Here is a 72,089-nt window from a genome sequence, read left to right as displayed (position 1 = left end):
TCTAATTTCTTAAAAAAATTTAGGCCAATATGTATTCTGCTACATATCGGCTTATATGCTCACTGTGCTGAGACGGACCTGCCAGAGTCCATCTCTCCTCTATGGGGAGATTGGATAAAAACATACCGCCTGCCCGTTTTTCATCCGATCCGATCCTCCAGACGGATGGAAAATAAGGTTACCATCTGTGACGGTAGTTACTTTGGTTGGGGGCCTGTGGAACACAGCTTACCTTAAAGAGGTTGGAAAATCCCTCTCTCAGCCCCCTAGGCCCCTCTTATGTGTAAGTCACCCTGTGTCTATTAGGGGCACAGGGTGACAAAGGAAATGATGGACAGCTACTTAATGGACACTGAGAATATGGTTTGGATTACTTCAAATGGGACAGTAATATTTATCAGCCATATATCTCAAGAAATATATGGAGACTATTCCTGGCTTGTTTGATTCTGAACATGTTCATTGAAAGAGCTGGTCACATTGGCCTCTGTTCCATGTTTTTCAATGTAAGAGACGGACAGTCCGTTACTGGTGGTCTCCTGCTGTTGTCTGTGTATTGAGGTGTGATGTGTTTTCTGTTAAGCACGGCTGTCCCATTGTTAATTGTCCAGATGGCTAAGTAAATAGCTCAGGTTAATTATATTTCTATATACAATGTCATCTGCATATGATAATGTAATCAGGCACCTGACCTGTGTGTGGTATATATTTGGTGTGAGTTTATTCAATAAAGGTTCCAGATCTGATACAAGCTATTGTCGGCTAGTTTTGTATGGGGGTGGCTAAAATATCTGATATCTATGTTAAGACTGGAGGAAGCGGTATTCTGATGGAAGCCCACAAACACAGTGGGGGTCACGGTTCCCTTACAACATGTGTCTGGATTTCACGGACAGGATCGGACCAGATAGCAGCGGGTGTCAATGAACATGTCATCGCTGACATCCGCTGCTACATAGGGGTGCATGGAGCATCCGATCAGGTCCGCCTGAAAAACTGACAGATGAACCAGAACGGAAAGCCCGTGTGAAAGGGGCCTAAGTTGGGATAGCAGAGGGGCTGCTGTGAAGCAGAGGGGCATATTTGCCATTGCTATCTCCTCCCCTCCACACCTGTCACTGATTGTTAAGGGTGCTGTTGACTTCACAGAGGACAGCCTACTGACCTTGACAATGGGTGGATTCTATAGCCAATAGCAGGCTGCCTGCTGGCTGTGGATAAATCCACTGCCTTATGTCAATCACAAGGTAGGTGGACATGATGTAGAACTAGTGTCTGTGAATCCCCATCAGGCTCCACCCACTCAGTTTTTAGAATCCTTGGCTGCAGCACTGGTTCAGTGACAGCTGCAGCAGCAGGAAGGGATGGGGTGTCAGTGTGGACACTCTGGCCTCATTACGCCTTTACATGCCGTGCTTGCCCCAAAATCTGTCACCTGCACAAGCGTTTGTCATGCAGAGGCACGATGGAATTATGCTGATGGTTTGTAACGTGTATTATTTGTTATTTTCACAAAAAAAAAATTGTGTTTTTAAATGACTAAGCTGAATGTAGGTTGTCTTCCTTCTTTTTGTTAATGTAAAGGAAATTTCCAAAGACTGACACCCTGTTCACACTACGGCGGATCAACTTCGGGGCGACCTGTGAAGTCGCGTGCAGCCCTACTTCGGCGCTACTTGCACGGACTTCATAAAATTAATGTCTATGCAAGTCGCTCCAGGTCGCCCCGAAGTAGTACAGGACCCTTTTTTTAAGTCGGAGCGACTATTAGAACCGGTCATGTACCGCACAATGGGATCGTGACGGACCGCGACTTGTCAGGCTGACAAGTCGCGGTCCAAGTCGGATCAGTGTGAATGGACTCTGACTCATGGATTTTGCCTTAAATATACATTGAGAGATGCATCAACCCCTGCCGTGGACCCCTTCCCAGTTTCACAATTTCAGGTCCAACCCCCAGCAATGCTCTGTAGGGATGATATATGTTTCTAGACTTCTAAAAACAGCTTAAAAATCTGCAGCCAGTAGCTGATTATGTTTGTAACTGTTTGGAAATCATGACTTGTTTTGATACTGGTGGGGATGTCGCCTCTACTACTTGTATACTGACTTATTCTGCTACTGTCCAACTTTGTTCTGTTATCTTACAAAAAAAAAAGCAATAGAAAGTAATTAAAAAAAAAAGGTACCCTAGACAAAAACAAGATAGACTTGTTTCAGCTAATATGGTACCGGTACCAGTAAGGGAAGTTTAACAGTCTTTGTTCATGAAAGAAAATATGACACCATATAGTAAGCTCTAACTAGCAGGGCCCTCTGATTCCTATTGCCATACCTACAATACAATATCTAAAGTGTATTGTATTTGTACTGTCTACCCTCAAGTTGTACAGCGCTGCATAAACTTTCGGCGCTATACAAATCCTAAATAATAATGACACCATCAAGCAATTAAGTGTCAGCCTTTTTATAGCAATCTCCATCTGCATCTTCTTGTCACCAGAGGTCTAGGTGATGACTAACTGGAGAAGGTCATGGAGGAGGAATTTCTAAAGTGGTCAGCTCCAGTAACTGCAAATATTTACTTCCTTTGTAGTGCAGTACTCTGCTTTTACATTCAATGCAATGCAATCAATTTCTTGGTCTAAATTAGTGTACTTATGTCCATGAATATAAGATTGATTGGTGTGCATGACTATCAGTAGTAAATACAGTGTTTTAGTGACCCAAGGCCGAGGTTATAGTATAAGAAGAAGGTATAATTCACTAGATTATAATGTACTGCAAGGGCATAACTCTACAGCTTTCTAAATAAACTGCTTTTAATTTATCAGGATAAAGAAATAGTGTGTAACAGGGGATACTGCGGAATGGAAAATAAATACACAAAAAAAGGATAAAAAATGCTGTTTTATTACTTATGTAGCTCGCTAAAAATTAACTCAAAATAAAATAAGAAGGTACCAGCATACAAATCTATTGATGAGCAACATAGAGTATAGCCATCAGTATTTAAACATCCATCTCGTCATGCACACAGAATAAATCATCCCACACATTTCCAGGAACAAGGTCCACTTTTTCAAGGATTTTTCAAGGATGCATGTGCAAAGGGTAAATTATATCTTCCAAATGTAGCACTGCCCCCTTGAGGGCTGCTGGATTCAGGTCCCCCTAGGCTAGCGATAGCAACTGCATGCAGAATTTTAACACTTTACTTTCCGGCTCAGTCAATGAACAGTCTAGGGGTTGTTGTTTTATTTTACACGGGGATGGGAGAAGGGATGAGTGGGATACTCCAAAACTTGAACTATTCACAATGCTGAGGACCTCTATCTGAGAATACGGCAAGGCCGCAGCTTCATCCTGCCACTAGATGAATCTGAGATAACGTTCTTGAGCACTTATCTTCAGGGTACTCGCCTAGCACCCCCTTTCTATCCACCAGCTGACACCCATCCTCTGACTACTCTACTCTGGAGTGGCCCCCTTCCCGGTTATGCCCTTTGACACAATTCCCTGTACTCACGATACTGCTTTTCAGGTTCTCCAGTGTCTCAACTCCTCCTAGTCAGCTCTTCTGGACCTGGGTTCAGCCCCTCACTTCTGGCTCACCAGGCCGACTGCCTGTGATCATACACCAATCGCTCCAGAAGAGGAGGCAGCTGCCACACTCCTTCCGGAACTCTGCTCACCAGCCAACGACCCTGAGCACATGTGCTCTTGGCTTTTATACTACAAAATGAACACATAAATTAATGCTGGGTGGAAAAACTACACCAGATGAAAAACAAACCAATCTACCACTGTCCTGGGGACTCTCTCTATGTAATCCACTTTGCTCTCTTTTTCTCTTGTTTTACTTTCCATACCAGGGTTCTCCAAAACATTTCACTTCGAGGACCACGTATAATTTACTCATATTCACGGGATGAAAAAAATATTTATTTCTAAATAAATCTGCAGCAGATGAAATAGAATACAATTTGACAGGCTGCTGAGAGCAGGGTTGGATGGTGCAGGGCCGTCTTTACCGCGGGGCAAACTGGGGCAACTGCCCAGGGCCCAATCTTTATTGAGGGGCCCAAAGCAGCTGCCGCTTGAACCCGCACATTGGGGCCCCCCGATGACGGTATTACAGAGCGTACGGAGGCTGCATTCCCGAGCAAGCCAGCAGAGAAGGAGCGGGACTGGGAGCTCCGCCTCCACTGAGGCCCCCTCACACATTTGTATCCCTACAAGAGTCTCCCTGCACATTTGTGTCCCTATCAGAGTGAGTCTCCCTGCAAATAGGTATCCACATCAAAGCCCTGCACACATTTGTGTCCCCATTAGAGTCTCTCCGTACATTTGTGTCTCCATCTGAGTCTCTCTGTACATTTGTGTCCCAATCACTACCGCCCTGAACATTTGTGTCCCTATCAGAGCCCTTCCCCCACACTTGTGTCCCCATCTCCCCACACATTTTTGTTCCCATCAGAGAAACCCCCCCCCCGCACAATTGAATCCCCATCAGAACCCCCCCCTCCCCCGGACATTTGTGTCCTCATCAGAGCATCCAGCCCCCCCCCCATTTATTTGCATCCCCATCAGTCTAGTCCACATTTGTTTCCACCTCAAATTTCCCCCTTATATTAATGTGTCCTTTACCGCTGTAAAATGTGCCTTCAGTAATGATTAGACAGTGATTACACTGGCCTTAGTGCAGATTTGCTGCACCTCCTGGCTCCACTGCTCTACAGGCACGCTGCACGCAAAATTAAAGTGCAAAAAAACACTGATGTTAACAGCGTGGTGGGAGCCAGGATGTGCACCAGGTCTGCAATGAAGTGCTACACCATGTGATCCTGGGGGGGTGGGCCTTGTCGGATTGTGGGACCTATGCTGCATACTGCTGTGGGAGGGGTGAATATGCAGTGCAGGTCCTGCAACCCAACATCGCTTGAGCAGAGACAGTCCCTACAGTGAGCCTCAGGACTCGAGCTGCGGGCGGGACAAAATGTTCTCGTGGGATGGATGTGGCCCACGGGCTGTACTTTGGAGACCCCTGATCTATATTACCAGCCTGCTCCCTTTAATATGGCTTATGGGGTCATGGGTGAATAGACGCTGGACACATGGTTGGTGGGGACTGCAAAATACACCACTCAAGTATTTGGGGAGGAGATGGTGGGAAATTGATTTGCTTGGAGACATGTGATATTGCCTCATCTTGAGAGAATGAGGAGAGGGGAAGGTGTTGTGTAGACCAAATTAGGAGCGATCACACACAGTTGACAACTTCGCTCCTCCTCCTCCATAGAAACAGTACAGTGAATAGGCATTGTCACTTCACTGGCTAAAAGATACCACTCTTTATTCAAATGCAAGAACATACTGTAAAAGTGATATTCTAATAAAAGATTTTTTTTTTTTCTTTTTTTATTGCTTTGTAGATATCCTTGCTGCAAGGGTACAGGACTATACAACTTTAAAATGGTGTAACTTAAGACTTTAATTGGCTTTTAATGCTAAACAGGCATACTACTGTTCATTTACATACATGGAAACTGTTTAACTACAGTTTGTACTTCTATATATCCAATAGTGAGATTTATACAAACCTTTGCCAGATAGCATAACCAGGATGGAGAACTGACTTTTCCCTGTACAGTTAAAATAAGACTCTGATCTCCCATTAAAAATGCGTGCAATACTACTTAATTGTTAGTGTAGCTGCACTTACAGCTTTCTTTTGACCCGTAGCATATACACTATATTGTCAAAAGTATTGGGAAGCCTGCCTTTACACGCACGTGAACTTGAATGGGATTCTACTCTTAGTCTGTAGGGTTCAATATTGAGTTGGCCCACCCTTTGCAGCTATAACAGCTTCAACACTTCTGAGAAGGCTGTCCACAAGGTTTAGAAATGTGTCTATGGGAATGTTTGACCATTCTTCCAGTAGCGCATTTGTGAAGTCAGGCACTGATGTTGAGCGAGAATGCCTGGCTCACAGTCTCCACTCTAATTCATCCCAAAGGTGTTCTATCGGGTTGAACTCTGTACATGCCATTTAAGTTATTCCACCCCAAACTCGCTCATCCATGTCTTTATGGACCTTGATTTGCGCACTGGTGCGCAGTCATGTTGGAACAGGAAGGGCCATCCCCAAACTGTTCCCTTAAAGTTGGGAGCATAAAATTGTCCAAAATGTCTTGGTATGCTGATGCCTTAAGGGCTCCCCTTACTGCAACTAAGGGGCCAATCCCAGCCCCTGAAAAACAACCCCCCACCTTAATCCTCCCTCCACCAAATGATTTGGACCAGTGCACAAAGCAAGGTCCATAAAGACATGGATGAGCGAGATTGAGGTGGAGGAACTTGACTGGCCTAACCTCAACCTGCTAGAGCACCTTTCGGATTAATTAGAGCAGAGCCTGTGAGCCAGGCCTTCTCGTTCAACATCAGTGCCTAACCTCACAATTAAGACTTCCAGTGACCAGTATGAGAGAGTGAGAGCGATATCCCCAAATTTAACACACCTGCTCCCCATTCACACCTGAGATCTTCTAACACTAACGAGTCACATGACACCCCGCGGAGGGAAAATGGCTAATTGGGCCCAATTTGGACATTGTCACTTGGGGGTGTATTCACTTTTTTTGCTAGCGGTTTAGACATTAATGGCGGTTTGTTGAGTTATTTTGAGGGGACAGCAACTTTACACTGTTATACAAGCTGTACACTCACTACTTTACATTGTAGCAAAGTGTAATTTATTCAGTGTTGTCACATGAAAAGATATAATAAAATATTTACAAAACAGTGCGAGGTGTACTCAGTTTTGCGAGCTACTGTATGTGACCTAAACTCTGTTGACCTCAGTGAAAGGTCTATTGACAAGTTGACAAGTCAATAGAGTTTGGGCTTGATGAACTATGGAAGGATATTGAATTGAGGCTTTTTTAACATTAGTCGGTGCACACAGCAAGGAATTCCCTTAAGCTTCCAATTAGAAAATTCCATGGACTGTGGAACATTTTGCATTTCATTTGGAAGTCAAGGTCCGAGAGTCTGGAGGAAGAGTGGAGAGGCACAGAATCCAAGTTGCATGAGGTCCAGTGTGAAATTTCCACAGTCAGTGATTTGAGGAGCCATGTCATCTGCTGGTGTTGTTCCACTGTGTATTATCAAGTCCAAAGTCAGTGCAGCCCTCTACCAGGAAATTCTAGGGCACTTCATGCTTCCCTCTGCTGGCAAGCTTTATGGAGATGCTGATTTCATTTTCCAGCAGGAATTGGCACCTGCCCACACTGCCAAAAGTACCAATACCTGGTTTAGGCTGGGTTTACACTTATGCTAATTGGATGCGGGTTTCCCCCCCATCCAATTTGAATGACAGGAGATTGTGACCTACTCTCAATGGAGCCGGTTCCCAAATCTCCAGGGGGGCTGCGCAGCGAATTGCACAGGGTTCCTGTGCATCTTTGGCTCCGTTTCAGGTCCGAATTCAGCCAAAAATTTGGGCCCGATTCATCCCTGAAACGGAGAACAGGGACGCACCGGACCCCTGCTGTCAGCCGCATCCGTGAACCCAGCCTAAATGATCATAGTATCACTGTGTTTGTTTGGCCAGCAAACACGCCTGACCAAAACCCCATAGAGAATCTGTGGGGTACTGTCAAGAGGAAGATGGAAGATGAGAGACACCAGACCCAACAATGCAAATGAGCTGAAAACCTGGGCCTCCAGAACACCTCATCAGTACCACAGGCTGATCGCCTCCATGCCACACTGCATTGATGCTGTATATCATGCAAAAGGAGTCCCAAAAAGTAATGAGTGCATACTATACTGTACATGGACATACTTTTCAGGAGGCCAACCTTTTTGTATTTGGGTTTTAACTAGCTGTAAGCCATAATCATCAAAATTAAAAGAAAGAAATGCTTGAAATATATCACTCTGTGTGTAACGCATCTATATAAAATATATGAGCTTCACTTTTTGAATTGAATTACTGAAATAAATTAACTTTTTGATCAAATTGTATTTTTTTAAGATGCACCTGTATGTATATATTTACAAGTGTATTCAGTTTGAGGAAAGTTAACTGTAAACTGAAATCATTTTGCTTGTTACAGGTTACTGCAATACTATTTTATTGAATACGTCTGTTGCTATGCTACACCAACTATATAGCCACACCTAAACACAACCTGTCAGGTTAGAAATATAGGTGATGATCATGCCACTGCTGACTTGTATCTTAACGTGAAAACGGAGGGGCCATCAGTATAATTCCCTACTTAGCCAATTACTGTCCTGGATTAAAGTGCTATTAAACCCAAAAGCACACATTTATTATGTTGCAGCTTACCAAATTTTAGATGCGATCGCTGTATTAGTTTCTTAGGCTTTTTATCTTCTATTTTCATCTGCTGATCCAACCAGCAAGTCTGCTATTTTTTAAAAGCACAAGCTCTGCAGCAGAATGTATCAGTTTATAGGAATGAGACAAACCACTTAACACTTGCGGGGGTGATTAAAATGATCAGCATTTATTCATTCATGGAAAACCTTTATCCCAAAAGGAAAAAAAAACAGTTTGCTGTGCTGCCCCTGATTCTAAAGTATGGACTGGAGTTTGGCTTCAATTTGCTTAGTGTATTTAAATTTGCTAGTACATTTAAGGCTCCATGTACACGGGACGCTGGAAATGGCCGTTTAGGAGCAGTTGGGCGTTTTTTTCAGAAGCCCCTGAACCCATCTACATTTTATCTTATCTGTCCATGTACACCAGGTCGTTTACAGTCATTTGCAGGCAGTTGTGTTCAGGGACTTTTTTTAGAACGCAATTATTTGCGTTCGAACGTGTGTTTCTCGGGTTTCAAACGCAAAAACGCAACCGAACGCGTCCGAACGTGTCCGAACGCAATGACCCGCGTTTAGCGTTCGCGTTTTTCCATTTTAAAGGGGAATAATTTTTTTGACCTCTAGGAACGCTTCTAAACGCAAACGCCCGCAAACGCTGCTAAACGCCCGCTAAACGCGGGTACAAACGCGACCGAACGGACGTTTCAAACGTCCTAAAAATTCCAGCATTCAAAGGGACTTTTAACAACGTCCCGTGTACATGGAGCCTAACACTCCCCTCTCCCGACTGACAATACTGCTTTCTGCTGTGCCTCCTGTTCTCATTTATCCAGAGTCGTGTCTCTCTAATACAAGAGGTGTGATACTGGCCAAATCACCAATTGAACACGGAGAAAAGTCAAAGAAAATAAAACTGATGCAGCCACCAAAGCTATTGATTGGTAGGTAAGCTGCAATATAATACATTTGTATTTGGGTTTAATACTTTGCTCTGCGCCACTGATGCTAGGATTACAGCTTTGAAACTTGCAAGTTCACAAACAACACAGCAATAGCAATTGCGCTGCCTCAAGCAGTATATGTTTGTATACAGCTTACGCTGTTTTCTAGTTAAAGGAGAAGTATGGCCAAAGCTTGTTTGGCTATACTTCTCATGTTGGACACAGGATTACACTTACTTTTGCACGTCTATAACCCATTCTACTATTGTCTGATGTCACAGATCGGTTCCGGTCTCTGAGAGGATCCCGACAATAATGTCTGAATCCTCCCAGATTCCTGATCGGCAGCTGGATCAGACTCTGAGATTGCTTCTGAGAACCTGGCTCAGCTGCCCCCACCCCCTCCCCAGTCCGGGGCACCAATGCCACACTTCTTTAATTGTTTTCGGTTTTGCTGCCCCCTTGTGACTGTTTTTGGCATTACATGTTATTTTCTGTATTTTCTCCCACTTCTTATGATGTAATTTCCTTTTCCTTGAGTGTGAGTTTTCTCCTTCCCCTACAAGAGACACATATCAAGTCTACTGCATGGTATAGTATTGCCTCAGCATTCTGCATGTAGTAAAGACATTTGTAAATTCAAGGTGTTTGAGGCGTTCAGCTATGTAAAGAAGATTGTCTGCAGTAATTAATTATTTTAGGACCCGGGTCTGAACCTGAGAACTCTACTGTGCCTGGCGATGTCTCTTCTTGCTGAGCCATCTGGGATGCTGGACAGCTCCCTGCACGATTCCTTGAATGATCTAGGTTTGAACCCTGTCTTTCTTGAACCTTGAACTCTTTGATCCTCCCATGAACTTCCTGATTTAAGACATGTCTCTGCACTTCCTGTTTGCCAGATTATTGTGCTTTTTCCAGGCAATATTTTGCTCTCGTCACTCCTGCTGTCATCTGTATCTTTGCTACCACTCGTTGCTGACCTTTGGCTTGCTTCTCAACTACGCTTCTGCTTGATTCTGTCAGGGTGCCAGGAAACCAGACCACACAGGGATGCAGGTAAAATAAAGCAGTTTATTGGAGCAAACAAGAATAAACGCACAGCAAGAGTGAGAAAGTGGGCGCAGGAACAAGCCGGGGTCAAGTCGAGAAGCGTATAGTCATCCAAGCCGGGGTCGAGCCGAGAAGTGGGTAGTCTTTCAATGCGGGGTCGTCTGCTGATGCTGGATCGAGAGTCGTCAGCCAAGCCAGGTCATACACGGAGGAACATGGAGAATAGTAGACTGCTAGCAGAGATGCACCTTGGAGCACAAACACAAGGGCAAGGACTGCGACCCATCAGGTGATTGATAGGCCCAGGCAGCAGGCAAGTGATGAGGCCCAGGCAGCAGGCAAGTGATGATGCAATCAGTCTATAAGAGGCAGCAGTCTGTGCATGTCCAAGAAGGCTGCCAACAAGAGGGCAAGGTAAGATCATGACAGATTACAACCTGCAACTACTTGTTACTGACCTTTTGCTTGTTTACTGATTATGCTTCTGCTTATCCCCACCTGATTTATCAAAAATTGGACCCCGGCCTGCTCTCCTTCTGGCGGGGCAATACTGGGACCACAACCTGTTACTAACACATAGCAAAACCCATCTCCAACATCAGGAGCTCTGGAGAACACTGTTTAATAGTTAGGCCTCATGCACACTGGACGTTTTTGGAGCTGCTGTTAGCAGCGTCAGACGTTTTTTTTTTGCAGCTGCAGAACGCCCATCCATGTTATTCTATGGCCTCATGCACACATAGAGCTTTTAGGAGCTCCAAGTGGCATAGGCGTTTTACAGCTCCAAAAAAAACCCAGAAATGTTGCTTAACATGCGTTAAGCCACGTCATACGTTTTTTTTCTTCCATTCAAAATCAATGGTTCCCTATGTGAGCCTATTGATTTAAATGGAAGGCGCACTGCAAGTCAGATCAGGATGATCCGAGCCGCTCGCTTGTCCCCTCCCCTTTACTGGCCTCCCGAGCTGCATGCTCGGATAAGGGTTTGGTATGGATTTTGGGGGGGACCCCACGCCGTTTTTTTGGCGTGGGGCTACCCTCAAATTCCATGCCAGACCCGAAGGGCCTGGTTTGGAACCTGGGGGGGGGGGGGGGAAACCCACGCCGTTTTTTTCCCCATTTTGGCGTGGAGTTCCCCCTCAAGATTCTCACAGTGCAAGTCGCACCCCAAGTCGGATCATCCTGATCCGACTTGCGGTGCGCCTTCTATTCATATCAATAGGCTCACATAGGGAACCATTGATTTTGAATGGAGGCAGAAAAAACGCTGCTAAAAGCTACGTGGCCAAACGTGCAATAACGCAAATGGAAAAAGCTACTAAAAGCAAGTTTTTACAGCTGCTTTTTCCCGGCGTCAAGAAACAGCTTTGGAGCTCGTTTTTATGACGCCCTGTGTGCATGGAGCCTTAGGCTGGCCATACACTATACAATTTTCTTGTTCAACTTTCCTTTAGATTTACCAAAACCATGTAATATAGGGTCAAACCTAAACACTTTCAATTTGTATGCAGTCAGGCAGGCCCTTGCACTACATAGTTTAAGGTTAATCTAAAGGAAATTGAATAAGAAAATTGTATAGTGTATGGCCAGCCTTAGACTCCGCACTTCAGGTGAGCCGTGTCATCCGCCAGGGTAACCTGCTTCTGTACTTATCCAGCTGGTTGGTGGGTGCTTCTCTACTGCTATAGCTACTGGCCTCTGATCTCCAGACTGTGACAGATTGTGTCTGCTATATTCAGGCCAGGCTTAGTGGTTTCAGGAAGGGATAGTTGCTATCACAACAATTGGAGTCAGAATAGCAGTAAACAAGCTTATGATTGATATAACAAGGGGAGAGAGAAAGATTGGGACTTTATATGAGACTCATGAGTCATGACCAATAGAGTCTCCATCCCTGATGCATAGGAAACAGATCTGTTTCCTAAGCTTATGATTGATACATTATGCCCCCGTGTAGCAGAGCAAACCAGGAAACTCCCTGTGTATAATATGAATTTTCTTATCCATTGAAGGACGCAGAAATTGTAGATAATCTTGGACATATGGATTTTGACTATTGCTGCCTTCAGGAGGTTGGGACACTGGCAAATAAAAAAATGTTATAGCTGAAATTTAAGCACAAGTGGCGGTACTTACTTACATGAATAATAACCTACGTGCTGGTGGCTGCTCTGTTCCTTGAAATCTTCAGTCCTCCCATCCCAGACACACCACAACTGTGATCTTTCGGTGCCATCTGGGTTAATAAGAGTGGCTCTACCTATCACAGGCCAGGCACTTGTCAAAATTGCTGACGATGCCCGCTCTTTCCGCCTCTCTGCTCCATTCACAGAGGCTGTATTATCAGTTCACTGAATGGAAAGCACTCTATGAATGGAAGAGGCTGACCATTAATTTCCAGGTCTAGAGGTGTGATACAGCTTGTGATGTGACCCATCGAAGACTCAATTTACGAGTAAGCCCATGGATAAGGAAAAGATGGAATGTGACCTTCAGGCCCTGGTTGTACTGCGTCATTTAGCCACAGATCACCTTCCAGTGGTCAGAGCCATAGTACAGCCTTTGGTGTAACCTAGTCTCTGATAATTCCCTGTGTAAGTATGCCTCTGGTAAGTTATTGAGACACTGATCTGCCTGTGGCACTTCCCACCCCTGTGTGTACTGTGTCAGCTGCAGAATGCACCCTCTTTTTAGAGCTGTGGTATATCCCCTGGTGTAACCCAATCTCGAAATATTCCCTGTGTGAGTGTACTTCTACATGTGGCAAAGGAAACATACTATGTCACATTTAAATACTAAGTGTTCTGTTCCGTTCTGCGTCAATTAGCTGTGAAGCATTGTTACTAAGTCCAGAGTCGCGATGCAGATCCTGTGTGACCCAGACTCTGAACACGCTCTCTATCAGCAGATATCTGCCTTATGACTAATGTGATCTATGCTCTCTAAATTCTGCGATGTGTACCACTTAGTTCTTATATATTGTTCTTGAACCCTGCCGATTATTATCCATGCCTGGAGCAGTGGTACATCTTTTTTGGTGTAACCCAGTCTCTCCACTCCTTTCATAAGCTTTTTACTTTTGAAAGGACGTTTGTGGAAACATGGCACATGCCTTTTGTGGACCCCCCTATTATGCACCTTAACAGGAATACTACCTCTCAGGTTGAGATTATCCCTATATTTAGTGATTTTCCTTAATTAAGCCTCACTTTCATTTAACTGGTACTACACTCCACTGTTAGTTAGCTGTGACTATGATTTTTAAAAGCATGTCACAATGGATTGCATCCTATAGGAAGCAATTCCACAACAAAAGACAAGCCATTGTGTTCTGAAAATTGTGGATCAAACATTTGGCTGCTTGGAAATATCTAATTTTGTATCTCACACGGAATGATGTTTGTTCACATGTGTAGGGCACTTTGGTCTGGAATAAGGTAGGTTAATTTAAGGAACACCCCAATCAATATCCCTTCTATTTAGTCATGCATTTGACAGTGGCATACCTGATCCTTATGGTTCTCGCTTTATTTCCCTATCTGGACATAGGAGATCTGTAGACTGAAAAATCTTCTTCTATGGCTGTTATTTCTCAAAGGCTTCAGTCTGCTTCTTTTCAAACCACAGACCTTGAAGCCAGAAACCTTCTGTATAAAGGTACACTATAGCGTATTCAATGGTCTTTTCTTTTGTTTTTGCAAATGCCTCTTCGGTTCCAAGGCAAATTATCTCTCTCCTCTATCGTGGCACAAGCTCTCCCTTTAGCTTCTTTTTGGACCCTACTATAGGGCATTTTGTTGATTACCCTTCCTTGCTCATCTGGATCTCTGTAACCCTATGTGTCTGGTACTAAATTGTTCAGATTCCCTACACCCTGGAATTTTTTTTATTTATTTTATTTTATTTTGGAACCCCGCAGGAGTACTGTATCCTTTTTAGTGCTTCTCCTTGGTCACATCTCTGTTCTTAAGGACCTTTGTGAATGAGTGATGATCATCCATAGATCCTTCTATTCCCTCCCCAGGAATGCACTGTCCTTTCTCATCCTTTTTTTAACTATTCCATATCATACCTTTTTATCTGGGTACCTAAAAAAAAAATCTTCAGGAGAACTTTTTATATAAAAGAATTCCTATGTTTGCAGCCAAACTGGGGTAACAGTTAGTTTATATTTTTTACATGCTGCCTTTCACATAGAACATAAAAAGGGAAGCTATTTTTAATATTTTTTTAGGGGTTTGTTCACACTTGACTACATTTTCTAACTTTTTAATGATCCTATAGTGTTAATTCGCTTAAGTATGGGCGCTAGACTCATGTTAACGTGCTTTAGTATGGGAGTAAAGCCCCGTACACACGCAACGATTATCGGCCGACCGATCGTCCGTCTTTTGTCCAGAGTTGTGTTTTTGTTGGTTGGAATGTGCCTAGACTGCACACAAATTTTCTCGCCCAACAAAAATCTACTTCAGAAGTGATGTCATGTGTTGGTTAGCTTTCTTTGTGTTCTTTCTTCATTGAGCATGCCCAGACTTGCTCATTAGATTTTTCCCTGTCAAAATCTGTACTGACTGCACGAAAATCGGCCGTGTTTTGACGGCAGACAAAAATTTTATAGTCTGCACACCAGATTTTTTCGGCCGAAAAGTCGGAGTCGGTTGTCGGAAGCATCATACTAACAAGCCGAAAATCGGCAGATCGGTCGTTGGAAGGAAAATTCCCTGTCAATTTTCGACGCGTGTGTACGAGGCTTTAGACTGGTGTTTTACAAGCAATAATGAAGGGTTAAAAAGGCTTCCCAAATGCCCTATGCACGGTTTTGATGCACATTAAAACCGTTGCACAAACACCTTTTTTTTTTTTTTTCCATAAAGGGAAGTGACATTACAGGAAATAAACAATTTGAGGTGTGCCTACTCTGTTATGGATCCCACTAAAGCAGGCCATAGACGATTCGAATTTCGTACGATTTATTGTTCGATAAACGAAAGCGGCACTCGTGCACATCATCGAGTGTACCATCAATGTGAGCCGAAAATCGTACGACAAAACACTATTTTTTGTGCCTTTTAACCACATCTCTACCGGACACACTCCCTACTGTTCTGTGTTTTGTTAGGCGAAATCATACAACTCCCCCACTAATGATACGAAATTCGGCCGATTTTCGCAAAAAAACCCAACATGTTGGATATGTGAATTTTTGCTGTCGTACGAAAATCGAACGTTTTACATACCACACTAACGATGCGAAAATCGTTCGATAACACTGCCATTTACAATTTTCGAACGAAATTCGAATCGTCTATGGCCTGCCTTAGCAGGAAAGGCAGCAGCATTGATTCCTTTACTATAATATCATGTTTGACCTCCTGCAGGTGATGCTGATGTATGAGCAATTGGCTGAGCAGAGGAAGTATCCAGGCAGTATTGGGTACATAAAAACTCACTTCCTTTGATGCACTGCAGGAGATTTTTAGACCCTGGTTGATGCACAGCAGAACCAGATTGAGGCACCCAGCAGAATGTCTATTAGTCACACTGCGGAAAGTAATCTAAGGTGACAAAAGTTGCCACAGTTCTGTACACATTGCTGTATTTTACTAACTTTAACGTGCCTGTCAGCGCGTTTGCATTGCGTTTTTATAGACTTGAATGGCGCTTCAAACGCCTCCAGACTCGACATGAGGCTTATATTTTAAAGCAAAGAGATGCAACACGAATGCTTCATGTATTAATAATGTGAACAGCACTGTGTGCCGTACATAGTATAATTTGCATAGATGTTTGAAAAGCGTAAAAAACACCCCTCAAAATCCTGCTTTCAATGCCAGTGTGAACTTAGCCTTAGTGATTTTTACTTTCTTGAACTAGCTACCTAGCTTCCTCTGATATACTGTATATTATCAAGGAAGGTGGGCTGGGGGCTGGGGAAGTAAAGAACTCTCACAAAGCTTTAAATATACAATAATACACCAGCAAATCATGTTGAAATACATTTTAATGTTTGCTGTAAAAACAACAATCAACATTTGCTTAAACATAATTTATTTATTTTCTCAGCATCAATTTTTTTTTTTTTCTTTAAGTTCGACAGACAGGTCATATTGTGTCCTAGTTATTCTGTCCTTAGGGGAAAGAGTAACTACTTAAGATAGCCATTGATGGCTGAAAAGTCAGCCGGTTCCGCAGGGACCAGCTGAATTTTGATCCACCTATGACAATTCCTGCTAGATAGAAGTTGATCTAATGATCAGCTTCTCTTGAGCATGAATGTTGGAAATTTCTCTCTCTCGATCAGTGCTGCAGCTAATCAATTGCAGCACTGATCAGTGTATTCTGACAGGGGAGGAGTCCCCGCTGTCAGAATGCAATGGTGCAGTTGGGAAGATTTCTTTATCCACCTCAAAAGTGTTTGATCACAAAAAGAGCTAGCCTGCTTATGAAAAAATAAAACTATCTATGACCAGCTTTTGACCTACTTGGTGGAACATATTTTACCACACAGAGCCTTTGTAGGCTTTTCTACGACATTGCTTATTCCAATCACACCCCATTTTCTAAAAGATTATCTTCTCCATCTATTTTCTATTTACTGCTTTTTCTTTACTTTACAGAGGTTGTTGATTTCTCTATTCTTCTATGGACAGTTATACAATGATTTCAGCTCTCCCTAAAGTCAAGGTTTTGAGATAGCCTCTTGGGCCATAATGATTAAGTTTTAATGGGGAACCCCTTCAGTGGAGCTTTTGTATTCAGACACTGGCAGATTTCTCTTGCCATCAGAATGCAATGATGAAATGAAAAAACCTGACAAGCTGGTTGTACCGAAGTTGATCGATACTTAGTTCAACCACTTCGAGCCCAAGCCAATTCTGGCATTCCTCTCCAACATGTAACAATCATCTTTTCTTTTTTTTTTTTTTGCTAGAAAATTATTCAGAACCCCCAAACATTATAAATATTTTTTATCAGAGACCCTAGGGAATAAAATGGTGATCTTTGCAATTGTTATTGTGTCACATGGTATTTGCACATCTATTTATTTAAATGCGATTTAACAAAAAGAAAAAAATACTTTCAAGTTTAGTTGATGCTTTAAAGTTTTTTTTTTTTTCCGGGTAAAATTAAAGAGGCGGTCTTGTGCTAAAATGATTGCTCTCGCTCTAATGTTCGCAGCAAAACCTCACATGTGGTTTGCACACGGTTTACATATGCGTTTACTTCTGCGTGGGAGCACGGGGGCATTTAAATTCATTTGTTTTTACACTTTTCCTTTAATTTTTTTATCACTTTTATTCCTATTACAAGGATTATAAACATCCCTTGTAATAGGAAGAGGGCATAACAGGTCCTCTTTACAGAGAGATCTGGGGTCTATAATTCCACACATCTCTCCTTCATGCAGGGTTTATATCTGCCAGCACCGGTAGAGACAGGACATCACTTCCGGCCTCCGAGGGTCTGAGATGGCTGTGGGCCATGTGGCCCCCGGCCAGCTGTATGGTAAACCACCGCTGCCGGCGGATTCATTCTCCCGCTTCCCGATCTCTTGAGAGAGGCCGGAGAAGTTCCCATCCCGTCGCCTGTAATAACAATCAAGCAGCTAAACAGCCGCTAAGATGGCTTTTACATTTGAGGGAATCGCCGGCTGAAAAATAAGATATCTGGATGATGCCTGTAGATGCAGGCATCATTCAGATATCTCGACTTAAAGAGGTTGTAAACCTCTAAAAAAAAACCGAACACCTGAAAGACAAACACATAATGAGCTAGCATGCATCGCATACTAGCTCATTATGAAATACTTACCTTAGAACGAAGCCCCGCAGTGCCGACCGCTCACCTGTCTCACGGGTGACATGTTTGGTCGCCCTTCTTCTGGGTTTGCGGCATCCGGCCATCTGATTGGCTGGAGCCACGAGGATGTCACTCCCGCGCATGCGCGCGGGAGCAGACGGTCACAGCACGGGGCTCTGAAGGAACGGCACGATCGGCTGTTCCTTCAGAGCGCATGCTCCAGTGATGTCACTGGCTGCATGCAAAGTAAATACCTCCTATACGGTACATGTTTAGGAGATATTTACAGTACCTATAGGTAAGCTTTATCATAGGCTGACATATAGGTACAAGTTGCAGAGGAGGGTTTACTTCCACTTTAAACTGCAGGACGACATATGACGTCCACCTAAGGAGAAGTGGTTAATGTTCCTGCATTTTCAGATGATGTATTGTTTGCACCTGTGGTGGGGTTATTTGGACTTCAATTCACTCTTGATTCCTATAGTTTAAGGTACAGTTTCAGCCTTTTCTTCAGGCATTGATTTTTTCTTGGTTTTGAGGTGTTATATCAAAAATGTTTGGATTTTTAGTGGTTATTTTACACCCCATTGAACTGCTTTTGTATGTCCCAACTAAAGATATGACTGTGAACCTCGCGCTGTGGGGGTATATAAAGCAAAAAATATGCGTGCAATTAGCTGCTTGCTGCAGGAAAAAGTGCTAGTGCTTTTATAGATGTGGGTCAGTGGTTGCAGCGCTGCTAATAATTTAAATATATGTAAAGTGTGCTTTAAAACTGATCTGCATTGCTCAAATAAATAAATCAATAAAGTGCTATTACGATCTAAATCCTGTGCAAATGAGCAAAAAAGCTGTGCAAATATGCAATATAACTGTGCAGATATTACAATGTAAAACTCATAAATGAATGAAACTCATGACTAAAGTGCAACCAGTATGCATAATATACAGTCCATAAAACAGTCCTTTGGTAAAAAAACAGGAGCTTGCTGCTTATTTCTTGTTGCTTCGGGGTCTCCCCCTTTGGGTATCTACTTACCACTAGGTGGTTGATTTGAAGCAAAATGAGCTGATGTTTCTATGGCTCCTGTAGGGCTGGTTATGCTGTGGGCTGGAAGCGATCCTTTTCCTAGGTGAAGTAATCCCGATTGTCCTCATGGAAATAAAATGCTCAACATAGTGAGGACCGTTAAAAATATACTTTATTCCATAAAATAGACATAAAAAGGGATACTCACAAACATATATTAGTAAAGCGCCTATAACATATTCCTAATCACGGTGCGGTGGTGAGCTGCTCCTCAGCGTTCGCTACCCCGGAAGTCACGTGGCTGCCTCTCGGCCAATGGCTAGACGCGTTTCGCTGTGAACACAGCGTCATCTGTAGCTCTGTAGCATCTGTATGTCCCAACTGTCTCAATTATCTACAATTCCTGCCAGGTCACAATATAGTATGAGAAATATAGGATGATAAAGATAAATGGCCTTTCGTTGCTTAACGCAGACCTTAAGTTCTTTACCAAGCTTTTAGCCCTCCATCTCCAATCACAACTCCCTGATCTGGTACACTTGGACCAGGTGGGATTCATCCCCACGCGAGAAGCCAGGGACAACATGACCAAGGTCATCAATCTGATTCATCTTGCACAAAGTTTTGACACACCAACAATCTTCTTGAGCACCGACGCCGAAAAGGCGTTCGATAGGGTCAGCTGGCCCTTTATGTTCGCGGTACTACGACGCTTCGGTCTCGGTCAACAGATGATGACTTGGATTCGGAGTGTCTACATCAACCCAGGGGCGAGAGTAAAAGCGAACGGGGTCCTTTCGGACCCAATTCGTATCTCTAACGGCACCCGTCAAGGGTGCCCCCTCTCATCATTGCTCTTTGCGCTTTCCCTTGAACCCTTCCTGGCTAAAATCCATTCGAACCCAGATATATCTGTGATCCACGCAGGGACTTCCACATATAAGGTCTCGGCCTACGCCGACGACCTTCTCTTTTCCCTCTCCCAACCCTTGATCTCTCTGCCGTCTATTGAAGGAATTTGAGATATTTGGCGAACTATCCAATCTGAAAATCAACTTCTCCAAATCGGAGATAATGGGGGTGGCTTTGCGAGACCTATTGGCTCACAACTTCCCGTTCAGGTGGGACTGAGTTACTTGGGCACCTGGCTATCTCCTAAGCCTGTGGAATTGTTTCGCTTGAACTTCCCACCCCTTCTTGCGGTGATCCGCACGTTACTTGAAAAATGGTTCACTCCTGGTTCGGACTTGCAACATCCTGAAGATGTCGGTATTACCCAAGCTTTTATTTTTGTTTCAAACGATCCCTGTCTTCATTCCAGCATCTTTCTTCAAGAAGGTCGAATCCATATTCACACACTTCATCTGGGCTGGGAGAAGACCCCGGTTAGCTCGCCACCTTCTTGTCCTGCCTAAAAGGCATGGCGGCGTGGCACTGCTGGACCCCCAACGCTATTATCAGGCAGCTATGCTGACGAGATGGATTGACTGGGCCCGTCACGCCAGTCTGAAACAGTGGGTGACCTTGGAGCTGTCTCTTTTCTCGCTTTACCTTCCGAGGACACCTCTAATACCTCGGGACATCCCTTCCGCAGTTAAGCTTCATCCCACAATCGGCCCCACGATTAGATCGTGTTCGGCGGTGGTTTCGCTAGCAAGGGTCTATCAGATGGACATTCCCTACTTTTCCGGTACTGGGAAACCCGAAATTCCCCCCGGGATGTGCAAGGGATAGATTTGGCGAACTTATGGATGAGGGCTCGCTCCAGGTGTTCCACTTTCTCGCAGGTAGCGAATGGCCGTCCCTCTCTCAACTGACTGCACCAATCGGGACATTCCGCCTAGCCCATTGGCAGGCACTGCAACTGCTCCACTTTTTCCGTGGGTTGGGCCCCCCTTCGCTATTTGTGAGAGACTTGACACCTCTCGAACTACTAGTCACTCACTCTTTCTCAATTATACGCCCTCCTCTCTCTTCCGCCCGAGGATTTCGTCCTTCCAGGAATTTCCAAGTGGGAAGGTCAACTCCGGAGGACGTTCTCGGCATCCCAAAGATGCAACATCATTAGGTTCTCCCTTAAATCCTCTATATGCACACGCATTCAAGAATCCAACTACAAGATCCTTACACACTGGTACTATTCCCCGGCTAGACTGAGTCATATATTCCCGGAGTCGCCGGATAGGTGTTGGCGCTGTCAACAAGATAGGGGTACTCTGTCCCACATCTTCTGGAACTGCCCTCTGCTTAGGGACTTTTGGACCGAGGTGCGTTGGATCACCCAAATGATGACAGAACATGTTATCCCAGATGACCTGACTTTCTTCTTACTACATTGCTCTGGCATAGCTCAGAAACGGTACAAACGCTCAGTGATCCGACACCTCACAGATGCAGCAAAGTCCTGTGTTAGCTGGAAAAGCACGTCTCCTCCGACGATCTCCCTCTGGTTGCGCAGAGTCAAATGGATTAATGACTTGGAGGACCTGGTACTCACCGCACAGGGTAGAAGAGAACAGTATACTAAAACTTGGGCGTGCTGGAATAGGTTTATTCTGTCTGATGAGGGACAGGCTCTGGAAGTTTCCCCTATGTTGCCCATTGCCTGACTGGTGGTGGAGTCACCCGCACAGGAGGAACGCATCCTCTGTCCACCCCCTACATACATCACAAATACCTTTACACATGCTAACAGCGTATTAACTCAATGATCCAGGTTCCTTGAGCATACTCTTATGTTATACTGGAGTTACTGTCTTCATTATCCATAGTTTTTTCAAAAGATGTTCTAAATCTGTGACGACTCATAATTGGGTTATTTATTTCATTCATGATGAGTATGCCTATGTTATGAATCTGCAATTACTTTGTCCTATGATATTTGTTAATGCGCTTTATTCTGGTTTTTCTTGTGATGTGTTTTGGATCTGTTTATACGCATTTTGTATTTTTCTTATGTTCAATAAAAGAATTTGAAAAAAAAAAGATAAATGGCCATTTAGATTTATAGGTTTGGAAGGACAATCTGAACCTGACTAAACATGACTCGTGTTCCAAGACTGAAGAACCAAATATTTGTTGCGTAATTTTATTTATCTCTAAGCCTAGTTTTTCTTTGCATAGGCATGAATGAGCTTGTTCAGTCTTGAATATACCCATATTGACAAGTTGGTTTTTTAAACATACAGAAGTTTATTTTGTATACATTCCAAATATGTGTAAAAGAAACATCACACCATGTGAAAAAAATGACGTCTGTTTTTATTGTACAAAATATTTAACAAAAAATCGTGTTTTACCCCATTCACATTACCCCTTTGTTTATCTTCTGTAAACACTAGGTGAAGCTTTATGGACCAATATAGAATCAGTGATGGCAGGTCAAAGTTCATCATGAGTTATATGTACAGCATGGTCGCAGAGGTCTAAATACAGGAAAAACAAATAAGTGAAATTACAAACAATACAAATACAGAAAAAATACCAATTAAAAAGGGTCTACAGAACAGAGCACATGTAAAAAAAAAAATAAAAAAAAAAAATTGTGTTTTAACCCTTCCATATTATATAATACAATTAGATACACTTTATTGCATTTAATTAAAAAAATATATACTACAGCTTATAGTACCTTATTTGTGGTGGCTGCTATAGTATGTTCTCTTTTATTTCTATATAGACTGGGGGAAAGGTATTTGATCCCCTGCTGCTTGTGTATGTTTGCCCACTGACAAGAAATGATCAGTGTAATTTTAATGCCAAATTTAACATTGAGACATAACAAAAAAAATCCAGAAAAACCCATTTCAAAAAAGTTATAAAGTTTATTTGCATTTTAATGAGTGAAATAAGTATTTGATCCCCTATCAATCAGCAAGATTTCTGGCTCCCAGGTGTCTTCTATACAGGTAACGAGCTGAGATTAGGAGCATACTCGTAAAGGGAGTGCTCCTAATCTCAGTTTATTACCTGTCTAAAAGACACCTGTCCACAGAACCAATCAGATTACAATCTCTCCACCATGCCCAAGACCAAAGACCTGTTCAAGGATGTCAGGGACAAGATTGAAAACCTAGACAAGGCTGTAATAGGCTACAAGACCATCGCCAAGCAGCTTGACAACAGTAGGTAAGATTATTCGCAAATGGAAGAAACACAAAATAACTGTCAATCGCCCTCAGACTGGGGCTCCATGCAAGATCTCACCTTGTGGAGTTTCAATGATCAAAAGAACGGTGAGGAATCAGCCCAGAACTACATGGCAGAATCTTTTCAATGATCTCAAGGCAGTTGGGACCATAGTCACCAAGAAAACAATTAGTAACATGCTACGCCGTGAATGGCTGAAATCCTGAAGCACCTGTAAGGTCTCCCTCCTCAGGAAAGCACATGCACAGGCCCATCTAAAGTCTGCTAATAAACATCTGAATGATTCAGAGGAGAATTGAGTAAAAAATTGAGTGAACAAAATCAAGCTCTTTGGCATCAACTTCAACCCGCCGTGTTTGGAGGAGGAGGAAAGCTGCCCATGACCCTAAGGACACCATACCCACCGTCAAACAGAGGTGGAAACATTATGCTTTGGGGGTTTTTTCTGGGACAGGACAACTTTACCGCATCAAAGGGACGATGGACGGGGCCATATACTGTTTCAATCTTGGGTGAGAACCTCCTTCCCTCAGCCAGGGCATTCAAAAAAAGTCCCAGATAGGTATTCCAGCATGACATTGACCCAAAACACACAGCCAAGGCAACAAAGGAGTGGCTCAAGAAGAAGCACATTAAGGTCCCGGGGTGGCCTAGCCAGTCTCCAGACGCTAATCTCATAGAAAATATGTGGAGGGAGCTGAAGGTACAAGTTACCAAACATTAGCCTCAAAAACTTAATGACTTGGAGAGGATCTGCAATGAGCAATGGGACAAAATCCCTCCCGACGTGTGCAAACCTGGTGCAACTAGGAGAAACATCTGACCTCTGATTGCCAACAAGGGTTTTGGCCACCAAGTACTAAGTCGTGTTTTGCAAAGGGGTTAAAAACGTATTTCACTCATTAAAATGCATAAAAATCAATTTATAACTTTTTTGAAATGCGTTTTTCTGGATTTTTTTGTTATGTGGTCTCTTTCTGGTAAAATAAACCTACCATTACAATTATAGACTGATCATTTGACCGTACATTTGCCCACTTTGTCAGTGGGCAAATGTACAAAATTAGCAGGGGATCACTTTTTTTCCCTCACTGTACATTGGAGAAGGGCTGACTCATTACTACATTTGTAATTTTTTTTACGTTCACAATATGTTTACTAAAATAAAAGTGGATATAAAAAAAATGAGACAAAGAAATAATTTCAGAACTTTTTCCATCTTTAACCACTTAAAGACTAAAAGGATTTGCCCCCTTTCTGACCAGGCTCTATTTTGCAATTCTGCACTGCGTTACTTTAGCGGACAATTGTGCGGTCGTGCGACGCTGTACTAAAACAAAATTTACGTCCTTTTTTTCCCACAAATAGAGCTTTCTTTTGGTGGTATTTAATCACCTGTGCAATTTAAGTTTTTGTGCTATAAACCAGGGGTTTACAAATTTTCTTTGAATCTAGGAGAAGTTAGGAGCCAGTTTTTAAAAAAAGCTGCCCCGCGCCCAGAAAAAAAAAGAAAGAAAGAAAAAAGGGAAAGAAATGTAAAGAAGAGAAAAGAAAAAGAGGAGAGGGAGGTAGAGAAGGAGAGATGGGGGGGGGGGGAGGTTAGGGGAAGGGGGGGAGGTTAGGGGAAGGGGAGGGGTGAGAGAGGGAGGGAGAGAGTGAAAGTCTCAGGCAGATGTGTATATGTACAGTGAGGTCCCCTCAGCTCTATGGTGTGTACAGAAGAATTCTCCAGAAGTGTGGCCCTCCCCCACCGCCATCTTCCTCCTATACACTCAGAAAATGGCCTGCTCTGCTCCCCTACACATGTGTCTATGGGGGGGGGGGCCTGACCAATAAATAGGTAAACTGTGCCCCCCAACTAATTGTAAGTGGTTCCCTTCCCTTAGCCACAGCAGGATGGGCTCAGTCTGCATTCCCACCTCCCCCAGGGGCTGAGGAAGCAGTGACACACAGGCAGGCTGGAGCAGTGGGATGGGGAGCGGCTGACACATGAAATTCTGTGCAGAGCCAAGACCTGGTGCACCATTTCCCCGCCTCACATACCACTCAGCCGCAGACTCAGCACTCTTGTGATGTCAGATGGATGTGTGCCGGGTGACCGCAACGAGGAGGGCTGACAGTGGCAGAAATAGAGCAGTGCGTCCTATGGATGTGCTGAAAGTGGAGAAGAGGCAGCCGGTACTGATTGGTCAGCGCCGTCCATGTGACGGTGCTGACCAACTAAAATGCCTTGTCAGGACACAGAGAATTATGGATAGGAGCCGTGGGGATTTCAAATCTCTGCAAGTCTGCATCACAGAGTGGCGTCCCGATGCCTGACAGCAGAAGGCTGAAATCCTAGGCGCCCGGACTCAGTTTCTAGTCGCTAATGCAACCTGGCGCCCGGGAATTGTCGAGCCCTGCTATAAACAAAAAAAGAGCAACAATTTTGAAAAAAAAAAAAATATTTTTCACATTCTGCTATATGACATTCTCAAAAAAAAAAAAAATCTAAATTGTTGTAACATTGTAGGCCAATTTGTTTTCTGCTACATATTTCTGATAATAAAAAAAAAAAAAAAAAAAATCGCAATAAGCGTAAAAGTTATTGCGTTCACTAACTACGGCAAAGATTTAGGTCATTTTTATTGTTTATTTTTTTTTACTAGTAATGGCGGCGATCTACGATTTTTTACGGGACTGCGACATTGCGGCAGGAAGATTGGACCGCTAACTGACATTTTTTACACTTTTTGGGGTACCAGTGACATTACTACAGTAAATCAGTGTTAAAAATAGGCACTGTTACTGTAATAATGACACTGGCAGGGAAGGGGTTAATACTGTGGGTGATCAAGGGGTTAAATGTATGCCTCATGCTTACATGTATGCCTCATGCTTACTGACGTGTGTGTGTGTGTGTGGGGGGGGGGGGGGGGTTCTGTGACAGACACCGAGATCGCGGCCTCAATATGCTGTCACTGAGAAGATCCACCTGCTTTGTTTACATAAGCAGGCGGGTCTTCTCACAGTTTCCCGGATGATCGGGGGAGGAAAGTGGCAATCGCCACCTCTCCTCCCCCGGCCCGGCTCCCGCTGTGTCTAAATACAGCGGGAGCGCGCTGCCGAAACCAATTTCCCCCCCAGTGACGTAGGTCTAAATCGCTGGAGCCAGGGGAGCCGCACTGCTGCAGTAATATTGTGGGCAGTCAGCAAGTGGTTAATGTGACCTATAAACTGTACAACTCCATTGAAAATCAAAATTTTAGGGGAATTTAGCTGTGCTCAGAATTAAGCAAAGACATTCAAACTCATGTTAAATAGGAGTCAGTACACACCTGCCATCATTTAAAGTGCCTCTGATTAACCCCAAATAATGTTTAGCTGTTCTAGTAGGTCTTTCCTGACATTTTCTTGGTTGCATCCTACAGCAAAAGCCATGGTTCGCAGAGAGCTTACAAAGCATCAGAGGGATCTCATTGTTTAAAGGTATTTGTCTTCACTGTGTTCAATGCCTTGGAAATTATTTTAAAACCTTCTCCTGACTGTCATCAAGTATATGGCACAACAGTGACATTACCAAGAACTGGACGTCCCTCCAAAATTCATGAAGAGACGAGAAGAAAACTGGTCAGGGAGGCTGCCAAGAGGCCTACAGCAACATTAAAGGAGCTGCAGGAATATCTGGCAAGTACTGGCTGTGTGGTATATTTAACAACAATCTCCCGTATTCTTCATATGTGTGGGCTATGGGGGAGTGGGGCAAGATGGAAGCCTTTTCTTACGAAGTAAAACATCCAAGCCTGGCTAAATTTTGCAAAAACATATCTGAAGTCTCCCAAAAGCATGTGGGAAAATGTGTTATGGTCTGATGAAGCCCAAGGTTGAACTTTTTGGCAAGAATTCCAAGATATATTTGGAGCAAAAATAACACCGCACATCACCAAAAAAACACCGTACCCACAGTGAAGCGTAGTGGTGGTAGCATCATGCTTTGGGGATGTTTTTCTTCAGATGGACAACGACCCAAAGTCAAAAGGTGCTTTAACAAAGTATTAGTTTAGGGGGTGCACATTTATGGAACCATATTATTTTAGTCTTTTTATTTTTACTTCCCTCCACCTAAAAGATTTCAGTTTGTTGTTCATCATGTGAGTTATACAGTTTATAGGTCACATATACAGTTTATAGGTCACATTAAAGATGGAACAAGTTCTGAAATGATTTATCTTTGTCATTTTTTTATATCACAGAAACCTGACATTTTAACAGACGTGTGTAGACTTTTATAAAACAGCATCTGTGGCGCTAAACCTTAAAATACAGTCCCAAATGTATGAGGAAAGGAACAGCAGTCCATAAAGGTGCATCCCAAACTTGTAAAAGGATGAGGCAGCTTCTGAACCGAAATCCCACCACCGGACGGGTGGCGCTCGAGGTGACGCTCACCATAGCGTGGAGGAGACACGGCGGCCATTTCTATGGTTATCCATGCATTGAGAGCCCAGTGAACATCCAGGGAGGACCACACACCACTCAGAGAGATGCAATGTATTTTCTGTGATCTAGTAAGTGTTATCCACTCGTGTGCAATTTTACAATAAATAGCAGTCTACGCTATGTTAGTGTCCCTGCTTTTTTGCATATACCGTCTGTCAAGTCTACCTATTCGGGATTGGAGAGCGGGATCATCTGGTTCTCTGGTTCACATTTAGAATGGCTTGTGAGATCTCTGTCATGGGGATCCATTACAGTTGGTAAGGAGTGGTGATTGGTGTGCTGTCCGGTGGTGGGATTTCGGTTCAGAAGCTGCCTCATCCTTTTACAAGTTTGGGATGCACCTTTATGGACTGCTGTTCCTTTCCTCATTCATTTGGGACTGTATTTTAAGGTTTAGCGCCACAGATGCTGTTTTATATTTTTTATGATCTGTATTGTTCCAGATTAGTGTGGCTGATTTTCCTGCTTTAGAATTTATTTTGTCTGATATCCTTAGCGCGGCAATTTTGTGTTTTATAGTGTGTAGACTTTTATATCCACTGTACATAAAGCTCATGGCCAATGGTGGAGTGTCCTATTTTTCATGCCCCACTATTTAGGAGACAGATTACATTTCAGGGCTTGAATGAAGGAAAAAAGCTAGCTATATGCTAGATTTTCATAGAAGCGTTTGTAATAAAATTCATTAGTATATTCTTGTCATTGGACATGACAACTACTCCTTGAAAGTACTTTACAATTTCCCTAAAATTTCCTTAGCTTTTAACCTGCGATTCTGGAAGGATTGTAAATTCCTGAACAAAAACCAAATTCACTGTTAATTTGTTTAGGTAAATTGGAATTTTCCCATTACTTCGGTTGTAAATTAATGTTGATTTGACCCCCCACTAACAGTTTGAAAATCGAACGAATATTGCTGAAACAAAAGTTTTCAAACTAAATGTTTCTAATATATATGGGGAGCTTAAGGGTCAGGTTAAGGTTAGAGACCAAATGTTGTGAAAACTACTGAAATCCCAATCTTTGAACTACCTGGCACTGCTTTCTTCTTGCTGAAAACAAACACGTTGCTGTTCCAACAGACCAAGTGGCTGCAACAACCAGCATAGAAGATTAAGGGATGGCTGATATATGTTGTCATGTTACCAGAGGCCAATGCCAACTTATCGCTGGAGGGGCGGAAGGTGGTCTAGGACACCGGAAGCAATGAGTTTGCTTTAAGCCAGATGTAAACAATGCCATTTAAGTAAACAGTAATTGACGCATACGTAGGTTGTACATGTATATGTAAACGGTGTACACACCACAAATGTGAGGTATCGACGCAAACATTATAGCGAGAGCAATAATTCTAGCACTAGACCTCCTTTGTAACTCTGAACTGGTAACCTGTAAAAACGTTTAAAGTGTCACCTATGGAGATTTTTAATGATCATAGTTTGTCTGTCAGGGACATGCTGGACACACTGAGAGACACTGCCAGGGAGGTGCTGTCCAAATGGGACTCCCTGCCAGCAACACAGTAAAAATGTAAACCATTTTGTCAGGTGCATGCCAACCACACTGGACACTCTGTAGGAGAGTGTTAAAAATTATCTGCCAGGTACATGCTGAGCAAACTGAACACTCTGCCAGGGACTTACTGTGTCCACTCCACATGCTGGCAAAGTCATTTACATGACAGATGCAATATATTTAAAGGAGAAATATAGTCAATGCTTTTTTTGGCCCTATTTCGCCTATGGATCACAGGAGTGCCCTTCGTTTTGCCCTCCTGTGACCCATTTTCACCCGACAGTAGGCTTGATGTCATTAAGGCGGTCCAGGCTGGGGAATGATCCTGACTTTACAGTCGGGATCCACCTAGATGCCTGGACCGGACTTGGGTCAGCCTTTCAGCTACACCGATGGGAGACCGAGCCAGCTGCTCCCTCCCCTCCCCAGCACTCCAGTGAGCGCTGGAGGGGCAGAGCAGAGAGCCAGTGACTGACAGCCACAGCTTTCTGCTCAGAGCGGAGGGGGGGAGGGGGAGAACTGAGTGATCAGCAGGGTTTGATCCTCCTCCAGTTCTCAACCTAGGTGAGTATAAAAAGGTTTTTTTTTTTTAAACTATCCCATACTTTTAAGTGATTTATAACATTGTAATAGGAAACTTCCTATACAAATATGTATTGATGGTTCTATAAATAAACATACTTGAACCTTTTTCCCCACCATTTTTACATTACTACCATCTAATGAACCTGCACAATTTGCCTAGTAGTAAAGTTTAAACAAAAACACAAAAGATTCCCTTTAAACCCAAATGCAAAAAATAAGATTTTTGTAAGAGCTTACCGTAAAATCTTTTTCTCTGATGTCCATCGACAGATGCAGCCGCATCTCCAGGAGCTGGGTGGGTTATGCTCCTCCCATCAGTAGTAGTCTAGGTAGGAAAATTTGAATGTACCTGCCCTAGGGGCTGTCCCTCCAGGCATAACCCCCACTGCCACAGCCCAGCACATCAGTTTAGTTTTAAAGCAGTGAATACAAAAGAACCAACCCCAGAGGGGTGGGTGCTGGGTCTGTCGATGGACAGAAGAGAAAAAGATTTTACGGTAAGATCCCACAAAAATCTTATTTTCTCTATCGTCCATCGACAGACGCAGCCTCATCTCCATAAGCTGAGTGGGACATCCCAAAGCAGTATAGGCATGAGGGGTTGGAAAAACGCAACCAGACAGTAACGTCAACTCCAATAGGCTAAACCTAGCCAACCGGGCAACATAGAGCTCAACCAAACAACAGGAGCTCACCCAGGTAAAAGATCCCTAAGAGAATAACAAAAAAAAACATTATCTTATGAAACAGCAGCCTGCAAAACCTTGCGGCCAAAAGAGGCATCCGAAGATGCCAACAAATCCACCTTGTAAAATGTTATAAATGTGTGCACAGACGACCAAATCGCTGCTTTACAAACTTGTACAACAGAGGCCTGATGGCAAAAAGCCCAAGAGGCACTCAGCGCTCTAGTAGAATGTGCCTTCTCAGGGAAAGGAGGAACATGGCCCTTGATTGAATAAGCCTGAACAACTGTCTGCCTGATCCATCTTGAAATGGTAGCAGCGGACAAAGCCCTTTGTGAGGACCGTCCAGAAGGACAAAGAGAGAGTCGGACTTCCTGAAAGACGCAGTACCGTCAGATAAACCCTTACTGCCCGAACCACATCCAGAGAGTGCAAGGCAATCTCCTTGGGATGTTTAGGTTTAGGACATAAGGAAGGCAACACAATGTCCTCATTAAGATGAAAATCTGACACCACCTTAAGGAGAAAAGCCCAAGGTACCATGCCACCCCCCCCCAGAGTGCCAGGGCACTCCAGACACACAGCCACCGCAGGGACAGGGAAGGGTGAAGGGAAGGACACCCAGACCGGGCAGGCCAGGGGGATCTTTTGGGAGGCACAAATCCCATTATCCCCAGGAGAAGGCTCACATTCCCCCAAGGCCAGCAGAGGCAAAAGGGGTACATTTACTCACCATACCATGGACCGGGTGGGCTCTCCTTCGGCAGACTGCCTCCCACCCGAAGTGGGAGGGGTATGCTGCGACTCAGGGCGTTCCAGGTCGTGGCGTCACAGCGAGGCATCCGCTCGTACGCTCGTCCCCCCATGGAAAAGGGGGACCGGCGTGGCTAGGCCTAGGTTGGAACTATAACCTGCTCACACTCGTAGGCCAGACTGGGGGGGACCATAAGGATCTAGATTATCCAGTGCGAAGCCCCAGCCGGCATCGTTGCTTGCAGATCACCAGGAAAATTCTGCCCTGAACACTAGCTAGCAAGCGAGTAAAACAAAGTAAAAATATTCTTAAAAAAAATAAAAAAACTGAGACCGCAGTACCAGCAGGAAACCTAGGTCCTACACCTTCTCTAGGCAGAAACAAACTGATGTGCTGGGCTGTGGCAGTGGGGGGGGTTATGACTGGAGGGACAGCCCCTAGGGCGTGTACATTCAAATTTTCCTGATGGGAGGAGCATAACCCACTCAGCTCATGGAGATGAGGCTGCGTCTGTCGATGGACGATAGAGAAACTATAATTTTATTGTACTGAGCAAACCATTTACCTGTGCGTTTACTGCACAGTTTGTCCTTTACATTTTCGGTTTCATGAGAGAATAATTCAATCAATTCATCTTCATATACTTCAACAATATGTTCACACTGGAAGCAGAAGAAAAAAAAAGCATCTTTATTAGTACTGATAAACAGAATAATGCAGCAGGAAGGAGGTAGGAGCTAATAGCTCTACCACCTGACAAGATAAGCATGATTCATTAGAGTTTAAAAAGCAGTGGGAAGGTAGAAGTCAGTGCCACCCAACTCATACTTTTTTTCAATTTACTGGTGACAGATTTGAAACCAGTATTAGGTGGTAAGTTAAGGTCATGGTCAGGGATTAGTGGCTAAATGTAGGGTTTAGGCAGTGAAATTTTCATTTTGAATGCTAGGATAATAGAAGCTATAAAAGTATGGAGGCTGCCACTGGTGCCCTCTACTTCTGAAAATGCTAGTCATCTGGTTGACATTCTGTTTTCAGTAGCTTCAGCCATTTATGAGCCAGTGAACTAAAACAAGTATGCAAATTAGCTTCTGACTTCACTCTCACCTTTCTGAACTTCATGCTTGTTCCAGGGCAATAACTTAGAAAGTATTAAAGGCAAGGCCAAGCAATTTTCATTTCCAAAAAGAGGTAATTGATGGCAGCCTCTGCATTTCTCAAGAGAGAGAACAAAGAGGTTAGAATTCAAGACACCAGCCACAACACGTTACTAGACTGATACCCTGTGGAGGACAGCGACAGGCTGTGTGTGTGCACACACACCCTACTTCAAAGTAAAACTGTATTTTTCTTGTTCAAAAATAGTTTTTTGAAAGCAGTTTGGTACAATCAGTTTTTATATACATTGTTCAAAAATAGTTTTCTGAAAGCAGTTTGGTACAATCAGTTTTTATATACATGACAGTCATAGTCTACAGTAATCATGCAAGATGCAAAAGGAAGAGCGTCTTGCGGTACAGCTCGGTATGTTTACATAGCAACATTTAACTGTCCAAAGCAAAATAGCAAAGTAACAACCACAACAAGTCAAAGGGAGAGATGGGAGTCGTGATATTCAGGGTAGGGAGAGAAGGGGATTTGAGGGATGGAAGGGAGAGGTGGAGGAAAAGGGGATCAGTGGGTTCCAAAGCATGTATGGATGGCCTAATGATAAGGAAAATAGATATAGGGTCAGTTCATGGCTATAGCAGAGAGGGGCCTGAAGCCCAAAAAAGAGAAAATTATTGAATCAAGGTTGCCATGTTTTGGTAGATTTGAGGAATCCATCTTGCAGGGTAGCTTCAATTTTCCCAATGGATTATGGCCAGGGTGATCCTATTTTTGGTTTTAATAAAAGGGTGCCTAGAGATTTTTCAGGCCTTAGCAACTGTTTGGCTGCAAATAAAATGATTAACAGTAGTTGAAATAGCATGTTGGTGACATCTGTATACAGGTAGCTGTATTTAAAAGCTGGAGGGCATCTGTTAAGTAATGCCATTAAAGGGTCTAGATCAAGGTGGTTTCCCCAATAGGGTAGAGGAGATATTTTTGACCAAAAGTTATCGACTATAGGGCAAATCCATAGTATATGTAGTTAGGGGTCACTGCTTAACAGTACTGGGTCCTTTTTGTTGTACATTTTATTTCATGATGCGCCAAATGCTTTCAATTGGTAAAAGGTCTAGACTGCAGTTCTCATAGATGCAGTATACAGTTTAGCAATATCCTGCCGAAATATGCAAGGCCTTCCCTGAAAAAGACCTCGTCATCTGGATGGGAGCATATGTTGCTCTAAAACCTGGATATATCTTTCAGCGTGGATTATGCCTTGCTAGATGCGCAAGCTGTCCATTCCAGACACACTAATGCACCATCAGAGATACATTTGAACTGAGCACTGATAACAAACCAGAAGGTCCCTCCTCTCTTTAGTCTGAAGGACGTCTGAAAAGCTGACCGGGATTATAACCCTCCCTTACTCTATCCAAAATGTAGTTACACTTCAAGGGACACAAAGACTTAGGCCTCTTGCACACGGTACTGATGTTTGAGCATCTGCTTTTTTGGACATAATTTTAGGCATTTGCTTTGCGCATATTCGTGCATATTTATGCGCGTTTGTGCATTTGCACGCACAATATATTCTTAGGTAAAATGAATCAATATTTATGCTCCTATTCGCCTACTTGTGGGTACTGGGAAAGCAGATCACATGCCTGACAAAGGGGTCCTGTGCGGCTCCGAAACGTTGCACTATTTTTGATGTGATCGTAACTTCAATAAAGTTTTGGACTGCTTTTGCAAGAGCCTTGGTGTGCTGGCGAATATGTATTTACGGGAAAGCAGATTTCTCAATTTTTTTTACTCCATATGCTGAGCTTGTTTACGTGCTTGTGTGTACACAATCCCGGTCAGCTTTTCTTCATCTGTGTCCCCATACGGAAGATTTTCCTTTACTTCCTGTCCTATAGCCAAAACAGGAAGTGAAGATAAATCCCCACAAAGTAAGGGAATCCCAGGGTGTCACCATTGTCACCAGAACTAGTGTCCCCATAGGAAGATTTTCCTTTTGTTACTATTCTGGTGTCAACCCAAATTTTGTGATTTTCTTTTACTTTCGATGAGAATGGTAAACAGGACAAATAGAGAGGGTGAATTTCCCTAAGTGTTCTACTCTATCCAAAACTAAAAAAAAAAAAGGTTTTACCTTTAGTTAGTAGAATTTAGTTAGTTAGTTTAGTTTTTATTTTAGTAGACAAACTATCAGCTTTTTTGTATTGCCTTCTTTGTCTCCCTGTCAAAGTAACATCCCTGGTGTCACAGGAACAGGAAAAAAGGGGTCACAGAAAGAAATACAAATCTTAGATACTTTGGCTATAAGAATTTTTGCCAGACACACAAGTTTTTTTTACCAGTACGCGACTGAACTATTCCCATTTTCTCATGCAATTCAGAAGTAAAAATATATGAAAACAAGAAGGAAAGGCGCCTCTAAGTGTAGGATTAAAAGCAATTTTAATAGAAATCATGCGATTGGAAACTCGCATGTTATCAGATAAATTAGGCACATCTTATGATATGGGTTTCCCAAGAGTCATCAGATGTGGAGTCCGTCCGCTTATAGTGCCATGAAGAGATTACCTCGCTAGTCACCGGCCGTTCGGTGGATGGATTCTCAGGCCTGGGCCTGAGACTCCGGAAATCATACCTGAGAGGGCTACTGATGTGAAGTTTGCTTTGTGAGAGAAAGAAAAAGGTTTCTACTCATCTTGGCTATCATAGGGGTGGTGGGTTTCTCTCCACCATGGCACTTCTAGCTCAGCGCATATCTCTGTATTGTGCTTGATGAAGCGTGGCTGCCATAACATTCGCAGCATACATTCTCGGAAACGCATCGCACTTCAGTGACGTCATTGCCCTACACCGCTTAGCCACCTGTGCCTCAAGCCTTGGTCTGAAAATTCATCCACAGCACGGCCGGCTTCCTATTTATGGAGACCAGCAACCTACTCGCTTCATGGCGCCATTAGCGGATGAGTCCGCGTCTACTGACCACCCTTGGGATATCTAAATCATATGTGCCTGTTTTTATCTGATAACATGCGAGTTGCCAATCGCATGATTTCTATTAAAATTGCTTTTAATCCTACACTTAAGAGGCGCCTCTCCTTGTTTACTTGCAGTTTTGGTGGAAAGTGGCTTCTATTCCAAGGTTGGTGGCAGCCCTCAGTGATTGGACTTTTTAGTGTATATTATATGGACTTTTATGGACTTCACTTATAAGCCTTTAAGAACTGTAGTGTTTGCGCTTTTTTTTTTTTTTTTTTAAATATATGAAGCAGCGCTAAAAAAACAGAAGCTTGCATATAGCAACAGATAAAATTGCTCTCCCAAAAAGCAGCAGGCTGTGTGGCTGCACTGGACTCTCCTGCCGGTTAACCTCTTGCCGACCGCCGCATGACTATATACGAGCCAATAGGGGGCGAGCACGTGCTGCCGGAGGCGCGCTTCCGCCCCTGCTCGTTCTCGGACACTCCAGCGTGAGTGCCCGGCTCGCATGTCCGCCGGTCACTCGCGATCGTCTCCTGCAGAGGGAGAAAGGCAGGCGGCTAATGTAAACAAAGCCACCTGTCATTCTTCCCTGTGTAACTGCAGAGATCATACGATCCTGCTATTTAGGATCGTATGTCTCTGTGGTTACATGAAAAGCCACATCCCTGCACAGTAAGAAGTATGCCCCTGCCTCTCCAATAAAAGTTAACCCTTTCCCTGCCAGTGTCATTTTTACAGTAACAGTGCATATGTATAGCACTGATTACTGTAGTAATGTCACTGGTACCCCCAAAAAGTGTAAAAAATGTCAGTCAAGGGTCCGATCTGTCCTCCGCAATGTCGCAGTCCCGCCAAAAAAAAAAAAAAAAACACCAAAAATGACAGAAATCTTTCCCTTAATTAGTAAATGCAATAACTTTTGCGCAAACCAATCAAAATACGCTTATTGCGATTTTTTTTACCAAACATATGTAGCATATATTGTTATTTTTGCAAAATTGTCGCTCTGTTTTTGTTTATAGCGCATGATCAAAAAAATCGCACAGGTGATCAAATACCACCAAAAGAAAGCTCTGTTTGTGGGAAAAAAAGGACGTCAAATTCATTTGGGTACAGCTTTGCACGACCGCGCAATTGTCCGTTAAAGTCACGCAGTGCCGAATCGCAAAATAGGCCCTGGTCAGGAAGGGGGTAAAATCTTCTGGGGCTTAAGTGGTTAACAAGCATGCGTGATGAGGAAGAGTCGTAGCTACGTTTTTATTGCTATATGCAAGTTTTTTAAACCCATTGTCCAAGGATTTGTTTAGTGCGATTCCCCTTGCAAGTTAACTTGAATAAATGTTTTTTATGGGTTACACTATGGGTGTATATGCTTTTTATTTTTCATCCTCCTGATGAACCAACCCTGACTGGATCACGTTTGGTGCTTTGAAGTTTCTGTTCATAAGGAGATGTAACATGCCCATTTGACCATACTATATGATGGTCCACAGGATACTGTAAGAGGCTTTAATACTTGGTGTCACATGGTAGTGGAAGCACTACGAATTGTGATTGTGGGGACACTGGTTGAGCAAGTGAATCGTAGGCAATTTGTTCCTTTGGACTTTCTTGTTTTGCATATATTTTTCCTTTTCAGCCCTTGTGAACGGGCTCTTATAGACACTATATATCTTTAGTGTGATTGCTTTATACACTTTTTTCACCTAATAAGTTTGATGTCATTATATTGATTCATTTTTGTGTTTTCACAATAGTGAGTTACATTTTTTTATCGCTGCTTCATATATTCATCACAATTTTTGCATCTAGTGTCACAGATTGCCTAAGTGACTGCTCATTTGTAGTCTATATGTTTTAGCGTGGATATGCTATATGATTTTTGACTTCAGCAGTAATACTCACTATGGACTTCAAGTCGTCAATGACTTTTTTGTCAATGTTAGTTGCAGACGCATCTAACTTCTTGCCATCCCGAGAAAGGACTCGCACATAGGTTTTGCGGTGTGTTTCTGGTTCTGTCTTCTCACCATACTCTGTCATCTTTTCACACACATGCTCCAGAAGCTCAGTAAGATGAATTTCTGATCTGGCATAGGGGACCTACAGCAAACACAGTAAGGACAGCAGCAATTATTTGCACCACATTCTAGCTGCATTCAGATTATTTAAGGCTAAATAAGTTACTCTGTTTATGATAGGACTGGGTAATATGGGTTCACCAGATGGGATATATACACTGACCAGCCACTTTATTAGGTACACCTGCTATTACCGGGTTGGACCCCCTTTTGCCTTCAGAACTGCCTTAATTCTTTGTGGCATAGATTCAACAAGGTGTTGGAAACATTCCTCAGAATTTTTTGGTCCATATTGACATGATAGCATTACGCTGTTGCTGCAGATTTGTCGGCTGTTCATCCATGAGGCAAGTCTCCCGTTCCACCACATTCCAAAAGTGCTCTATTGGATTGAGATCTGGTGACTGGAGGCCATTGGAGTACAGTGAACCATTGTCATGTTCAAGAAACCAGATGAGATGATTTGAGCTTTGTGACACGGTGCATTATCCTGCTGGAAGGAGATATCAGAAGATGGGGACACTGTAGTCATAAAGGGATGGACATGGTCAGCAACAATACTCAGGTAAGCCGTGGTGTTTAAAAGGATGCTCAATTAGTACTAAGGGGCCCAAAGTGTGCCAAGAAAATATTCCCCACACCATTACACAACCACCACCCTGCACTGTTGATGCAAGGCAGGATGGATCCATGCTTTCATGTTGTTTACGCCAAATTTTGACTCTACCATCTGAATGTCGCTGCTGAAAATCGAGACTCATCAGACCAGGCAACATTTTTCTAATCTTCAATTGTCCAATTTTGGTGAGCCTGTGCGAATTATAGCCTCAGTTTCCTGTTCTTAGCTGACCGGAGTGGCAACCGGTGTGGTCTTCTGCTGCTGTAGCTCATCTGCTTCAAGGTTCAATATGTTGTGCTTTCGAAGATGGTATTCTGCATACCTTGGTTGTAATGAGTGATTATTTGAGTTACTGTTGCCTTTTTATTATCTCAAACCAGTCTGCCCATTCTCCTCTGGCATCAACTAGGCATTTTTGTCCACACAACTGCCGGTCACTGGATATTTTCTCTTTTTCGGACCATTCTTTGTAAACCCTAGAGATGGTTGAGCATGAAAATCCCAGTAGATCAGCAGTTTTTGAAATACTCAGACCAGCCCGTCCGGCACCAGCAACCATGCCACATTCAAAGTCACTTAAATTCCCTTTCTTCCCCATTCTAATGCTCGGTTTGAACTTCAGGAAGTCGTCTTCACCACGTCTAGATGCCTAAATGCATTGAGTTGCAGCCATGGGATTGGCTAATTAGCAATTTGTGTAACCAAACAATTGAACAGGTGGACCTAATAAAGTGGCTGGTGAGTGTAGATTGAAAACAGACTAGCAGGTGCTTATAGCAGGCCAACAGTAAACAGAAATATGCAGCTAATCGGAGCTTAATTTCAAGTAGGACAGACACATTATCTTCAACAAAGTAGATATTAAATTTCAGCTAACTCCAATCAAAACAAACTTTTTTCTAGTTTTGGACAGTGTATGGAGGAGTTAGAACCTCTATTAACTTTGTATTGCTGCTTGTGTCTCTGTATTGGAGATTTCACCTCACTTCCTTTCCTCCAGAACAGGAGCTGGTGTCAAAATCTCTGCATTTTCTTTCAGACAGAATAGGAATTGATGGGGACACAGACAACACAAATATTTTCCATAGAGCGAGGATGGATTGGAATCTCTCTCCGATAAAATAGAAGCATGGACTGGAGTTGGGATTTGAAGCTTAACTCCAGGCACAATTAACATACAAAGGCAGGTAAACCTCCTTTGCCACAAAAGCAACCTCACATCTGCAAATCTGCTTGTTTACTTGGCAGGAATAGTACAGGCCCTGCTCTACTTCTTTGCTGCTTGGATGTAAGTGGTATAGGTCTAGACCCCAGAGCCGGTTGTGTCTCTACCACCCTCTCCTCCAGGCTAGTAACAAAACACACAGCTCCAGGCTTAGGAGGAAAATGAGGAGACATGGTCTCAGGACTGAGTCTATGAAACCTGCAGTGCTTACATCTGAATAGCCTGAAGTATAGCGGGCGCTGTACTTATGCTGGCATGTAAACGGGCAGACACTCTGTGCATGACCCAAGTCAGGGGTCTCAACTAGTGCAAAAAGGTAAATCAGCGCAATTAAATATAAAGTGGTATAGTGTTAAGACCCAATAATTTGGGACACAAAGAAAATACAGCAGCTATATAGAACCTCCTTCACTAACGGGAGAAATGAACTATAGACAAATATGTATACAGCGCTATATAAAATCAAATAAAGTGACAATGTGCATCATATAAATCAATAAACTCGCTTACAGTGCAATATATACTCCTCTTAGGTGCAATATATAATGTCCATAAAGTGCATTCAAAGTAAAGTGCATAAGAGTCCACTAAAATATAAATAGAACCGTGGTTTAAAATTCAATAAAGCACTTTATTGAATTTTAAACCACGGTTATATTTATATTTTAGTGGACTCTTATGCACTTTATGGACATTATATATTGCACCTAAGAGGAATATATATTGCACTGTAAGCGAGTTTATTGATTTATATGATGCACATTGTCACTTTATTTGATTTTATATAGCGCTGTATACATATTTGTCTAGGGGTCTCAACTTTTCAGCAACATTGTATATATTTTTTTACAAACATTAATTTAACTACAAATTTAAATGAATGAATACATTTTATTTGATATGTTTTATGAGCAGGGGTTAACGCTGAATAATTAAATTTGGAGTCTTAAAGCATATGACCCACATGGCTGAAAATAAAAGGATTCTCCAGGCTGTTACAGCTCTGGTTATGTGGAAACAAGTGGGGCGGACAAGACTGAATATGTTAACTGTCTGACAGCATGGTTGGGAAAAAGATATTGCAAGCTGCTGCAGGCTGGATAAAACATCTTGCAGTGGGCTCAATGTGGCCCTTGGGCTGTAGTTTGGAGCCCTTGTCCTAAATGATGTTTACATGATACTGTGATTGTTTGATAGAGTCTTATCTGAAGATCTGCACAATAGTAAGCACAGGAAAAGAGAGAATTGGCCCCATGGCAAACTAATAAAGTGCCGGTTCACATTTGTGCGATCACCGAGATCGCATGTAATTCGCAGTGCACTGCTCCTAAAATTACATGCGATGTCTGTGCGGTGCAAATTCAGCCATACAGCTTGTATGGCTGAATTTGCACCGCCATCGCACTGAAACACGCACAGGACCCTTTTTTGGTCCGCAGCAGAATCAGATCGCATGGTGGTTCACACCAGTGCGATCCGATTCTGTGCGAACTTTCAGATCGCACTGCGATATGCGATCTGATCTGGGGTTGTCGTTAACTTTGAATTGACACCCCCAGCGTATCGCATATGGCAGTGTGAACTGCCTGTAGTGCGGATGCGATGCGGGAATACGCTGTATATTCGCAGCGTTCCCGCATCGCATAAATGTGAACTGGCACTAAAACAAAGACTAAAGCCTCGTACACACTAGTAGTTTTTTTTTTCATTCAACCAAGCGGGTTGAAAAAAAAAAAAAACCTGACAGCTCAGGTCGAAGCTACTGTACTAACAATTCGATGTTGGTACAGCGATCTCCCCTGCTGCGCTATTGTGTTCTGACAGGAGGACTCATCAGAACACTCCGATCTGCACATTCAGCCATTGGGGAGTCGTCGGCAGACATTTGTCGAGCATTACCCTTCGGCAGAAGCTGGATGAACGGCCAAGTTCTGTCAGATCGGCTGCCATACACACTGGCTGAATGCCGCCCGACATTCAGCCCGTGTGTACTAGGCTTAAAGCTGGGTATACACAAAAGCGAAATTCTGCCACTTCAGCAGAAACCTGTCCTTAGACCAGCTTCTGTCAAACTCCTGTCTTGCTGGAAAATCAGCATTGGATCAGTCGCTGCAGTCCTGATCAGTGTATTCTGACAGCAGGAGTCCCCACTGTCAGAATACAATAGTGCAGCAGGGGAGATCCCTGCATCCATATCACTTGTGTGGATACAGGGATCTGTGGTTGGGGGAAGAAAAAAAAAAACTCCCAGTGTATACCCAGATTTGGCAAACTACAGCGATTTTCTGTCTATTTCAATTGTTTTAAAATAAAAACGTTTAAAATTGATGAAGCTTAATTTTCCAAATATTTATGTCATATTTTTTTTTTTTTTTTTTTACAAACAACCATTTTAAATGCAGTAAGATGTACCATGATACTGGATTCACAGAGCATTATTAGTTTTCTAAAGGCAGAGCACAACAAAAGATATTTACTGCATACTTTATATTTGACTTTCAATTGTGTAAGTCCTTGTATGGGAAAGCAGGCAGACAAAGCTAGTCATGGATGGATGGATGGATCGAAATTTGGCTGGCTCAGCAGGGACCGGCCAAATTTAGATCCATCTATGGGCAAGCTGGATGTACAGAAGTCAATATCTCCATCAACTTCTTTACAACCAGCTGGTCAGGTTTTTTTGCTTGATCAGTGTCCTTGAATATAGCTGGCAGCACTGGTGATTGCATTCTGACTGTGGTGAATCCATCAGAGGGATTCTCCCATCAACACAGAGTGTGATAGAGGAATCAAATTATTTGTTTTTGTCAACTCGCTGGTTGAACGAAAAAAAAAAAAATAATAAATAAAAAAAACCCCATCATCTTAGTGTGTGTGTAAATTTCAGCCTTGTGTTATTCCACTCTGTATACAACAGGCTTTTTTCTGAAAGGCAGACGGACTGGAAAACACATAAAAAGTAGTCTGCAGTGCCCCCTGCTGAGTGGAAAGGAGAATACAATATATTCATGCAGATATTTATGTTTTACAGGAAAACAAATCTGACCACAGTAAAGCAAATACTGTATATGCAAAGCTAGGGTAAACAATCAATTAGTAACAGGATTTTTAATCAAAAAGGTCTTAAATTGCCTTACTTCTACTACCGACTGAGACCCATCTGGATTTATTCGAAAAGATCCTTTTTGAATTGTCTTCTTTGGATTTACTTGAGAGATTTCCCACTCCATTTCATCAACCAGAGCCCGGCAAGCTGGTTTAAGAGAGATTTTTTTGTTTATTACATGTGACAAAGTAAAGAATATATACAAGTGTGTGAAAGTGCAATCTTAGGGAGACTCATCCTCTAGATTTGTGCTGTTCACCATTATCATTGAAAGTAAAAAAAAATCCCAACTTTTGAGATGTCGCAAGAAAAAAAAAAAAAAAAAAAAAAGAAAAGTCTACCAAGGAGGACACTAGATCTGGTGCCCCAAGGGATTCCCTTAAAGGGTTACTAAACCCACATAAGTAAAATCAGTCTGTGTATATGCAGTAAAGCATGCTTGTTCTACTCACTGTGGAACCTAAGGGGTAACCCTGTGCATTGTGTAAAAAGGCTGTTTGATCCTCCCCTTCTTCCACTGTCCCCAATCTATCCCCTGATAAGACAGAGCCTTTGGAGTCACTCTGCACATGCTCAGTTTGGGGTGCATTGCTAGCGAGTTTTATTTTTTTTCTTGGGTGGGTGCAAGTGATCAGCACAGGACCAATCAATACTGTCTAGACAGAGGGTCAGGGGTCATGTAGCCTCATAGGACAGTCAGAGCAGAATGAAAACTCCTCCTACAAGTTTTAACCAGACACCGATGGAAGTCACAGGACTATATACTGCTGATGAGAAACGGTACTTAGAAGTTTATATTTACTAAAACAATTGCATTTCCATGTTCTGTGTACTGTGGGAGACCGGATATAGTGAATGCAGGGCCCTGGGTTTAGTAACATTTTTATTTGCAGGGATTTCCTATTCTGGCTATGGGACAGGAAGTAAAAGGTAAATCTCCCCCAATGTGACACAGAAGGCAAAAAAACAAGCTTATTCTTATCAAAATGACAAATGTTTTGCCTACAGCTCTACTTTTAATGCAAGACTTTAATGTTAAACACATTCATTCAAAGCCAATAAAAGACAGATTCAATAGAATAAATGGGATAAAACATCTTAGATTGTTCTTCATAATATAGAAAGTTTTTTTTTTTTTTAACGATAAATATTTAAAAACCAACAAGTAATATATATCTATATACACACACACACATATTTATATTATAACAAACAAATACACGTAACCGATTTTATACATAAAAGGAAAAACTGGATAAAAATAAAATAAAACCATGTAAAAAGCTTGTACTAAACTATGGCTAACCTCGGTCCCACCCCTCTAAGCCAACTGCACAAATCCCCAGCCCAACTGCTTACTTACCTTGGTTCTGGCGTTTTAGTACACTGCTGGGTAAACATCTTTCGGTGCAAAATTCTCTTTGTTTTCCCCATTAACTTGGGGGGGGGGGGGTGATAATTAGAAAAACTAAAATAATATGGTTGCATAAATGTGCACACCCTCTTATAACTGGGGATGTAGCTGTGTTCGGAATTAAGCAATCACATTCAAGCTAATAGTAAATGGGACTCAGTACACACCTGCCTCATTTAAAGTGCCTTTGATTAACCCCAAAGTTCAGCTGTTCTAGTAGGTCTTTCCTGACATTTTCTTAGTCGCATCCTACAGCAAAAGCCATGGTCCTCAGAGAGTTTGCAAAGCTTCAAAGGGATCTCATTGTTTAAAGGTATCAGTCAGGAGAAGGGTACAAAAGAATTTCCAAGCCATTATATATATACAATGGAACACCATGACGACAGTCATCAAGTGGAGAAAATATAGCACAACAGTGACATTACCAAGAACTGGATGTTCCTCCAAAATTGATGAAAAGAAGAGAAGAAAACTGGTCAGGGAGGCTTTCAGGAGGCCTACAGCAACATTAAGGGAGCTGCAGGAATATCTGGCAAGTGTTGGCTGTGTGGTACATGTGACAACAATCTCCCGTGTTCTTCATATGTCTGGGCTATGGGGTAGAGTGGCAAAACAGAAGCCTTTTCTTATGAAGAAAAAAAATCCAAGTCCAGCAAAATTTTACAAAAAACACATCTGAAGTCTCTCAAAACCCTGTGGGAAAGTGTGTTATGGTCTGATGAAACCAAGGTTGAACTTTTTGGCCATAATTCCTAAAGATATGTTTGGCGCAAAAAAAACACAGCACATCACCAAAAGAACACAATACCCACAGTGAAGCATGGTGGTGGCAGCATCATGCTTTGGGGCTGTTTTTTTTCAGCTGGAACAGGGGCGTTAGTCAAGGGAGAGAGAATTATGAACAGTTCCAAATACCAGTCAGTATTTGCACAAAACCTTCAGGCTTCTGCTAGTAAGCTGAACATGAAAAGGAACTTCATCTTTCAGCATGACAAGGACCCAAAGCATACATCCAAATCATCAAAAGAATGGCTTCACCAAACGAAGATTAACGTTTTGGAATGGCCCAGTCAGAGCCCAGATCTGAATCAGATTGAAAATCGGTGGGCTGATCTGAAGAGGGCTGTGCACAGGAGATGGCCTCGCATCTGACAGATTTGGAGTGTTTTTGCAAAGAAGAGTGGGCAAATATTGCCAAGTCAAGATGTTCCATGCTGATAACACTCATACCCAAAAAAAACTGAGTTCTGTAAAAAAAATCAAAAGGTGCTTCAACAAAGTATTATTTTAGGGGTGTGTAAAGGTGGAAAAAGTTCTGAAATTATTTATTTTGGTCTAATTTTTTTACATCACAGAAACCTGACATTTTATTGGGGGTGTGTAGACTTTTTATATCCACTGTATGCAACACGAAAATGGAAACCATCTAAAAATCAGATACACTGGTCCCCTTGTGTCCATAAGGGTACAAGCAGAATTTTATGAAAATATCTCTCCAAAATGATTTATTTTTAACATGATTTATTTTTTTAATGATGTTATCATACAATTAGTGACTCCAATTCTAACCTAATTTAAATAGGTTGTGGGCTACCATGCAGGTCTGACCTAATTCAAAAGTAGGTAATGGCACTCATTCCAGCATGGGTTGGTTTTGTACTCCAAGTGTTACTCACTCTCAGTGTATGTATAGCATAGGGCCAGGCTGTATGCGCAGGACAGATTTGTATGGAAATATGCTCACTCTAATGTCATGACACACACTGGTGACCGTAGGTCAATTCAATTAGCATTTCTATAGGCTCCAGGGCTCTTTTGGAGAGGGGAGTGTACATACAGGGTAACTTGCTAAGAATGAAAAGGACACACACAATACCTTTGGGTAAAAAGTGTGATGTTGTGGGCAAGTTCCTACTGAATGGTAAAATACACTGGTACATGACAGAACATGGTGCGCAGCTAGACATTTTTTTCCAAACCTGCCCTCAAGTCCCAACAATAGGCCATGTTTTGTAGATATCCACAGAGGCAGAAAAATCGCACTGCTGAGACAAGAACTACAATAAACCAAAACTGTGATATTTGGCCACTTGAGTACATACATAGGTAGCATGTTAGTATTACCGTGTCACATTATTATTTTGAAAAAAAAAAAAAAAAATCTCTAGCCTGCAATGATTGAAAAAAAAAAAAAAAACGTCTGTCCCTCAGCTCCCAATCTTGGAAAGTCTAGATCAGATAATCCCTGGCTACCAATGATTTCTGAAGGGACTGTGGTTTACAGACTTTATTGTGCGAAGTTGATGTGAGATAAAGGATTATCTAGTTTAAAATAGTTTAAAATTCCTTGCACAGATAAAGAAAAAACATCAAAAGACCTGTTCTTAAAAGAAAACCATAAAGTTGCCTATAAAAGATAGATAACCATTTCAAGAAATGTGGGATTTCAAGTTAAACAAAAGTTTAGATTGCTCGTACAAAATATTCTTCAGAAAAATTGACATGTAGAACTAGTTTTCTATATTTCTAAGACCTTACAATATCTGTACACAATTCCTTTACTTGGAAGCACCAGTTTGCCACCACTTGTAGCAACATATGATTTTTTGGTAAAGAAAAGCATTGGCGTTTATGAATATTAAGATTTCAAAAGGTTACTTACACAAAATCTCATTCACAAGTTTTACAAGGACTGTCTTGTACCTATGGAAAGGCTACATTGATCAGCCTATGATAGGTCTAACGTGCAGGGCAAACAAAACTGAAGCTGGTAGATCTTTCTGAAGCAGTTGGTCCTAATTTTACCCAGTGGTGCCAACCGTCAGGATTTTTACTGGCAGCAGGTAAAAATAAAAAAAAAAAAAACACCTGGATTTTGTAACGTAACATCCTTTTCTCTGATGTTCATTGACAGACACAGCTCCATATCTTCTTGACCCTTGGGACGTCCCAAAGCAGTGTCAACATGAGGGGTGGGAAGAACACCGCAATAAACATATTTCCCAAAGGCTAAACGTAGCCAACCAGGTAAAACAGGAGCTCACCTGAAAAAAAAAAAAAAAAAAACTACACTCTCAAAAGGAGACTAATCCTCTCCAACAGCGGCCCGCAAAGTCTTGCGGCCAAAGGCAGCATCCGCAGACGCCAACACATCCATTATATAGAATTTAGTGAAAGATTGCACAGAAGACCAGGTGGCCGCCTTGCAACCTGCACCACTGACGCCAGATGACGGAAGGCCCAAGAGGCACTAAGCGCCCTGGTAAAATGGGCCTTAACAGGGAAAGAAGGAACCTGACCGTTAATGGAAAAGGGCTTGCAGTACCCTCTGCCTGATCCATCTGAAAATGGTCGCAGCAGACGCGGCCAGCCCCTTACGGGTTTCTATCCGTAAGGACAAACAGGGAATCAGATTTTAGGAACAACTCAGTCGCGGACAAGTACACCCTGATTGCCCGAACCACATCCACAGAATGTAAGACAATCTCTTTAGGGGGCCTAGAACACAAGGAAGCAACACAATGTCTTCATTTAAATGGAAGCCAGAGACGACCTTAGAAAAGGAACGACTGGCAGGGATGAAGCGCCACTTTATCTCCGTGAACCACCAAGTAAGGTGAATGACAAGACAAAGCTGCCAGCTCAGACCCCCTATGTACAGAAGAAAAAAAGCCATCAAGAAGGCTACCTTCTGGGACAATGTAAACAGAGGAATCTCACAAATATTTACCAATGGCAATTACTGAAGAACCGACAGCACCAAGTGGAGATCCCACGAGGGCAATAGAGACCTCACTGGGGGAGCCAAGTGGCAAACCCCCTAAACAAAGGTGCGAACCAAAGAATGCGTAGCATGAAAACTGCCAAGGCCGAACCTGGCCTTTGATGGTACCCGAGGCCAGATGCTGCTCAACACCTTGTTGGAGGAAAGCCAAACACAGAGTCACCGAAAAGGAGCTGAGAGAACCCCAAGAGATTCTCATCTGCAAAGTACGTTCCTCAAACGCAATGGTAAATGGTTAATCTTCCTAAAAGTAGGTTTGCTAGCTTGCAGCAGTGTGGGAATCACTGATTCAGACAACCCTCTATCTTTTTCAGCACCAGGCTTCCAACAGCCAAGCCGTTAATCCAGGGACTGTAAGGCAAGATGGAAGATTGGTCCACGGGTCAACAGATCTCCTCTAAGAGGAAGTCTCCAAGGAGCATCTGCGACCAACCGTAACAGATCTGCGTACCAAGACCGGCAAGGCCAATCTGGAACCACTAGGATGGCCGTAATCCCTTCTGCCTCAAACCTACGTAGGAATCTTGGCAGAAGTTCTAGAAGAGAAAAGGACGTATAGCAGACGATACTGGCCCCAAAAGAGCCACCAGTGCATCTGTGATGTCGGCCAGAGGATCCAGAGACCGTGCCACAAACCTAGGCAACTTCCTGTTGAGACGAGAGACCAACAGGGACCACCATGGGAGTTCCCTACCGGAGACACAACTAATGAAACCCCTCCAGAGGAAACATCCAGTATATCGATAGGTAGTCTGGATTCTTCCAGAGTCCAGACCCCCTGAGCACAAACTGTGCCAAAAACGCCACCCCACTTGGACAGGCTGGCATCCGTGGTGACCATCGTCCAGTAGAGATGAAAGAAGATTTTCCCTGAAGTTCTGGAGAGCAAAGCCATCGAATCAGAGACCCTCTCATATCCCGGCTCAACAGGATCAGATGGTCTAGAGACTGGATTCTTGCCCCACATGGCAAGAATCTCTCTTTGCAGAGGTCTAGTGAGGAACTGTGCAAACGGAACGGCCACCAGCAGACCAAGCACCCGCATGCCAGTCCTAAAAGACGACCAACTGCTGGACAACAGGAGCCAAATTCATCCTGCAGATTTTGGACCTTGTGCCATAAGAGGAACACCCCGGCTGAGGCCAAGTCCAGAGCAGACCCAGATAGTCCAACTAGGTGGACGGAACCAGAGCCAATACCTGGAAATTTAATTTCCAACCAAACAACTGCAGAGTCCGCACAGTAATCTCCCAGTTGTTCTTTGGAGCAGGCACAATGCCAACATTGGGGCCAGCACTTTTTGAAGACCCGAGGAGCCGAGGCAAGACCTGTTGATAATGCTCCTCAACCATGGCAAGCAATAAAGGCGCAGATGACCGACATATCATTATATGAAGATAAGTGTCTTTGTTATAGATAGTAGAGGCCAGAAGATCCCGCTACCTTACAAATGGACTCCATTCGGAACATCTGTACTCGCACAAGCGGTTCAGAGCTTTGAGGTCCAATATTAGATGTACCTTGTTTTCCTTCCTGGGACCTGTAAACAGGTTTGAATAAAACCCATGAAAAAAACAGCTTTCCGATTCGGAGACCAGAACATTCACCCCTTGTAGTAGCAAGTCTTGCATCGCCCCGAAGAGACCTCGCAGGCGATCTGGGGATAAATGCATGTAGGAAGGAAAGAACTTCTCTGGAGGATAAACCTGAAACTAGATCTTGTAGCCAGACCGAAGCAGCTCTCAGAAGGACCCGCTCTTGGCTTACCAGTCCAGGTCCTATTGGAACCTCTGGAGGAGGTCCTTACAGACTTAGATCCCTTGTCTTGAAATCCTGCTTAATGATATCATTCAGGGAGGATCTGAACAGGTGATCCCCCACAAAGGGAAGATCAGATAAGGCCTTCTGGAAAGTCTGGTCCACAAACCAACATTACAGCCATATCCTATGCCGAAGGACCACTGCTGTCACGGACTAGAGACTAATGCCCTGTACACACTATCAGATTATCTGAAGACTTTTGTCTTCAGATTTACCTTTTCTATGTAGTGCAAGGGCCTTCCGGATTGCATACAAATTGAAAGTGTTTAGGTTTGACCTCATATTATATGGTTTTGGTAAGTCTACAGACAAAAGTCTTCAGATAATCTGATAGTGTGTACAGGGCATAAGGAGACATCACAGATGAACTGCAACCCCTGGACCAACTGGTACGCCAGCTCCACAAAGGCAGGGAGAAGCTGTTCCCCCTCCAGATCCTGGCACAAAAGCTTTGCCCACACTGTTAAAGTCTGGGACACCCATGCTATAGTGAACATCGCCCTAAAGACCAATCCAGCCACAGTAAACATGTGGCGAACCAAAATCTTGGCTCTCCTGTCAAAAGGATCTTTTAAAAACCAGAGACTCCTCCACCGGAATAAGGGTGGATTTATTCAGCCCAAAGACCTGAGAGTCCACCACAGGTGAACTGCCCAAATATTCAGACGCCTCAAGGGATACGGTTTATCGAAACGCTTAGGCACCGCCATATAGCGTTTAGGGCAACTTCACTGACTCGCAACAATTTTGTCACAGTAGGCGGGAAAATCTTTGCCACTTTAGAGGATCTGTAGGCACCAAGGGGACCAGCGCCTCTGACGCAGCAGCAGCTGCATCATCCATGTTTAAAATTTCCCACACAGATACAATCAGTGCATCCACCAGCACATTTCATGCACATATGCAAAAAAAGAGGAATCATCCTCATTATCAGAGCACTCAAAGTGCGTGGACTCAGACCCAGTAGGGTTGCTATATACTAAGCTCGCCCTGAAAACATAAGCAGGGGAGGCTGCCTACCTCAGTCCCTGAGGACTGACTGACGCCAGCGAAAGCTCCACAAAAAGACTACCTATTAGACCCCGCAGAAAGGCAAGAGGGTCGCCCTCCATGGAGGACATAATAGGACATAAACCCCTTGGGGGGGGGGGGGCACTCGTCATGACACGGACGCGCAGGCAGAGTACCCACACAATAATGGCTGCTACACTGGCACTAAAAATGAAGCGGCGCCACCCGATTCAAGGGAGGTGCCAGGCTGACCATATGACCCAGCAGGTTGCAGGCGGTGGTCTAAGTTTCGGGGGAGGCCCAGCCACATTTGCCCAGGATTCAGTCTGGCAGATGCCCAGGGAGAGAGTTGGAGGCCACCCCCCAACGGCAGCGCCCAAAGTGGCCGCGTGGCCCAGTAGGCCGCAAGTCACAGCCTAAATTTTTAGGGCGCCCAGCCACCAGGATGCGGGCCCCAGCGGAGCCGACCACCAAGGGCAGTGGGGAAGAAGGCAGATGCCCGTCAGCAACTCTGTCAGCTTCAGCAACTCGGACAGCTTGGTCCGTCAGCCGCAAAGCTGCCATGCATCCTCGCGAGGCGTTTACTCGCCGGCCAGCCCTAGTTCAGTGGGGCTATGTTGTGGCTGACCTAGAGCGTAGTCGCTCTCTCTGGCCGGACTGGGGAGACCGTAAGGATCTAGAATATCCAGTCCGTCGCCCAGTCCAACAGCTCATTGTAGTTCTCACAGGAACAGAAAATAATAAAAGAAGCGAAAAATTCAATTTAAAAAAGGAAAAAATGCCAGGACCAGAGATCCCAGCTAGGAACTAGGTCCTTACTCCTGACTAGGCAGAAAAAAAAAACTGAAGGCCTATAGCAGGAAGTGAGAGTATACCCCCTGGTACTGCCCTATAGGCATAGCCAAACTTTTTTTCCGCCTAGTGTCTTACTCCTGTGGGGGGGGGGGGGCAGTATAAACCCAGGGGTCAAGAAGATATGGCGCTGTGCCCATCAATGAATGAAAGAGAAAACTGCACTTTTTCTTGTGCCATTAAATGCCAGTGACAGGAAAACATTGGCAACAAAAAAATATGTCTGTGACTGCTACAGTGTGTTTGGGTGGCGTGAGGGTCTGGCGGAGGTGGTGCCCGAGCATGTGTGTGATGTCATGGTGCAAGGGAGCCAAGCGGATCTTGGGAAGGTCAGCGGGACGGAAACAAGGCAAGCCGGGAGTGGGACTATCAGTAATGTTTGGACTAGAGTGGACTGAAGGGACCACCTGGCGTGGAGAGAGACCGTCACTGTGACGTTGATGTGTTGGCGAGGTGTCATCATCACTTGTGCTGCTGTACACTTCTGTCTGTGTCACTGTGAGAATCAATTTCCTATGTGTGCGCCTGACCATTCTAATTTCCTGCCTTTCTGATTTCTGTTCCTAAGCTACTTACTTACTATACTGAAAATAGGAAATATGTTTTTTGTTTTAATATCTACCTAAATCACATTGCTAATGGCATATTGAACTTATTTGTAGCCTAAATACTGAAATGTGCACTTAAAATTGTAATTTTGTAACGTTTGGAAATGCCAGTAAAAACTTGGCTGTGTCAGTAAATTTTGGGTGTTGTGTCAGTAAATGTCAATCTGGTAGGTTGGCAACACTGCTTTCACTTCTTGACTTCCAAGCAGCAAAGATTATTTCACCAGTTGTTGGCTATTAGTTATATGTCGTTGGGGCAGGCATATGTAGCCAGATCTCTGAAAGCTGAGTGTGTTATTTAAGCGATACTCACAATGATCGGACAAGAAGCAAGCTATGTAGGAGTTCCAAAAAGAGAACACCAGTTACAGAAAAAACCTCTGAGCTGGTGCTAATTGTTCCCATTCCTATGAAGAAAAGGGAATACGTTTTTTACTGCATACATGCTTCATTCCAGACAAAAAGGCTGACGTGGCTCAGCAGAACAGCGACGGGAAGATGTATCATTACCAGTTGCTTTCAGTGAGACATCTGCCAGTCTAAAGCTAGCCACACAGAAGGCAGTACATGCACTATTGGCAAGCCAAGATGAAGCAACATGTCACAATCTATAGAAATGAATGGTTATTTACCTTTATCTGTCTCAACTTGTTTTGTTGGGAGTCCCCCTCCCCCAATGTAAGATGCTTTCTATCTAAATGAGAGGAGGAGGTAGATTAAGCAGAATTCTTCTACTATAAGATTATGGCTGCTGTAACAGTAGAAATTATATTAAGCGAGGAATTTATTTTATTTATCGGTAGGAAACATGAACAAACAAGCACCTTGACCAATGCAACTGAATGCACCACGCAGAAGCTCTGTCATGCATTGAGACTACACAGGCATTCCCACTTAGCAGGAGAAGCAGGATTACAGTCCACATTTTGGGTCATTTGGATTACTCAGATCTGTTAGTTAACCTACGTCCACACATATGCGCTTTTTTGTGTGTTTACTGTTTTGCAGAAACGCACTATAGTCCATTTACCAGCTGGGGCATTTTTGGAAAGGGTCAGGGACTTTTACCTGCAGCAGATTGCGTTTTGCATGTAATAGACTTCAATAGAGTTGCACCAGAAATGCAAGTGTTGTGTTTTTGATGATTCCCTCCCCCCCCCCCCCTATAAAAACACTGTATATAGCTGGTTGCTAAAGAGCGGGCCAGGAAGGTGGCCACCGCGTCCTTAACAACTAATAAGTCATCAACTATCATCGGGATTCTCCGTTGACAGCTGAATAAAAAAAAAAAAAAAAGGGAGAGAAGAATTGCTGGCCAAAAAAAAAGAAGAAATTTGAAATAAAAACCTGTGTAGGGTTCTCCTCACATGCATACTAGGCCCTTTCAGCTCTGGTATGAATTTGGAGGGGAACCCCCATGCAAAAAACAAAAAGAAAAAAAAAAAACTGTGTGGTGCCCTCCCAAATCTATACCAGAACCTTATCCGAGCATGCAGCCCAGCAGGCCAGGAAAGGGAGGGGACGAGCAAGGAGTCCCCCCTCCCCATAACAAACATGGGAGGGGGTGCTTTGGGGCGGAGGAGCTCTTCCCCACAATCCTGACTGGTGGTTGTGGGGGTCTGCGGGCAGGGAGCTTATCGGAATCTGGAAGCCCACTTTAAGAAAGGGGGCCCCGAATCCCAGCCCCTCCCTCCCCTAAGTGAATGAGTATGGGGTACCCCTATCCATTCACAAGAAAAATAAAAGCAGTGTAATGTTACAAAAAACAAGAGAGATACTTTTGACTAGTGCCTTATTCAAAATGAGGAATGTCCCATGTTGTAGCTCCAACGTCAATCATCAGATCTTCTTTCTCTGCCAATGTCCCGCTGAAAATTTAAAAAATGCTCCTCATCTGATGCCAGCTTTCGCCATTCTGTCAGCTCCAGTGTCTGGCAGTTCTTGTATTGCTATGGGGGTGTGGCCATGCGGTGACGTCACCCTGAGACCCACAGCCCCTGTGACATCATGGACCTGATGTGTCTGTAAACCTTGCTGATGACTCATCGATTATTAAGGATGCGGCGTCTGGCTTCCAGGCCCACTCCTTAGCAACCAGTTATATACAGTGTTTTAAAGGGACATTAAAAAAAAAAAAAAAAAAAAAAAAAAAAACACACAAACCACAAAATGCATGAAAAATGCATGCACAAACGCAGATTTAAAAATGCAACTGCAACCACATAGATGTGAACTTAGACTTAATGTTGCCAAAATGTGTTACAATGTGATCAAATTGGATACAAGTGACCTTAGGCCTTGCTTTGATGGTCAAGCAAGCAGCATTAAATAGACTATGTATCAATATTTTTGAGGATTCTTTTAGTGGAACAGTCTGAAGGCAATTTTAAAGTTAATTAAAATTCAATACCAGGCAAGAAAAAAAAAAAAAAAATAATCACAATTCAGTCCAGTTATAAATTCCTTCAAATCCATGGTGTGCCCATAATTAAATGCAAACATTGTTAACTAAAATCTATAATCCTTTTAATGGGAAGTGCCGTGTGAGTTATAAAAAATAAAATACACTATTTAATATTTTATTAATTAAAAAAAAAGCATTTAAATTTAATTTTAAAAACACAGCTAGTATAAGGAAACAAACTAAACTCGATAATAACCACTTCAGCTCCGGTAGATTTATCCCCCTTCATGACCAGGCCATTTTTTGCAATACGGCACTGCGTTATTTTAACTGGCAATTGTGCGGTTGTGCGACACTGTACCCAAATAAAACGTATGTCCTTTTCCCAAAACAATAGAGCTTTCTTTTGGTGATATTTGATCACCACTGCATTTTTTTATTTTTTGTGCAATAAACAAAAAATGATCGACAATTTTGAAAAACCAAAACAAAAAAAAACGGAATTTTTGTAAAATCTTACCTGTAAAATTCCTTTCTCTGAGTCCTCCGACAGTCGCCGCCATCTTCATATTCGTCACAATGGGGTATTAGACTTTGCTCCGTAGGAGTAGCTAGGCAACAGAATATGTCAATATTAAAGCTTTTAACATATCCCCACCCCAGGGGGTGGTCCCCTCAGTCTATACCCTCCTGCTTCCTGTTTCATACTTCAGTTTCAGTGGAATAGCAGTAGAGTACCTAAACCCCAAAAGAGGGGCGGGGGCGGCGACTGTCGGAGGACTCAGAGAAAGGAATTTTACAGGTAAGATTTTACAAAAATTCCGTTTTCTCTTACGTCCTCCGACAGTCGCCGCCATCTTCATATTCGTCACAAAGCAGTGCAAACATGAGGGGAGGGAAACGCAGCCGCGCCTAAAGGCAACGCAGTCTCCACATCAAAGAAAGTAACCTTACCAAAAGGAAGGAAACCAGCTGGGCAACATGAGAAAAAACTTGCTCAACGGGAGCAATAACCCAGGAAAAAAACAAAAACCCAGGGATAAAAAGAAATCCCAAACAGCCCAAAGGTCCAAAACAAGGGACCCTAAGGAACCGCCGCACTAAGAACCTTGCGGCCAAAGGAAGCATCTGCCGATGCTTGAAACTCCACTCTGTAGAATAGAGTGAAGTTGTGCACGGTCGACCAAATCGCCGCCCTACACACCTGGGCCACAGAAGTCCCATGACGACAGGCCCAAGACGTACTCAGAGATCTGGCAGAGTGCGCCTTCACAGGCATAGGGGAAACTTTTCCCTGCAAAGCATAGGCCTGTTCAATGGCCTGTCTGAACCAATTGGCGACGGCAGAAGCCGACGCCGCTACGCCCTTCCGAGGACCCCCAGAAGGACAAACAAAGAATCCGACTTGCGAAACGATTCAGACGATTTTAGGTAAACCCTAATCGCCCGAACAACATCCAAGGAGTGCAACTCCACCTCCTTCGGATATTTAGACTTCGCGCAAGGCGAAGGCAAGACAATGTCCTCATTGAGGTGAAATTCCGAAACCCTCTTCGGAAAAAAAGAAGGGTTAGGTCGCAAGACCACCTCATCTAAGTGAATGACCAGATACGGAGACTTGCAGGACAAGCTGCCAGCTCCGACACACTGCGAGCCGAAGTGATCGCCACCAAAAAAGTTGACCTTCTTGGACAACATAGACAACGAGATCTACCTGATCCGTTCAAAAGGACCATGGTGTAACACGGACAGAACAAGATTCCAGACCCAAGGAGGCAGAGGCACCCTCCCAGGAGGGACCAGATGCCCCTGAACAAAAGTGCCAACCAAGGAGTTAGATGCCATAGGACGCTGAAAGATAACGGCCATCGCAGACACCTGACCCTTGATCGTAGCCAGCGCCAAACGCTGGCAACACCCTTTCGAAGGAAGGACAACACCCTAGACACCGATTACGGGCGAGGTGAAAACCCCCTGGACTCACACCAGGCAAAATAGGCCTTCCAAGTACGGTAATAGACCTTCCCCGAGGAAAATTTCCTCGCGTCGATCAAAGTGTGAATGACCTCAGGGGAGAGACCCCTATCCCTCAGGACCTCGGTCTCAACAGCCAGGCCGACAAAGCCAGCGACTGTAAAGCAGGATGGAATATCCGCCCTGGAGACCGGAGATCTTCTCGAAGAGGCAGACGCCACGGGGAGTCGACCACCAAATGCACGAGGTCTGCGTAACAGGACCGGCGGGGCCAGTCCGGTGTCACAAAAAAACACTGTGTTCTGGTTCCGAGTTCAACCTGCGAAGGAACCTGGACAGCCATTGAAACGGTGAAAACGCATACAGCAGTCGGTACTGATGCCACGGAGCTACCAACGCGTCTGACGCGTCTGCCCGAGGATCGCGCGGCCTTGCCACGAAGCCTTTTCACCTTGCTGTTAGACGAGACGCGAACAGGTCTACCTCCGGAAGACCCCACTTCGCGCACCACATCTGGAAGACATCCGGGTGGAAGGACCATTCCCCCTGGTCCGGGGACTGTCGGCTTCAGATAATCCGCCTGCCAGTTCTCCACCCCCGGAATGTGAACCGCCGATATCGCTGGGACGCGTGTCTCGGCCCAAGATGGAATGTCGGCCACTTCCCGAGCCGCTCGGGCTCTCTTGGTGCCCCCTTGGCGATTGACGTAAGCCACCACCGTGGCATTGTCCGTCTGCACCCAAACCGGACAGCCCTGCAGCCCGTCCGGCCAACGGTGAAGGTAGAGATTCACCGCACGCAATTCCAGAATGTTGATCGGAAGGGAGGAAACCCCCTCTGACCAAGTTCCCTGGGCGGACAGAACGCCCAGAACACCACCCCAGCCCGACAGGCTGGCATCCGAGGTGACCACCGTCCATGAGAGAGGACGAAAAGACTTGCCCCCCGACACCGCCGGGGACTGGAGCAACCACAGAAGATCCCTTCTGGTGCGATGGCCCAACGAAATCTAGAGATCCAGAGATTGCGGTCGCCAATCCCACCTGGACAGGATCTCTGCTTGGAGACCCCGCGTGTGAAACTGGGCGAAGGGAATCGTCTCGAAAGCCGAGACCATCAATCCCAGACATCTCAAGCGCGTCCGGAGTGACGAGCACGGAACGTCCCTAAGGGACCTGACTTCTTCCTGAAGAGTCCTGAGTTTGTCGTCTGGTAGGAAGATCTGCGCCCGGACCGAGTCCAGAATCATTCCCAGGTAGGGAAGACGAATCGACGGACACAGCGTAGACTTTGGAAAATCATCGTCCAACCACACTCCTGTAGAGTCAGCATCGTGATGGATAGGTCCTCCTCCAGACCCTGGCTGGTCGCAGACCGAACCAGAATATCTTCCAGATACCCCAGGACAGGGATGCACTGGGCTCTCAACAAACCAGAAACCGGTGCAAGCACCTTGGCGAAAAACCGTGGAGCCGAAGCGAGACCAAAAGGTAATGCCACGAATTGGTAGTGATCCTCCGCAATGGCGAATCGAAGGTACCTCTGGTGACGCTCGAAAAACGGGATGTGAAGGCACGCATCCTTCAAGTCGATGGAAGCCATGAATTCCCCCGGAACCAGGGCAGCCACCACCGACCGCAGGGATTCCATGCGGAACTAGCGAACCCGCACAAAGCAGGTCAGAGCCTGCAAGTCCAGAATTGGACGTACCCTGCCCTCCTTCCTGGGCACCGTGAACAGATTGGAAGAGAAACCCCCGAAATCTGTCCCGATGAGCCACCGGAACCGCCTGAGGGAAAAAATCTGCTCTCCGGCCGAGAGAGAAAACTCGATCTTGTAGCCAGAACGAACGATTTCCTGAACCCACCTGTCCCGAACACGGGCCAACCAGGGTTGAAGAAAAACCGAGCAAGCGTCCCCCCACCCCAGAACCGGTGAGGGCGCCCCTGCAGGCCGCATTGCTATGGGCAGCGGGTCCGGACTGGCTGGACTTCTGGTAACCTGACCACGGCTTCTTTTGGGAGCCTTGACCTTTGAACGGCTTGCCCTTATAGTGCGCCCGAAAGGCACGAAAGGACCCCCGAGAGGGCCTAAAAGAAGCATGCTTCTTACCATGAGCAACCTTAGCCTTGCGGGATTGGGGCAAGAGCGTGCTCTTACCACCCGTGATCCCCTTTATCAGTGTATCCAAAGATTCTCCAAAAAAGCCCCTTAAACAAGCGCGGCGAGCGCTGCCCACCGCACACACACACTAGCACAAGTTTGACCCCCCAGGGAGAAAAAAACTCAACTCAGGCAAGGAAATAGGGACAGGGAGGTAAAAACCTGTAAAGACCACCGCTGCTGCTGCTGCCTCGATCAGTGCGCCCAGGGAAAGGAAGCTATGCAACACAGGGCGCTCTATGAAAGCCTATGGAAGGCTACAAGAAAATGGCTGCCCGCAGTGAGACCATGCGGCCGGAGTGAGCGCTGCCAAAATGGCGCCGTTTGGTGCCGAAAACGCCGCTCCTCCACCTCAGTGAAGTGGAGAAAACACACCACATGTATTAAAACATGGTGGACCGCCGCAGCGGTCGCTGTAATGTGCCCCAAACATGAAATAAACATGCCCCACAGCACACAGCCGTTCACACATTCACAGTCTGACACAGATAGTGCAGCACATCCCCCCCTCCTCGCAGCCCACAGCATGCAGCCAGAGAGATAGGGAACTTAACAGTGTGAACACAGGCAGGGTAACACAGTCCCAGACTGACACCCCCCAGACAGACAGGTCCCCACACAGATACACTTACCTCCTAGATGGCGTGGGGAACCCGCACAGGCAAACAAGCCACTGCACATGTGACAGGGAGAGTCCCATCCAGGACGCAACAAAAATGGGGTTGAGAAACCGCACAGCGTCCAGTGAGGTAGCCACCTCACCATAGCATCCCTGCACCGAACAGGGATGGGTCTTTCAATGCGCCAGGAGCGTTACCTGGCTGAACGCTCGAAGGCAGGCTGGGAAGCCACTGACCCACAACCTGCTAACAGGGGGATCAGCCCGAGACTCAGCCCGCACGAATCCTCTTCATCAGAAGAACTAACTAACGCTGACAAAAATAACAGCTAAGTAAAGAGAGAGAAAAAACTCAAACAAAAATCAAAAAAGAATAGAGAAAGGCTGAGACAAAATGCCCCAACATAGAGACATCCAGCTACTCCTGACAAGCTAGACATTGAAACTGAAGTATGAAACAGGAAGCAGGAGGGTATAGACTGAGGGGACCACCCCCTGGGGTGGGGATATGTTAAAAGCTTTAATATTGACATATTTGCTCCTACGGAGCAAAGTCTAATACCCCATTGTGACGAATATGAAGATGGCGGCGACTGTCGGAGGACGTAAGAGAAATATATATTTTTTATTATTTATTTTTTTCCTTCCTTTCTGCTCTAAAACATATCCAATAAAAAAATGTAAAAAAAAAATAATTTCTTGATCAATTTATGCCAATATGTATTCTGCTACATATTCTTAGTAAAAAAATGCCAATAAGTGTAAATCCCAAAAAAGTAACCTATTGGTCAGCTGTCACGCTTATGTGGTCTGGAAAAAGCAGCATGCAATATGTGTCAATATACAAACACAAAAAGTACATAGAAAAGAAAAAAGCAGCACTGTATGAATAATGATGGTGATACTTTTCACAAGTATACAAATGTGCATAAATGAAGCAAAATAGGGTTTTTATATTGAAAATGATCATAGTGAATTAAATTGCTGCGGTTTTTTTTTTCTTTTCTATGTAAATCCCATAAGGTTTGAGCAAAAGTTATAGTGTCTACAAACTAATGGCGGCAATCAGCAACTTATAGGGGGACTACGATATTATGGTGGACAAATTGGACACCTGACACCTTTTAAAAAATCTTTTTTTGGAACCAGTGACACAAATAGAGTGATCAGTGCTAAAAATATGCACAGTCAATGTACTAATGACACTGGCTGGGAAAGGGTTACCATTGGGGGTGATCAAGGGGTTAACTGATGTTTTAGTGTGGTGGGGGTGCTTTTGCTAGCATACCTCCACTAGGTATGGATCAATGTTCCTGCTTTAGAGGAACACAGGATCCATGCTTTCTGTACTGACAGAACGGTAATCTGCCTTATTTACATAGGCATATCGCCATTCTGCCTGTGTACAGAACACACACACATATATATATATATATATATATATATATATATATATATATATACACACACATACATACACACACACACACACACACACACACACACACACACACACACACACACATATATACACACATATATACATACACGGCTTTTTTTCTCAGACAATAGGTGCAGGAACTCCCCTCTTCTGGGTCCCCCCTTGTCTCTGTGCCCTACCCACCTCCAAGCATCGTCCCTCGGTTTCAACCCTACCCACCTCCCAGTACTGCCCCAAGAATAATCTTGTGGTGCTAAATAATTTGTATGGAATTTGTTCTTGTCTAATAACATGAAAATTAGTAAAATAGATCCCCTGGAGCCAGCAACAATAGAACCCTCACACAACAACAATGGACCCCACCCCAACAACAATAGGCCCCTCCAAGCAACAATAGAACCCTCACAAAACAATGGACACCCCCCCCCAACCCAACACACACACACAACAACAATGGACCACACACAACAAAATACCACCCCCAGCAACATTAGACCCTCAACAGCAACAACAGATTTCAAAGGCAGCCAGCATCAATAGACCCTCCAGCAACCAGCAATAATAGACCTTTCCCTTAATAGTAGATCCCTACCAGCAACATAAGACCCTCTCAGCAACACTAGATCCCCCACCATCAACAATAGACCCGACACAAAAACAGATCCCGCCAGTGACAATAGATCCCCTAGCAGCCAGCATTTATAGAACTTCCAGCACACCCCTTGCTATTACATACATTCAGTGCTGGAACTGCGTTCCCCTGCATTCCTGCAGAAAAAAGCCGTGTGTGTGTGTGTGTGTGTGTGTGTAACCTTTTTGTAACCTTGGCCAGATCTGTGCCTTGCCACAATTCTGTCTCTGAGCTCTTCAGGCAGTTCCTTTGACCTCGTGATTCTCATTTGCTCTGACATGCATTGTGATCTGGAAGGTCTTATATAGACAGGTGTGTGGCTTTCCTAATCAAGTCCAATCAGTATAATCAAACACAGCTGGACTCGAAGGTGTAGAACCATCTCAAGGATGATCAGAAGAAATGGAAAGCACCTGTGTTAAATATATGAGTGTCACAGCAAAGGGTCTGAATACTTAGGACCATGTGATATTTCAGTTTTTCTTTTTTAATAAATCTGCAACAATGTCAACAATTCTGTGTTTTTCTGTCAGTATGGGGTGCTATGTGTACGTTCATGAGGAAGAAGAATGAACTTAAATGATTTTAGCAAATGGCTGCAATATAACAAAGAGTGAAAAATTTAAGGGGGTCTGAATACTTTCCGTACCCACTGTGTATATATATAAACACATATACACACACACACATACATACATATACACACACGTGATCCTGCGCAGCGTGGCCGCCCTGTAGCAGTAAATCGGCTATGGGGCGGTCGGCAGGTGGTTAACTTTCCATAAAGCTGGGTATACAGTTCAGTATGAACTGGCTGACTTTAAGTTTGTGTGTACCACTGTCTGTTGAACAGAAGCTGATCTAAAAAACAGCTTCTGTTACACAGTCACGCTGGAAAATCAGCATTCCATCAGCATTTGCAGTCAATGGATAGAGCACTGATCTGTGTATTCTGTCGGAAGGGGGGGGGGGGATTTAAGTCACCCCTTCAGAATACATGGAAGAGATTCCTGCATACACATCATTTGTGTGGATATGGGGATCTGCAAGGTATATATTAAAAAATCACAATAAATATTTATCACATCAGGTGCACCTCTGTTTTTATTGCTCACTGCACATCTCTGTAAGCTCACTGTACAGCAACACTTTATATTGAGCACTTTTTGGAGGGGTTTGTGGAGACCACACCCCTGATTCTTTCAGTTTACTGGCACTTTGCACTTTATATTCACATTGTTTTCTGTGTATCTAGTGATTCTATACACAGTATTTAAAAATTAGTAATTTTTAAGGGTAGCGCCATTATCAACCTTTTTACTTTACATTTCACTTTTAACCCTTGTACCCCAGGGGTTGGTTGGTGGCAGCTTACACCCATTTTAGTTCTTTATTTATATACTCCATAGCGCTGGTCATCCCTATTTTAATAGATACAAACACTGTCCTAACAAAGGGTTAACAATGTAGAAATCGCCCTCCTGCATTGTACATTAAAGAAAGATAGCAAAGACTGTCCCTCACTGATAGACACTTGAGTGCAGAAATTCTTACCATTAGCCACGGCACCACCTTAGAAACATCTAAAAAGGTAATAAATTTAAAAAATACATAAATAAAAACATTAGGTGTGCTGTGTGAATGGAAACACAACTATATAGTGTTTTTTTTCTTAACCACTTAAGCCCCGGACGATTTTCCTGCTCAAAGACCAGGGCCTATTTTGCGATTCGGCACTGCATGACTTTTAACAGACTATTGCGCGGTCGTACGGCGCTGTACCCAAATTAAATTGAGGCCCCTTTTTTTCCCCACAAACAGAGCTTTCTTTTGGTGGTATTTGATCACCTGTGCGATTTTTACTTTTTGCGCTATAAACAAAAAAAGAGCGACAATTTTGAAAAAAATAACATTTTTCACATTTTTTTATATGAAATTCCCCCCAAAAAAATGTGAAAATCTAAATTTTTTAACATTTTAGGCCAATTTGTTTTCTGCTACATATTTTTGGTAAAAAAAAAAATCGCAATAAGCGTATTTTGATTGGTTTGCGCAAAAGTTATTGCGTCTACCAACTACGGGAAAGATTTATGTAATTTTTATTGTTTTTTTTTTTTTACTAGTAATGGCAGCGATCTGCGATTTTTTGTGGCTGTGACATTGCGGCGGACAGATCGGACCCTTGACTGACATTTTTGACACTTTTGGGGGTACCAGTGACATTACTACAGTAATCAGTGCTATAAATATGCACTGTTACTGTAAAAATGACACTGGCAGGGAACGGGGTTAACGTTATTGCTGATCAGTGGGTTAAATGTATCCCTAGGGGCGTGATTCTAACTTTGGGGGGGGGGGGGGGGGCGTGGCTTGTGATGTAACCACAGAGATATACGATCCTACATAGCAGGATCGTATTATCTCTGCAGTTACATCAGGGAGAATGACAGGCGGCTTTGTTTACATCAGCCGCCTGCCTTTCTCTCTCTCCAGCGGGAGATCACGGGTGACCGGCGGACATCGGAGCCGCCGGTCACTCGTACGGGGATGTTAGTGAACGAGCGGGGGTGGGAGCGTGCCTCCGGCAGCGAGCGCTCGCCCCCTAGAGGCTCGTAGGCGAGCGACGTATCCCTACAACGGTTTGCCTGTACGGGGCTGAGTGCCGCAGTAAATAGTCGTGCGGCGGTCGGCAAGCGCTTAAATTTTACTACAAAAGCGGAAATACACTTTAAGGCCTCATGCACACTGGACGTTTTTACAGCTGCTGTTTTTGGCTTTAGACTTTTTTTTTTTGCAGTCAAACTCCCCAGCATGTTATTCTAGGTGTCCATGCACACGTAGGCTGTTATCAGCGTTTTTTGGCAGGGGCGTACACCCCCCCCCCCCCCCCCCAGAACTAGTGGGTTACAAGAGGAGTTTTTCTGCTGTAAAAATGCTCTAACTAAAAAAAAAAAAAAAAAAAAAAAAAAAAAAAAAAAGCTATTCTGCATTTATCAGCGTTTTTGAGCCATAAGCTTTTGTGGCAGTATAGCTTTGCTAAAAACAAAAAGCTAAAAAACACTACAGCTAAAATGCTACTGAAACTCATTCTACAGCTTACGCTACTGGCGTTTTAAGAACGTCCAGTGTGCATGAGGCCTGAGAGATAAAAAAAGGGCCTCCCCTATTGATGTAATGTACTGAGTAGGATGAATGTGGGTGACATAGGACGCTGCAGAGTTAGGCTGACCATACATTGTAGAAATTCCACCTGGTTCCTAAAGACCTGGCCCAAATTAGCTCAGTGGGTGGCCCTGTCAGCTGCCTCCCACCCAACATCCCTCAACTGAAAAAAATAGAAGAAAAATAGGTGGAAAATTGTAAGGTGGAAAATTATTAGTCAAAAAGCAGATTGATCCAATCAGATGCAACCTCTATTTGGGTATTCAGACAGCCAGCGGAAAGGTTTCACCCTGTGGCTATTTAGCGTGGCAGGGTTTATTAATCACTAGACTGACTGAACAATATTACAAATAAAGTTGACTAGTGAGGCCGTTTACAAGTACAGTATGTATTTAAAACTTCAAATGCAGCCCTTGGCTAGAATTAAAGTGGTTATAAAGGCAAAAGGTTTTTTTATTTTAATGCAGAGAAGTACCTTATATACTTACCTGAGCACGATCTCGATTGATTTGTGCATGGGGGAAAGAGACCCTCGTGGCTCTTTCTTTCCTCATTGGCTCAGACATAGAAGCAGGAACCAATGGCTCCTGCTGCTGTCAATCACAGCCAGTGAGGAGGGATTGAGGCCGAGCCATACTCGGAGTGTCACTGGACACAGAGCAGGGCTCGGGAGCGAGCATGCACAAATGCTTCAATGGCCAGCAGCTTGCGATGGGGGGCATGCGACGAAGGGGGAGGAGCACTGGCGGGGGAATCGGGGATGAAGAGGATCAAGGCTGCTCTGTGCAAAAACCACAGAACAGATAAGAATTACATTTATTTAATTTTTTTTAAGGGAGCCTTTACGATCATTTTAAACGTTAATGTACACTGTTGAGTCAGAAGAAGGAACCACACTTCAACTATTTTGAAAGCCTGGAAACCCCCATATTTCTTGATATGAAAGACAAAAGTGAACAGTGGTTTGCTTTTTATTTCATTTTAAGTGGAAAACCGCTTAAGTAGAATATACCTCCATTAAAAAAACAACAACAATCTTCCCCATTTATGTCTTACCTCCACAACGTACATCCTGTCCTCTTCTGGCAAGAGCACACGTGAGAAAGGAGACCAAAACAATTGGTAGAAGCCAGTGGACGCTTGGGGTAGCCATTTTTATAAAAGAGTCAACACTCAAATCTGCACATTAATGTAGAACAAACACAGCACATTAGTGGGTGAAGGTACAAACATCATTCTTGTATTTTACAGCACCAAAAGCTGGCAACACACAGTCATATTTTGCTTATATTTTGTCTGTTATTCAACACAAATGCATTAATAATTATGTCAAGGGAGATCCTGTCTGAATGAATAAAGTAGTATTTAGGCAGACTGTAAAGAGTGTAGTCAGTTCTAAATCTGAAATCAAGGAAAATATGAAAAAACAATGCAGTTAAATAAAAAAACAAAGTATTTTAATGCAGCTTGTGTAAGTATCAGATATTCTTGATATCAGCCTCCTGAAATCTGCTGTAGAGAAGCCCTTAAAACGGAACTCCAGGAATTTGGCCACTTTCCAAAGTGTTCTGTGTATAACCAGGGGTTAAGTCCAACGAGGTGCATGTGCAACAGCAAGGTCATAAAGAAATTGATGAGCGAGTTTGGGGTGGAGGAACTTGACTGGCCTGACTTTAACCCAATAGAACACCTTTGGGATGAATTAGAGCGGTGACTGCAAGCCAGTCCTTCACGTCCAACATCAGCACCTGACCTTCTGGAAGAATGGTCAAACATGCCCATAGACACACTCCTAAACCTTGTTTCAGCCTTTCCAGAATAGTTGAAGCGGTTATAGCTACAAAGGATGGGCCAACTCAATATTGAACCCTACAGACTAAGACTGGAATGCCATTAACCTGTTAACGACCGCCTGCCACAGTTCTACTGCGGCAGGCAGCCCCTCCTGCGTGAATCGACGTAGCTATACACGCCTGCAGCTAGGGGGCAAACTGGCGCCGGCGGTCTCTGATCATTTCAAAAGCCCAACCCCCATACAGTTAGGAAACACTCCCCTAGTCTCACAATTAACCCTTTGATCACCCACTGTGTTAACCCCTTCCCTGCCAGTGTCATTATTACAGTAACCGTGCATATTTTTTTAGCACTGATTACTGTAGTCACTGGTCCCCCCAAAAGTGTAAAAAATGTCAGTTAGGGGTCCGATCTGTCCGCCTCAATGTCGCAGTCCTGCTAAAAATTGCAGATAACCCCCATTACTAGTATAAAAAAAAAACACAATAAAAATGACATAAATCTTTCCCGTAGTTAGTAGACGCAATAACTTTTGCGCAAACCAATCAGAATACGCTTATTGCGATTTTTTTTTACCAAAAATATGTAGCAGAAAACAAAATTGGCCTAAAATGTTAAAAAATAGATTTTTACCTTTTTTTTTTGGGAATGTTATATAGCAGAATGTAAAAAATACTTTTTTTTTTTTTTGATCAAATACCACCAAAAGAAAGCTCTATTTGTGGGGGAAAAAAAAGGACATCAATTTTATTTAGGTGCAGCGACGCACAACTGCGCAATAGTCTGTTATCGCAAAAAATGGCCTTGTCATAAGGGGGGAAATTCTTCCGGTCCAGAAGTGGTTAAAGTTCATGTGTTTGTATTTTGACATTATAGTGTAGCTGTGATCGTGGAGCTCTGTAAAGCTTTCAGAGCCTAAAAGGTGGCATGCACCTGCTTGGACTTAACTCATAGCATGCCAGCTCATTTTACAAAGTGGCTAAATTCCTGCAGTTCAGCTTTAAGCTGCCCATACATATACTAGTAGAGTTTTGTTAAAAAAAGGTTTCATTTTTAAGAATGTTTTTTCAATTTTCTTATCATTAGTGGGGTCAAAACCAACGTTAGTGTTCTATCACAGTGACAAGAATATTTGAAAGAGCAGGATAGAACATTTTTCTGGAACAAACAAATTTATATTAATGAATGTGGTTTTCATTGAAATTACATTGATTCCAAAATGAAAGATTAAAGCAAACAACATTTTGAAGTACTTTTGAATGACTTTTACTCGGTCATCGAACGTACAAAGAATTTGCACACAAATATTTGTTCAAAAATTCTATCTAGCCTAGTGTAGGCCTACTTTAGACTTAAAGTGGGAGGGACAGTGAGATAATTTGGCTCTGCAGCAACACACATATACATACACATACATGCGCAGGGGAGTGGGCAGAGGGATGACCTCATCAGTGTGCTGCTTTTCCTTCACTGTGCAATCAGCAGGCTCAGGGTCTATCTTGTTCCTGTTTTAGTGCTGGCTAGATCTCAATAAAGAATAACAAATCCTTTTGCAAATAAAACAGTTTCCATAAAGTAAAGGCCCGCACACACGTAGCGATTGTCGGCCGCCGAACGATCGGCCGATTGTCGGCTTGTTAGTATGATGCTTCCGATTTTTCGGCCGAACAGAATCGGGTGTGCAGGCTATAAAATTTTGTTGGCCGTCACCAGAACGGCCGATTGTTCGCCAGTCAGTACAGAATTCGGCCGACAGACAGCAGATGAGCAAGACTGGGCATGCTCAGAAAAGAAAAAAGACAAGGAAAGTTAACCATCACATGACATCACTTCTGCAGTCGGCTGTTGTTGGCCGACAAAATTAGTGTGCAGTCTTAAGCACTTTTCAGCCGACAGGACAACACCGGACAAAAGACGGCCGATCGTTCGACCGACGATCGCTACGTGTGTACGGGGCTTATGTCAACTGTGATTTTAGCCATTTGCCTGGAGCTCAGCTTTAAGTTGCCCAAAGTCATAAGATGCCAATCAATCATAAGTAGCCATTTTCAGCTGGTCAACCATTTTTAAATCAAGAACAGACATCAAGGCTTCTGTGGGAGGGGGGAGGACAGAGCAGCTTGTCAAATGACTACTGTTTTCACCCTCATGAGTCAAAGTTTGATATGTCTGCTGCCTGTCCATCCTCACATTTTTTCATTGGACTGATGGGGGTCAGATAGTACCTGCATGCATGTCTAAACACCAAACACAAGTCTCACTCAGAATGAGCCAGCACTTCCCAACCTGCATATAGCTATACAGGTAGCTGTAAGGTATATAGTTAAGCAACAGTTAAAAGGAAAACATTTGTACCGGTAATTCTGAACAGACTTTATGTTAGCAATTAAAGTGGAACTAAAAAAAAAAAAAAAATTAAAAACCTCAAAAACCCAGAGAGGTAGAATCTTGGTCTTTTTTGTCATAAACCATTGTCTCTGTCTGTCAGTGGCTATGTACACTGAGCTGTGCATGCGCAGCTCAGTGTACATTTATGGCACTACTGTGTGCCATGATGACATGATGTCATTGTGGCCAAAGAGTCAGAGCCTGGAAGGAAGAACAGGAGAGATTATGGATAATCTGGGGCCCAAGAAAGAAAAAAAAAAATAGGAGGTTCAATTCTGCTTTGAATAAACAATAAAAATACAGAACATGCTATTACTTTACCAGGAGGACAACATTAAAGAGGTTGTAAACCCACTTTTTTTACATTTACCTATAGGTAAGTCTATATTAAGGCTTACCTATAGGTGCTATAAATATCTCCTAAACTTGCACCGTTTTGGAGATATTTACTTTGCATGCAGCCGATGACGTCATTGGCGCACGCGCTCCGAAGGAACGACCACCCGTGCCCTTCCTTCAGAACCCTATGCCGTGAACAGCGGCTCCTGCGCGCATGCCCATCAGATGGCCAGAGGACGTGAACAAATAAGCAGGGCGGCCGGACATGTTGCTGAGCGGGCGGCACTGTGGGGGCTTCGTTCTAAGGTAAGTATTTCATAATGAGCTAGTATGTGATGCATACTAGCTCATTATGCCTTTGTCTTTACAGGTTTTTTTTTTTTACGTGCATTTACTTCCTCTTTAAACCAAAAAAATAAGATACAGAAAGTGCCAAATGTTGCAATGCACCTTGGAAGCTGTGCCCATCCCTCACATTGTAGACAAGTCACGTGGACCTATAACTGACAAATGCAGGCTTGAGAAGGGGGCAAGGAGCATTTCTGGTATGGGGTTTTCCCCACCATGCTGATATAGCTATCGCTGGTGGGAACATGCTCAGAGATGCTGGGGCTATCGCTAGGTAAACCCAGCACAAACTAGACAGAATTAGCCAAGTTTGCCTTCCCCATACGCCAGAAAGACTTGCTCCTGTTGTTAGTGCAGTCACATAAGCTCCTATGTTCTCATGAAGTACCAGCTTTACCCAACAGTAGTATAAAGCAGTGGTTCTCAAATCCGGTCCTCGGGACCCACTAACAGGCCAGATTTTAAGTATTACCTTGGGGGATGCAGACTAGAATACTGCAATCACTGAGAAGCAAATGAGATCACCTGTGATGTAATTTAGTTATCTTGCAAACCTGGCCTGTTGGTGGGTCCCGAGGACCGGATTTGAGAACCACTGGTATAAAGAAACCGCACTAAATAGTTACAAAAATACCCAAAAGCAGAAACTTAGCTGTGAGATAGGCACAGTGGATATAAACAGTAAAAATAGAGCTGCTCTATCATATACGGAATACATCCATAGACCATACAATCAATAAGAAAAAGAATGTTCTAAAGTGAAAAAGTCCATCCAAGTAAAACCACCAGTGCAAACAGTGAAAATTAAGAAAAAACAAAACAATGTAGTAGAGCTGCACGATTATTGGTTAAAAAAACTGCAATCTCCATTTACCCTCCCTCACGATCGTTCACAGCTGTCAAAAAAGAGCCTCTAGCAAATGTTTATCAACATTGCTAAGGCTGGGAGAGAACTATAAACAAAGTATCATTTTGTTCTTTTAGATGAAAGGAATGAACTTCGGTCTGTAAAATAGGGCAGTTTAACCACTTAAAGACTAAGTGCCGGTTCACACATATGCAATGTCAGACATCACATGCGATTAGCAGCGCACTGCTCTGCAAATCACATGCGATGTCTGTGCGTTGCAAATTCAGCCATACAAAGTCGCACAGGACCCTTTTAATGGTTCGCACCAGAATCAGATTGCATTGGTATCCACACCTATGCGATCCGATTCATGTCCGAAGTGAAACCCACAATATTTTCTACTTTCTGGTATAAAACCTATCCAATAACAATAAATAAATAAAAAAAATCTTCATAAATTTAGGCCAAAATGTATTCTGCTACAGATGTCTAGTAAAAAAAAATCCCAATAAGTGTATACAAAATAGTTTGTGTGAAAGATATAGTGTCTGCAAACTATGGTGTATATATTTATATATATATACACACACACACACACACACACACACACACACACTGTAATTTATGTAGCTATGACAGGTATTGGTGGTGATCAGCGACTTAGAGTGGAACTGTGATAGTGTGGTGGGCAACTGGGCGCTAACAGACTATCGTTGGGAGGTACACTAACTGACAAAGACATCAACAGTGACACTATTACAGTGATCAGATAACATACTGTACACTAATAATGACACTGGCTGGGAAGAGGTTATTAAGGGGTTAACTGTGTGCCTAACAAGTGTAAATGTGTGTAATATGTGCTGCTTTTACTAATAGATCTGGATGTTTTTTCTCCCTGCAAAGAAAAAGTAAAAAAAAACAGCCAGATCACTGAACGGTGTACAGAGCCCTGTGTGTTTGTAAACACTGGACACATATAGGTGAACCAGCTTGCTTGTGCCGCCTGCCCACATTAAGGCTGCATTCACACTTTTTTTACCGCGATTTTCAGGCGTTTTTGGAAGCAGGCATTGACATCTATTAAAAACGCTGGTAATCAGCCCAAAAAGAAGCTCATGTACTTTTTTCAGCTACAGGCATTTTGCTTCAGGCGTTAAAACGCTCAGATGTGAACAGGGGCCATTTAAATGCATGGGGTTTTACTTGTTGGGCATTTTAGAACGTTTTTTTTTAGCGTTTTTGGAGCTGAACAATGCTCAAATACGCCCAGGTGTGAATGAAGCCTTAAACTGTACTGAACGAAAAACTGTTTTCTGTAACTGCTTATAAAGTGTGAGCTTGAGTTTGGCTTAATTTTGTTAGTGTATTTAATTCTGCTAGTACTTCTAACACCCACCCTCCCAACAGACTAAATGCTCCTGTCCAAAATTTGCCCATGCTCCTTCATCCAGAGTGGGGCACTGCAGTGGCGGCTGGTGCGTTGGGGGCGCTGCCCCCCCTATCCACGCGTCCGGCCCCCTAATCTACATGCAGGGCGCCGGACGCATTGAGTTCAATGGGGTTTTTTTTTTTTTAATCACCCGATTAGAGCCAGAGGCTCTAATAGGCTTCAGAAAAGGGTGGACCTGGAGCGCAGAGCAGTGCGCCCCGAGCCCACCCATTGTGTGACAATAGCGAATGAAAATTTGTTATTGTCACAAGGATCCTTCTCCTGGCCAATCAGGAAGCAGGTCCGAACCCGCTTCCTGATTGGCCGAAAGGCGAACGCATGCCATTGGCCGAGGAGGAGGCGGGAGGACTCGAGGAGACGTGGGGGACTGAGGAGAAGCCGCCGCTGCAGGCAAGTCTCTCTGCATTGAAGGGGGCACGCTAGTCTCTCTGCATTGAAGGGGGGCACGGCACGCTGATCTCTCTGCATTGAATGGGGGCACGCTGGTCTCTCTGCATTGAATGGGGGCACGCCGGGCACTCTGCATTGAATGGGGGCACGCCGGTCTCTCTGCACTGAAT

The 72,089-nt window shown here is 43.7% G+C and overlaps 1 protein-coding gene across 1 annotated transcript; it reads right to left on the bottom strand.

Moving 5' to 3' along the window:
- Positions 1 to 22,447: 22,447 nt before the first annotated feature.
- CNPY2 (canopy FGF signaling regulator 2) lies at positions 22,448 to 65,532 on the bottom strand. Its single transcript, XM_082245887.1, has 5 exons — positions 65,414 to 65,532; positions 42,505 to 42,620; positions 37,348 to 37,545; positions 31,916 to 32,012; positions 22,448 to 22,607 (listed from the first exon to the last, which is right to left on the bottom strand). The coding sequence occupies exons 1-5, from the start codon at positions 65,508 to 65,510 to the stop codon at positions 22,564 to 22,566; spliced, it is 552 nt and encodes a 183-aa protein (XP_082102013.1). The 5' UTR covers positions 65,511 to 65,532; the 3' UTR covers positions 22,448 to 22,563.
- Between the last annotated feature and the right edge of the window lie 6,557 nt (positions 65,533 to 72,089).

The sequence above is a fragment of the Pelophylax lessonae genome (assembly GCF_965119305.1).
Source record: "Pelophylax lessonae genome assembly, chromosome: 2".
Taxonomy (NCBI): Eukaryota; Metazoa; Chordata; class Amphibia; order Anura; family Ranidae; genus Pelophylax; species Pelophylax lessonae.
This window is presented reverse-complemented; position numbering and strand designations above follow the sequence as displayed.

What these genes read in the sequence shown, in the direction of transcription:
- CNPY2 (XM_082245887.1), bottom strand. Translation starts at nt 65,510, where the DNA reads ATGGCTACCCCAAGCGTCCACTGGCTTCTACCAATTGTTTTGGTCTCC. An exon ending in TTGACGACTTGAAGTCCATA is followed by an intron (nt 32,013 to 37,347) that starts GTGAGTATTACT and finishes TTCTGCTTCCAG; the next exon opens with TGTGAACATATTGTTGAAGT. An exon ending in ACTGTGCAGTAAACGCACAG is followed by an intron (nt 22,608 to 31,915) that starts GTAAATGGTTTG and finishes TCCTGTATTTAG; the next exon opens with ACCTCTGCGACCATGCTGTA.